The sequence below is a fragment of the Humulus lupulus genome, chromosome 4 (assembly GCF_963169125.1).
Source record: "Humulus lupulus chromosome 4, drHumLupu1.1, whole genome shotgun sequence".
NCBI lineage: Eukaryota > Viridiplantae > Streptophyta > Magnoliopsida > Rosales > Cannabaceae > Humulus > Humulus lupulus.
In genome coordinates this window covers 206183579-206255667 of record NC_084796.1, presented here as the reverse complement: position 1 = coordinate 206255667, position 72089 = coordinate 206183579, and the positions used below count along the sequence as shown (strand labels likewise).

The following is a 72089-nucleotide window of genomic DNA, read 5'->3' as shown; positions in this document are numbered from 1 at the left end:
CCAGCCTGGTCCCCGCAAAAGCCTTCGTGCACCTCTTTCATTGACTCTTTGGCCTTCTCCTTTGTAATACATCTGAGGAGTGGCAGTGGGTATCCCCTTCGGTACAGGATCCCATCGACCAGGATATACCTAGCAGCTTGCCACTGAAGGGTCCTGGCTTTGTTTCTGTCCGCCGATAGCACGCCGCTTGACAGATACTCTACATAAGGTGGCATCCACGTATTCGCCATTTGGAAGACCAGAGTGGTATCTGCTGCTTGGATGCTCGGTATTGATAGTCGCTCGACTGGCACTATGTTAAGAGTATCAGCATCTTTTACACTTGCCAACTTTTCCAAAGCGTCCGCGTTGAAATTCTGATCGCGAGGTACTTGCTGGAGACTGTATCCGTCGAACTGGGCTAACAGATCCTTTGTTTTGTTCAGATAGGTGACCATCTCCAATCCTCACGCCTGGTACTCTCCTCAGACCTGATTCACCACCAGATGAGAATCACTATAGATGTCAAGCGCTTTTATGTTCATATCCTTGGCTAACCGCAATCCAGCGAGTAGTGCTTCATATTCAACCTCATTGTTAGAAGCAGTAAGGTCATATCTAATTGCACAGTGAAATCGATGCCCTTCCGGCGTTATCAATATCACTCATGCTCATGTGTGGGATTCGTTAGATGAACCGTCTGTAAACAATTTCCATGAGGGTGCTTGGATCTGACCCTCAAGCTTGCTAGGCCCTTCAGTCTGCTCGCTACCCGCAAGCTTTGTGAATTTGGCGATGAAGTCAGCCAAGGCTTGTCCTTTTATTGCTGCTCACAGCAAGTAAGATATGTCAAACTGCCCGAGTTCGCTACCCACTTTAGTAATCTTCTTGCAGCCTCTGGCTTTTGCAGGACTTGTCGAAGAGGCTGGTCGGTTAAGACTGTAATTGGATGAGCTTAGAAGTAAGGCCGTAGCTTCCTAGAGGCCAAAACTAATCAATAGGCTAACCTTTCGATGGGGGGATACCTCAACTCTGCTCTGATCAGCCTTTTGCTTACATAATAGACAGCCTTTTGCACACCCTCTTCTTCTCTTACTAGAACAGCACTAGCAGCGTAATCCATGATTGCCAGGTAGATGAACAAAGTCTCTTTTTCGACCGACTTTGACAGGATGGGTGGTTGTGCCATATGTGTTTTGAGTGCTTGAAAGGCCTGTTCGCACTTATCTGTCCATTCAAATTTCTTATTGCCTCTTAGTAGATTAAAAACTGGGACGCACTTGTCTGTCGATTTTGAAATGAATCTACTGGGAGCAGCAATCCTCCCGGTCAGGCTTTAGACATCCTTAATCTTCACTGGTGACTTCATCTCGATCAGGGCTTTTATTTTCTCAGGATTAGCTTCAATTCCTCTCGAGTTAACTATAAATCCCAATAACTTTCCCGATCCTACTCTGAAGGAGCATCTAAGGGGATTTAGCTTCATCCTATATTTATTCAAGACATTGAAGCATTCCTGCAAATCCCTTACATGCCCTCCTACTTTCTTTGACTTAATCAGAATGTCGTCGACGTAAACCTCCATGTTTGTGTCGATCAGCTCCTTAAAAATGTGGTTGACGAGTCTCTGGTAAGTCGCACCAGCATTTTTCAAACCAAAGGACATCGCCTTGTAACAGTAGATCCCTGTATCGGTCCGACAGCTAGTGTGATCCTCATCAGAGGGATGCATACTGATTTGATTATACCCAGAGTATGCATCCATGAATGAGAGGATCTCGTGCCCTGTAGTGGCATCGACCAGCTAGTCGATCCTCGGGAGTGGGAAACAGTCTTTGGGGCAGGCTTTATTAAGGTCTATAAAATCCACGCACGTACGCCACTTGCCATTCGGCTTGGGCACTAGTACGGGATTAGAGACCCACGATGGATAAAACGCCACCCTGACGAACCCGTTCTCCTTCAACTTCTCGACTTCCTCTTTCAAGGCCTTTGATCTATCTTTGTCGAGCAGCCTTCTTTTTTGTTGCACTGGTGGAAAGCTTTTGTCGATGTTCACGACATGGCTAATGACTGTAGGATCTATCCCGACCATGTCTTTGTGTGACCATGCAAAGACATCCTGGTTACTCCTTAAGAACTCCACCAGTGCTTGTTTTGTTGTTGTCTCTAAGCTTTTACCGACTTTCACAACTCTGGTCGGATTTTCCTCATCGAGTTGGACCTCCTCAAGGTCCTCGATGGGTCCCACTTCTTCTTCAAAATCCCCAAAGCGAGGATCTAAGTCTCTATCCTCGCTTTGGGCAACGCCCTATTTGGTGAGATTATCACCTGAGCGTACCTGAACTTCAGCCGCCATATGCAACTCCTTCCCGGTGGCATCTCTCGATACACCCTTCTTTGCCTTGGTGATCGAGGCGTTGTAGCACTCCCTTGCTTCCCTCTGGTTTCCCAACACGCATCCTACCCCTGTGTCCGTTGGGAATTTCACAGCGAGGTGCCATATAGAAGTGACGGCTCGCAGGTCAACCAGAATTGGTCTCCCTATCACAGCGTTGTACGCTGAAGGACGATCAACTATTATAAAAGTAGTGAGTAACGTCCTGTTAGCAGGCGCAATGCCTGCTGTGACTGGGAGTCTAATCGACCCTACTGGGGCGAGCCCTTCTCCAGAAAAACCATAAATGGTTTGGTTGCACAGCTCCAGGTCCTTCACGGACAACTTCATCCTTTCCAACGAGGACTTATATAGGATGTTGACCGAACTTCCTGTATCGACCAACACCCTTTTCACCATCATGTTCGTGATCTGTACGTCCACGACCAGCGGATCGGAGTGTGGGAATCGTACGTGCTAGGCGTCGTCGTCAGAGAAAGTGATCAGTTCCTCCTCTGTTCGAGCCTTTTTTGGTGCTCGATCCTCAACACTCATCATCTTGATGTCATGGTCGTGTCGCAGGGTTCGAGCATATCGTTCTCTCGCTTTCCCACTATCTCTTGCAAGATGTGGGCCTCCACAGATGGCGAGTATGGTACCTACCACGGGAGCTGGCTGTAAAGGTGGCGAGCGTTGGCGTGCAGGCGCTGACTTGTTGCCACCTTGAGCCTCTCGCTGAGAAACTCCCGCGACTCGCACATATCTTCTTAAATGTCCCTGTCTTACCAGGAACTCAATTTCGTCCTTCACCTGGTTACATTCATTGGTGTCTTGCCCGTAGTCGTTGTGAAAATGACAGAACTTTGTTGAATCTATCTTGGAGATATCTTTCCTTATTGGTGCAAGTCGTTTGTAGGGCACGCTTGAGCTGGTCGCCTGGTAGAACTCAGCTCGGCTTTCAACAAGGGCTGTGTAATTGGTGAATCTCTGTTCATACCGATTACCTTTGGGGGCGCTTACTCTCAGAGGTCGAGGGTTCGTTGTTCGCCAACTTTCCACCATTCTTACCATTGCCATTCCCATTGCCTTTGCCGTTTCCATTGGGCTTAGACCCGTTGGCAGCTTTCGCGGGTTCTTCCTTGGGCCCCTTGTCTTTTGCTGGCGATTTCCCTTCATTGGCAATCGCGTCCTCGAGCTTGATGTACCGATCAGCTCGATCTAAAAACTCCTGGGTACTTTTAACCCCATGCTTTCTGAGGCTACTCCAGAGGGAAGAATGGCGCCTAACCCCAGCAGTTAGAGCCATCATCTTGCCTTCATCGCCCACAGTCTTGGATCCAGCTGCAGCTCGCATGAAGCGCTGAACGTATTCCTTCAAGGGCTCTCCCTCTTTCTGGCGTATCTCGACCAGTTGGTTTGCCTCAGTGGGTGCACACGGCCCGCATAGAACTGTCCATAAAACTCCTTCACGAACATTTCCCAGGATACTATACTTGTAGGAGGGAGCTTAAAGAACCACTCCTAGGCGGCATCAGAAAGTGTTGCTGGGAAGATCCTGCAGCGAGCACCTTCAGAGACTTTCTAAATGTCCATTTGTATCTCAAACTTGATGACATGAGATACTGGGTCTCCATACCCATCGAAATTCGGCAGTGTTGGCATCTTGAACTTACTGGGGGTTTCTGCCACTGCAATCCTTTGTACGAAAGGGGTGCCTCTCCTCCGATCGTACTCAATGTGTGATGTTCACCCCTTGACCAGCTGCTACACAGCCTGGTTCAGGGCATCGATTTGAGCCTGAACGGCTTCTGGGATTGCTGGGGGACTGGGGCTGAGGGAATGTACTCATCGTGGCTTTCTCGGCGGTCGTTGAGTACATCCCTCAAATCATCGTCTCTTCGTTGTTTCTCGCTGGCTCCGAACCGACTAAAGGCATTATTCTGCCTGGGCTGCTCCCCAGCGTTATGACCTGCTGGTCGGTCTTCTCTAGGTGGGGGGCTCCTGCCTCCTCTCTCTTTGTTTCTTAGACCAGCATTTCCTCTGCCTGAGTCGGCTTCATTGTATTTGTGGCCATCTATGAATCGTGGCTGGCTATGATGCGACTGACTATTCCCTCTATTGCCTCCTTGGGCTGGCATTTCCTTAGCGTTAGGGGGAGGCTTGCGCTGGTCGGTGGGTCCCCGTGCATTATCATGCCGTGGGGGCCCCTGACCGCAGAGCCTGTTTCTAAGTTCCTCCTCTTGGCAGAAGGACGCTACCCCCTGCTCGGTGAATGCGGCTCTTCACCCCTTGGGCGTCTAGGGCTGCGAGGCTGCTGCCCGGCCCTATTCTGCCTCGGGCGCGGGGGATTGCCTCGACCAGCCTAAGACGGAGGATGCGTCTCAGGATCCCTTGGTGGGACATCATCCTGAGGCATAGGCGGCTACTCCGGCCTCTGAGGGCTTATTGGCTAGAGCGGAAGACTAGGATTGGGACCCCTTTGAGGTGGCCCGTTTGGTGGCTGATCTGGCTGGGTGGCTGGCGCAGACTGATTCCTAGCCAGCTAGATGGCTGCTTCAAGGGCTGCCAGAGCATCCCTCTATCGACGGTCCATATCCGCCTGCCGCCTGCTCAGCTCCTGCCGCTGGCGCTCTTTCTCCCTTTGCTGCGATGCCATTATCTCGGCAACATTCTCTTGGTTGGCCCTTAGATTGGCCAACTCATCTTGCAACACCCCCAGTGTTGTCTTCAGGGTCTCAAAATCCAACTCCTCCTCATCAAACTCTAAATGAGGTTCGTCTTTAGCCACATTTGGGGGAGGAGGCTGGGATGGTGCAGCAGCAGCCTGTCCAGTCTTCTTGGTAGTTTTTGCCATTAGATCTTTTGTCAAGCTCTCAATGAAAGCACCAGAATGTTGACCCTCGTTTTAGTCAACGACACGGAGTCAGATAAACGACAGGAAAATAGTATAAAGTTTGAGAATACAATCTATGGAAAGTAAAGAACACAAGGAATTATAGTGGTTCGGCCCCAGTGATTGGTAATGACCTACGCCCACTTGATACTATTATTAATATTGAGCTTCAAAGGTGTGATCAAAGAACTAGGGTCCCTGAGTTTCACAGACCTTAGAAGGAGAAAAAAATACAAACGATGGATAATAGTAATATAATTCGGGAAAAGATCCCAAAATCCCCCCTTGAGCCATTTCTTGTATATTTATAGGCTCAAGGAGGGTTACATGAGTCAATTAGTCATATCTTTCCTTAATAAGCGGATCTTCAGGTTATAATGAAGAGATATTCTCGGATATCATTACAACTGTACAGATTTATTCATAAATAAATGGAGTATACGACCAGGCTGGTCGTATATTGTAACGACCCAGATTCTCTAATAAGGCTTAGGGGCCTTGATTAGAATGCCGGGAGGGCATGATGGGAATTATGTGTGATTTTTATGATTAAGATGCATGATAATGATTTAGGCATGTTATACGATTATGTGAATTATATTATGTGATAATTATGATGTGTGAATTGTACCGCGTGGGTGCCGTGATACCAATGTGATGCACGTGTCGAGACGGTCCTAGGAAGCTAGATAGTGGTAACTGGTAATTTGGTAACCTGTGTAACTATTAGTAACTATAGAGAGTAACAAGTTTTAAGGGGAAAGTGGTAGATTTGCAAAGCTGGTGAAAAGACAAGTGTACCCTTGAGATTTAGTTAGAAAAGGATATTTGAGGAAGGTTAAAAAGGTCTTTTGGCAGTAATATAGAGTCTTTGGCTGAGGGAAAAAGATAGGTACGATTTATTTATGCTAAGTAAAGCTGAAGTTAAGTCTTGAAAGGTTAGAAAGGTCAAGAAGGAAAGGGAGAATCAAGAACCTAAGAAGCAAGGTGGGAGAGGAACTGAACTGAGTTCTTTGAGGCTAGAGAAGGGCTTAAGGGTGTGGAATCAAGCATATATCAAGGTTTATACTGAGGTAAGGGATTGGTTTCTGTTTTGTTAAGTTCTGAATTTGGTTTTTGAAAGAATTGAGAGATAGCCATGGTTTTTCTTGTATGGAATTCAGCTAGTTTGTTAAGGTGGAATTCAGCTCAAGCTTGGATTGGAGGAAGCTCAGGTCGAATTTCTATTTGAGGTAAGGGTATTAAGTGTGTTTGCAATTTCATAGCTGTTATGGCTTAAAGATTTAGGGGCCTGCTTTGTACTTTACTCAAGTTTCAGCTTAGGTGTTAGAGTTTGAATTTAGGTATGAATTCTGTGGGTGATTGTGTAGTTGAGTTGGGTTTTAGTGTTTATAAGTTGTTGGTTGGTCTATGTGGGGTTTCAAATGAGTTTTGGGGCTTGGGTATGAAGTTGGGGTGAGTTGGAGTGAGTTAGGCTCGGGAAAAACGCGAAGGAAAAACCCAGCATTCTGGGCTGCGAAGGCGTGCCGCGGCACGGGTTTTGTGTGCCGCGGCCTGGAGGCTCTGACTGGTGGGTGCCGCGGCACAAGGATGTGGTGCCGCGGCACAAGGTTAATTTCAGGGTGTGATTTTTGACAATTTTAGGCCTTTGCCCCGGGGGTTCGGGGGATGTCTCCGGGGTGTTGTTCTAAGGTTTTGGGGGTTCCGAGAGTGTGGGTTAGGTACCGGGAAGGTAGTCTTGGATTGGTTAATGACAAAGAATATTATTTGTGTTGTGAATAGGACTTTGGAGAGGCTCGGGGTAGGAGGATCGTGCTTGCGGCTACGTGGCCTCGAAAACCAGTGAACTGAAAGGTAAGAAAACTGCACCCGAATGTATGGTTGTGAATGGGACTAAGTGCTCCCGAGAGTTGTATTGTGTCATCGTTGGTATTATGCCAAGGGACACGTTTAAACGGTCTAAGAGTACTGTTCATGATTTTAGCGCACGGGGCGCGAATTGGCCACTGGGAGCCAGAAACAATAGGATAACAGAGGGAGCAGCCTGTGAGCGCTAGCCCTGGTTATCGTCTGTGCATTGTGTATGATGAGTTGAGATGATTAGTATGTGGTATACTTGAATGATGATATACTTGAATTTATGAGATGCTATATGAGTAATTGCCTTGATTGCTAGTTGTTCATGCTCTATTATTGCTGTGTTTTCTTGCTGGGCCTTGGCTCACGGGTGCTTCGTGGTGCAGGTAAGGGCAAGGGCAAGCTGGACCAGGCCTGAGGTGGAGAGCTCCGAGGTGTAATGTACATAGCCAGCCGTTCGATCACCGTGGTCGAGGAGTGGGTCAGGACAGAGTTTACCTAACTGCTCATTTTGCCTTAGTATGGCCAGTCAATGTATCTAAACTTTGTAAATTTTGTAAATGGCTTTTACACTGTCAATTTTGGGATCCCATGTACATAAACAATGTTTAGTAATGAGAACAGAACTTTTGAGACCAAAATGCTTTTAACCCTAGTACCTTTACTGTTTCTGTAACACGTTTTTACTTTAATGACTTGGTTAGCAAGTCTGGCACTTTACAAACACACAGTGTAACGGTCCTGGCTATCCAGGGCGTTACATATATAAAACTTGAACTCCGCCTACGGAAATATCTCTGGTCAATAAGCGAGCAGCATCTCTGCCACGTGTCGGCCACATGTTAAAAATTCTTGCCACGTCATCAACATCTATTTTTTGGATAAACAAATCTTATTTTACAATAGCTCAAATATTAAAAATTATAGCTAACTGTTGATGCGAGATTTTATCAACGATAAAAAATGGAGAATAGATCAAATACACTAAGAATTTTACGTGGTTCGGTTGTTAATAAAGTCTAGTCCTCATGTCACTTATATATATATATATGGAAGACTTCTTAATGGTTACTACCCATAGATGGGTACTAACAATTATGATGGTATATATATGGAAGACTTCTTAATGGTTACTACCTATAGATGGGTACTAACAATTATGATGGTGTGGCTACATAGTGACTTGGTATAGCAAGTCACCAACAAGTAAATATATTTTTTTCTATATTAATATTGGATTTAGTTTTTTTTTTTTGCCATAATTAATATTGTTTCCAACTAATGAGAAACACTAGCTATATTTAGAAATTGACATGCATATATATATATATATATGAATAACTTGCAAGGATTCAAGTTCTCTTTGAGGTTACAAATGGTAGAGTTTTGGCTTGCACCAAAATTGTTGTGTGTTTATAAATGACTCCCACTGCCCTATTTATAGGTGGCAGGGGATGATTAACAAAATAAAATACAAGTTTATGCCTAAATCCCAAATTAAGGAGTATTTGGCATGATTGCTATAAAATGGTTGCATGGTCATTCCTTAAAACCCTTTAGCTTGATTAAGTAATTGTTCCAAGGGTGATAATTGACACGCCTCACCTTTTTTAGGGTGAAAAATGGTTTTGTATGACATACGGAACGATCAAAAGTAGGTGGACGTCCTCCCACTTCTTCCTATGCATGATCAAGCCACTATTCCAGAATTTGGTGGGTCCTGATTTTCTATTTTTCTTAATTAATTATCATGTAATTAGCAGCTTATTTTAATTGCCAAATGTAATAAGTAGATGAGTCAAACACACTATTTAATTAATCACTTTAGAATGATGATGAATTAGATTTAAACATAATAACCACAAGAATATAAAAAACAACACACCAATTTTTAACATGGTTTGGTTGCCTTCGTCCATTGAGTCACACTCAGAAAAGAAAACTTATTAGTAAAGATCATAAATACAAAAGCAATGACTTATACAAGATTAGACTCCCTCTATATCGTTGTCTCACTCTTTTGTATTTCAATACCAATCTTGTTTTTTCAAGAATAAATTCTTCACCCGAACTCCCTTCGATGATGACTAATTGTTTTCTTCCTCCTAAAGAAAGACTTGATTGACTCTTCTCCCAAAGACCTTGACGCTTTCTTCCTCCCAAAGAAAGACTTTGAACAACTCTTCTCCCGAAGACCGTTAATGTACAAACAATGGAAATAACACCTTGAATCCCTAAGACTAAAGGATATCAAAGATAGTGCAACATGCACTTACAAAAAACAAGACTAAGTATTTCCATTCTTAATCACACAGAAATATAATCACACTTTTCAATAAGAATTATACACAATGGCCTGTGAAAAGAATGACTCCCCTTGGCTGTCAAGGCTTCTATTTATAATCATGATGAATTCCTCCTTTAGCAGCCTATGAAACATAGAAGAGAATATCCATGAATTCTCTAAATATAAAGTCTATCAGATTTGTCAGTATACCAAATTGTTTAGCCAGTTAGGCAATTAGACAGCTCAGCATGTACCTGGATAGACTTAAGAATAGGAAATAAGCCACAATATTTGTTTCAAAAATCACAAAGATTTTATCTGAATCAAAATAGAAAACAAGAAGAATAATACAAATCAATGTAAAGGATTGTGTTCCCAATAAGGTGGTATAAAAAGACATATTTGAAATCACACAAGTATGGAAATTGTTGGGTTTTATGCCCTTAATAAAACCAAATTTCTCAGGTAACACATTTTTATTATCAATAAAAGAAGTATAAATTATTTTATTAATTCAATTGCATCGTTCGCCTGTTTATTACACGTTTATTCAATTAATACAAACATTCATAAAATCTAAAACATACGGATAGTTACAATTATAGTGACGGGGTCATAGTGCATTATAGTTGTAATTATATATTCAAAAGAACAATTCCTAAGATTAGATAAGTGCGTTGGATTTTCACTGATTAGGTAACCTACGATATGATATACTTACACATTTGGGGAGTGATGTCTTGTTCAAGGGATTGACCAAGTAGATAAGATCGGATGCATTTGTTTACATCAGACTAGATTCGATATTGTTTATTGATTGATAAATAAGTATTGTTGTTATCGAATATAATAAATGTCATCACGTTGACCATAAGTCAAGTCGATCTTAATTATAAGTGATAATATTATGCTAATTATATTATTTAAATCTTTTAACTCATTCATTACCACCTTACCCTACGGTCTAGCCCATACTAACATCTTGGAGATTTAGTAGTGTAATTGAGTGAGAGTATTATTTATCGATATGAAATCTATAACTTCTGTGTGAAAAGTGAAAATATGATTTCATTAATTGCTTTATTCAAAAGGTTAAATGATTGAGTTCTCATTTCCGTGATTAAGTTCATGGAAATATCATTTATGAGGAACTTAGTGGGAGTTACGAATAAAATACCATAAAATAGTATTTTACACCCAACTCGTTAGTAAGTCATCGATAGATGATTGAATTGTTAGGAGTATGTCCTAAAAGCATGTAAAAGACATTTATTATTTTGATGAATAAATAAATACAATGGTCTATTATTGTTATATTTAGATTATTAAATTATTGTTTGAATAATTTTGTAAATATCAGAAAATTTTCATATTCATTATTGAGGATGATCTTGTATTAGTACGAGAGAATTAAGATCAAATGAATGAATAAAAATAGTCAACAACAACAAATTGAAGTTATGGAATTCTTAAATTGGGGTTGTAAGTACGGTTTGCTAAGTATCACGTTGATACAAATAATCTAGATTCAGATTATTGATGTGGTAAGCCATCTCGGTAAAGGCGCTTTATATAATATAATTATATATGACATGGACCGATATGAATAAAAGTCTTTATCCAAAAACCATTTAATAATAAAGATTTGTAATTCATATCATAACTGATGATCATTTATAGATCAACCTAAATCCTGAGTGTTCATGAACTCCTCTTCATGTTTATTAAATCTTTTGATTCATTCGTTAAGGTCTCTTCATTGAATGAGGCTAATGATTTTTGTTTTGGAGATTTAATATCATGGATAGTTGGGAACATGTATCAACAATACAGAATCTAATCTTTCCTAACAGATCGTATATTGGTTCCCTTAAGGGTTAATTCTGGAACTGAATGATTTTGAGCTCAAATCTATAATTAGATTATAGATTAGATGGTACTTAAGGAATAAGAAGTAAATTAGAAAGGTAAAATGGTAATTCTTCCATTCTAATTTATGAACAAATTAATTAGAGAGTTGAACTATTGTAAGATGGTTATATCAACGGACAACTTAAAATAAGATTTCTATCAAAATATATCTATAACATAAAGAGTTCAATTTTGAATTTATAGTGGAGAAATATCATAATTAATAAATTAACTATTATAATTAAAGAGTTTAATTATTTAGTTTTAATTTATTGGAGCTTAATGTTATAGGTCCATGGTCCTCGAAATGGCTCAAACAAACACTGACAAAGATAAATACAAAAATGGGCAAAATGACTTATTTGATAAGTAAAATATTTTTCTATGCACTAAACATAATTATTCTATAATTATGTGTAATTAATTAATTATTTGATTTAACAAAAATATAATTAATTTTGAATTAGTTTATTTTTGGGAATTTTGGTATTTATATAATAATAAAAATTGGGAAAAATCACATGCCTTCCTTGGCATGTGGTACACGTGTAGCAAAGTGCACAGTCACTGTGCTACACGCACAAGAAGCTTCTAGAAGTTTCTTTGTTCCACAATTTTAGTTATTTAAATATTAAATAAATAATGAGACATTATAATAAGATTAAAATATTATTATTTAAACAAAATTTGATAATTGATTAGTTATTTTTAAATTGTTTTAAATAACTAATATTTTAATTTTAATATATTGGATATATTAAATATAGGAGATCAGTTTTTCAGAGCGATACTTTTTCAGTGATAGAAAACAGATCTTGAAATCTCCCTGAGAGAAATAGAACAGTGATACAAGCATAGGTCACTGTTCTTCACAAACTTAGGTCCAAACTTTATCAGATCTCATGTGTTGAGAACATCTGATAAATAGATTTTGCCTATTGTTTTGTATAGCGAGCCCACACTCGTTCTTTGTGTATTGAGAACATTTTGGAAGATCCTGGTGTGAGATCTCAAGGATTTTTTCCGTACAAAAAGATAGCAACTAGGAAGGACTTGAGGTAATTTTCTATTCATCTCTTTGATTCAATATATATATATGTATGTGAAGAAGTAGATCTAGAAATCTTGTGGGGTTAAATTAACAATTTTGATTGTTGTTCCACTACGTATAATCTCTGATTTGATCTATAAAAACTAACAAATTGTACCAGAGCTATCTTCACACACATATATATATATATTGAATCTGTGTGTGTTTAATTTATGCATTTATTTATTTATGATGAATGAATGGATGGCTTAATATGATTGAATGCATGGGAATGTTGAATCGTTAATTGTATGGGGTTTTTGGGTTAGGATTTGTTCATGATTAGATCATTGTGTAAGCCATTAAGGGGCATAGGATTTATGTAATTTTATTTTGTGTTTGACACCATAAAATTGTAATTCCGATCACACAAAGTCAAAACGAAGCCCGGGATTCAGAATTCAGCCACTGTTCCTCCAAGGCCATCCTCCGAGCTGCTGCCGGGGACGTCATACGGACGTCCGTACAGATTTGTACGCTTCTGTACTGTGGGCCCCGACATCACCTTAAAGTGCCATGTGTCCCTGTCTTACTGGTACATAATTTTTTTTATTTTTCTGAAATTAATCTATTATTTTTAAAAAAAATTTAAATGTTAAATATCATATTTGTTAGAAATTTGATATTTAAATAATGAGATATCTTTGTTTTTCTAACAAACTTTTTTGAAAATCTTATTTAAAAATTTATTTTTCAAAATAACAGATTTTAATTAAATTTATTTATTTTTAATTAAAAGTTGTTTTAATTAGAAGAAAATTAACATTATGATTATTTAAAAGTTTTGTTTTAGTTAATCAAGATAATTAGAAAATTGTTTTCTTATTATTATTGAGGACCAACGACACATATCCTACCGAAAGTAAAGTAAAGAAGCCCGATGGAGATCAAGGCGTTTTTTTTATTTTATTTTAATTTTATAAAGAGGTTGTAAAATTAGAAATACACAAAAGCACCCCGTTCAACATTTATTGTTTATTTATTTAAATAATTGTTTTCATGTGATTGATAATTTTTCATGCATTTTGTGCCATAGATAAAAAACCCACACAGTCATTATCATGCATCTCATTGGTAGAAACATGATTATTAGGATTGTCCTATATGTTTATATGATTTGTTTTGCGAAACCAATTGCATATAAATGACTTAGTTTTATTCTTTGAAAACTTGGTAAAATATCACATTGTTTTTTTAAGTCTTTATGACTTAGTTTCTTTAAACTAACTTTATTTTAAAATTGTTTTTTTAGTAAAGTTTAGATGAACATAATTGGTCATTTAAAATTGGATATGGACCTAGATACTTGCTTTCTTACCAATTTTAATTATGTTCATAAAGTTTAAATAATCTATAATTAATTTGGAATTAATTAGGTTAAAAACACTTATTTCAAAATAGTGAGTGGGAGAGGGTTGATAACTCAACATAACCCGTGGTCTCAATTATTAATATAACACCGTGAGATATGAATAGCGCCTCGCGGCGGCTTTGTTTCTGTGCCCCTAAGGAAGGTGTCTAGACATGTCAATAGCAAGGTTTTATTTCTTACAAAGATAGGAACTAATGATTTATTTTAGGTTTGACCGACCCTAAGGCAGCATGTCCTAAGTTAAGTCATGAACTCCGAAATAATGGAATACACTCACAAAGTTATGATTAAGCTTTTGCATTGGATAATCATAACTTGACCGAACTAAGCGGTACTTTAATGTTTAAAAGAGAAAATAATGAGTTATTTTAAGTTTTAAACAATAAAGATAAGAACGTCTTATAAATTCTCTAAGAATAATTTGACCGACCCTAAGGCGGCACTTTAATTGTTAGAAAGTTTTATCGTGGAAATTAAACTTTATTTTATGTGTTTTAATTGTGCTCATGCATCACGTTTAATTTCTGAAACTGTAATATTTATTTTTCTAAATATAATAATATTTGTATTTATTTATTTATTCCCAACAAAAATGTCTATTGGTGAATTACACACTGATGCTTTTCTCAAATCCTTGGTTTTTGAACCTGAAAATATGCAACACTGGTTTCAAGGCATGTTGACCATTTTTTCTTATAAAAATATGATGTCAAACGTCTGTGAAAAACCTCCAACAAAATCACCTTTGGCTACTAGCTATGAAGCAGAAGAAAAATATGCAAATTGGATGAAATCCGATCGCTTGACACGTTATTGCATGCTTTCAACCATGCCTGACGAATCAAAGGGAAAATATATACACTATGACTCAGCACATGAGATGTGGCGAGCAATGACAAAGGAAGTCTTTGCTGAGTGTCATCGTTTATATCAAACGAGAAAGGTAAATAATATTTACATATATTTTTCAACTTTGAATAATAGATTCAAATTTTTGAATAGTAGATTAAAAAATATATGCCACTAATCTATTTTTCTTTTGTTTTTCCTTTTACAGAATCAGAACCCTGAAAAGGAGGAAGAGACTGATGAGGATTTGAATAGTAAGTAAAGAGATGGAGAAGTTGAAGAGTAGTTTTATTTAGTAAATTTATTGTTAGTTGAACAATTTAAATTTCTTTATTTTGTTTTAGAAATCTTAGATTTCTTTAAACAAAGAAAACTACAGTCTAGAAATTTAGTTTATTATTAGTAATTTTGATTATTAATGTTTAGAAACTTATTTCTATTTTTGCATAATATTTATTTCTTTATTAATAAAGTAGTTATTATTTAAAGAAATTATCTATTTACTTGTTATGAAAATGCTTTGGGATAAACAAAGTTTACATACTTATAATGAATGACAAATTTTTTATAATTCTGAATTATTTAAAACAGTTAATCCTAGATCTATTAAACTGATTCCGATAGTGAGACATATCTATAGCACTTGAGATTGGACCATATTGGTCTAGACAAAATAAATAGGCTTGTAAAGGATGGTCCTTTAAGAGAACTATCTATTGGATCTCTCCCTGTTTGTGAATCCTGTCTAGAAGGCAAAATGACCAAGAGACCTTTCTCTTAAAAGGTTCAAGAGCCACAGAACCACTTCAGCTAGTACATACGGATGTTTGTGGTCCACTTAATGTACAAGCAAGAGGAGGTTATGAATATTAAGTCACTTTCATTGACAATTTTTCTACATATGGTTACCTATACTTGATGCAAAGAAAATCTGAAACTTTTGGAAAGTTCAAAGAATTTCAAGCAGAAGCTGAAAAGCAATTAGGTAAATCACTAAAAGCACTTCTATCTGATCGAGGAGGAGAGTACTTGGATTTTGAATTCGAGAACCATCTACGTGAGCATGGCATTCAATACCAACTCACAACACCTGGAACGCCACAGTAAAATGGTGTTTCAGAAGACGGAACAGAACGTTATTAGATATGGTTAGATTAATGATGAGTTCCTCATCATTACCACTGTCATTATGGGGCTATGCGATTCAATGTGTTCTATACATATTGAATGATGTTCCATCTTAGTCTATCCAAAAGACACCCATAGAATTATGGAATGGTTGTAAACCTAGTTTACACAATTTTCGAATTTAGGGGTATCCTGCACGCGTGCTTAAAGGAAAAATCAGGAAGTTGGAATCACGCTCCGAAGTGTGCATGTTTGTGGGATATTCCAAAGAGACTAGAGATGGATTTTTTTATAGTCCAAAAGAAGATAAAACATTTGTATTGACAAATGCAACTTTTCTTGAATATGACTATGTTAATAACCACAAACCTCGCAGTAAGGTTGTACTGGAGGAGATGGTCTCGAATGAAGTTGCAAAGTCACCAGCAATAACCAATGAAAAACGGCAAGAGGAAACTGCTAGTTCTAGTTAGAATAGTAGAGAACCTCGTCGTAGTGGGGGGTTAGTAAGCAACCCACACGCTATGAACACGAAGTTCAAATGCTTGTGTCTGACACAAACAAAGACGATCCATTGACATTTAAAGATGCAATGAATGATTCTGACAAGGAAAAATAGCAAGAAGCCATGAACCAAGAAATGGAATCGATGTATTCCAATTCTTTCTGGGTTCTTGAAGATCCACCTGAGAATATCAAACCCATTGGTTGCAAGTGGATATTTAAGAAGAAAAGAGGAGCAGATAAGAAAGTAGAGACTTTCAAAGCAAGGCTTGTAGCCAAAGGTTACACACATAAAGAAGGGGTTGACTATGAAGAAACCTTTTCTCTTGTAGACATACTAAAATCCATTCGTATACTATTTCCCATAGTTGCATGCATGGATTACGAGATCTGGCATATGGATTTCAAAACAGCTTTTCTGAATGGCTACCTTGATGAAACCATTTACATGTCTCAAGCAGAAGGGTTCAAATTAAAAAGGTCAAGAGCAAAAGGTTTGCGAGCTTCTTAGGTCCATTCATGGACTCAAACAAGCTTCTAGATCTTGGAATCCTAGATTTGATGACACAAGTAAAGCATTTGGTTTTTGAACAAAATGTCGACGAATCTTGTGTCTATAAACAAATCAAAGATGGTATAGTAATATTCCTCGTTCTTTACGTAAATGATATATTACTGTTGGATATGACGTAACATCATTATCAAGGGTAAAGAACTGGTTAGCTGAACAATTCCAAATGTAAGATTTGGGAGAAGCCAAGTATGTTATGGGCATTAAGATTCTTAGAGATAGAACAAAACTTTGGCACTGTCTCAAGCAACTTATATCGATAAGTTGCTAAAACGCTTTAATATGCAAAACTTCAAAAAGGGTGATATGCCAACCCATTTCTGGAGTATTCCTTTCCAAGGAGCAGTGTCCCAAAACACTTCAGGAAGAGGAAGACATGAGACAATATCCCTATGCATCAGTTGTAGGGAGCCTAATGTATGCAATGTTATGTACTAGACCAGACATATGTTATGCAGTAAGGATAGTCAGTCGTTATCAATCCAATCCTGGATTGAGTCATTGGATTGCAGTGAAAAATATTCTCAAGTATCTTAGAAATACTAGAGACTATATGCTTGTATATTCATGTGGAGACCTGAACCCCACTGGTTACACTGACTCAGATTTTCAATCAAACAAAGATAGTAGAAAGTCTACTTCTGCATCAGTATTCACTCTTGGTGGTGGAGCAGTTGTCTGGAGAAGCATTAAGCAATCCAATATAGTTGATTCAACCATGGAAGCTGAATACATAGCAGCTTGGGAAGCAGCTAAAGAAGCAGTTTGGCTGAAAAAGTTCTACACGGATCTGGGAGTGGTTCCTGAAGTGGAGAAACCACTTGTTCTTTACTGTGACAATAGTGGAGCAGTGGCTAATTCTAAAGAACCAAGAAGCCACAAGAGGGGAAAGCATATAGAGCACAAATACCACTTAGTTAGAGAAATTGTACATAGAGGAGATGTGTCCATTCTGAAAATCGCATCAGAACACAACCTGGCAGACCCGTTTACAAAGACACTTCCTGCAAAGCAATTCAAGGGTCATGTACGTAATATGTGATTGAGAGAAATGTCCTAATTGCTTTAAGTACAAGTGGGAGATTGTTAGGAGTATGCCCTAAAAGCATGTAAAAGACATTTATTATTTCGATGAATAAATAAATACAATGGTCTATTATTGTTATATTTAGATTATTAAATTATTGTTTGAATAATTTTGTAGATATCAGAAAAATTCCATATTCATTATTGAGGATATGATCTTGTATTAGTACGAGAGAATTAAGACCACATGAATGAATAAAAATAGTCAACAACAACAAATTGAAGTTATGGAATTCTTTAATTCAGGTTGTAAGTATAGTTTGCTGAGTATCATGTTGATACAAATAATCTAGATTCAGATTATTGATGTGGTAAGACATCTCAATAAATGTGCTTTATATAATATGATTATATATGACATGGACCAATATGAATAAAAGTCTTTATCCAAAAACCATTTAATAATAAAGATTTGTAATTCATATCATAACTGATGATCATTTATAGATCAACCTAAATCCTGAGTGTTCATGAACTCCTCTTCATGTTTATTAAATCTTTTGATTCATTCGTTAAGGTCTCTTCATAGAATGAGACTAATGACTTTTGTTTTGGAGATTTAATATCATGGATGGCTAGGAACATGTATCAACAATACGGAATCTAATCTTTCCTAACAGATCGTATATTGGTTCCCTTAAGGGTTAATTCTGGAACTGAATGATTTTGAGCTCAAATCTATAATTAGATTATATATTAGATGGTACTTAAGGAATAAGAAGTAAATTAGAAAGGTAAAATGGTAATTCTTCCATTCTAATTTATGAACAAATTAATTAGAGGGTTGAACTATTGTAAGATGGTTATATCAACGGACAACTTAAAATAAGATTTCTATCAAAATATATCTATAACATAAAGAGTTCAATTTTGAATTTATAGTGGAGAAATATCATAATTAATAAATTAACTATTATAATTAAAGAGTTTAATTATTTAGTTTTAATTTATTGGAGCTTAATGTTATAGGTCCATGGTCCTCGAAATGGCTCAAACAAACACTGACAAAGATAAATACAAAAATGGGCAAAATGACTTATTTGATAAGTAAAATATTTTTCTATGCACTAAACATAATTATTCTATAATTATGTGTAATTAATTAATTATTTGATTTAACAAAAATATAATTAATTTTGAATTAGTTTATTTTTGGGATTTTTGGTATTTAAATAAAGGTTATTTGCGGCAATAATACTTATGCAGTTAGATTTATTGCACTTAAATACCTATGTAAAAAATTTGGCGGCAATAATGCCTACCGTTACTCATTTGGTGCAGACGTTGGTCCCTGGACCGTTAAGTCTGACCAGGGACCTACGTGGCTATACCTGATTGGTTTAATTTTATTTAAATATTAATAATAAAAATTAAAAAATATAAAAAAAACCTAAAATTAAAAATTAAAATAAACGTTTAGACTTTTTTTATATATGTATATATATTTCTGCTCTTCTTCGTCTCCCTGTTCATCTTCTTCTTCCCCTAATCTTAGACCTCGTGTTCTTTTTATTTTCCCCTAATCTCAATACAACTCAAAGACTAGAGCATCATCATCATATCCTTCTTCTTCTTCATATTTGCTATTCAGCCCAAACCCAAACCCCACATTTCACTGATATTCTCAAAAGCCAGATCCAGCGACCCCATGGACGAAGCACCCAGTTTCGTTTGCAGGTGGTCTCCACGTCGGACTGTCTTCTCCAGGCGGTCTAGATCTTCTTCTTCTTAGTAGTGTTTGGCTCCGTCCTTAATCGACGACTTCGATCTCAACCTAGATCCAATCGACCCCATGGATGGAGCCCCCAGTCTCGTCTCCAGGTGGTGTCGACTTCGAACTCTCCTCTTGGCAGTCCCGATCTTGTTCTTCTTCTTCGAACCCAGTAGTGTTTGGCTCCGTCCTCAGTCGACGACTTCAGCCACAACCCACAGAAAGAAAAAACACAATATATATTTATATGTTATTGGGTTTGGTCTAGTATTTGGGTAATTTGAACACATTAATATAGCATTGTTTGGTCTGATGATGGACTTGGATTTTTTTTCAGTATTTTTTTTCTTTTGCTGTAATCTGGGATTGATATATATTAGACAACGTGAAAAAGATATAAAGAAATTTTCATTCATAAAGATATAAAAGGTTGGATTAATTGTGTTTTGTTGAGTAATTGGATTTTTGGGTTTAGTTTAATTGATATTTTTTTAATTAAGTTTTATGATAATTAAAATATTAAGTTAGTTTAAATTTATTTTTCTAAATGTATGAAAGAAAATTTAATTATTTTTAAATATTTTTGAATTTTTAATTTTAAATAATTTTTTAATATTTAAATAAAATTAGACCAATTAGGTATAGCCACGTAGGTCACTGGTCAGACTTAACGGTCCAGGGACCAACGTCTGCACCAAATGAGTAACGGTAGGCATTATTGCCGCCAAAATTTTTACATAGGCATTTAAGTGCAACAAATCTAACTACATAAGTATTATTGCCACAAATAACCCTTTAAATAATAATAAAATTTGGGAAAATCACATGCCTTCCTTGGCATGTGGTACATGTGTAGCACAGTGCACAGTCACTGTGCTACACGCACAAGAAGCTTCTAGAAGTTTATTTGTTCCACAATTTTAGTTATTTAAATATTAAATAAATAATGAGATATTGTAATATGATTAAAATATTATTATTTAAACAAAATTTGATAACTGATTAGTTATTTTTAAATTGTTTTAAATAACTAATATTTTATTTTTAATATATTGGATATATTAAATATAGGAGATCAGTTTTTCAGAGCGATACTTTTTCAGTGATAGAAAACAGATCGTGAAATCTCCCCGAGAGAAATAGAACAGTGATACAAGCATAGGTCACTATTCTTCACAAACTTAGGTCCAAACTTTATCAGATCTCATGTGTTGAGAACATCTGATAAATAGATTTTGCCTATTGTTTTGTATAGCGAGCCCACACTCGTTCTTTGTGTGTTGAGAACATTTTGGAAGATCCTGGTGTGAGATCTCAAGGATTTTTTCCATACAAAAAGATAGCAGCAAGGAAGGACTTGAGGTAATTTTTTATTCATCTCTTTGATTCAATATATATATGTGAAGAAGTAGATCTAGAAATTTTGTGGGGTTAAATTAACAATTTTGATTGTTGTTCCGCTGCGTATAATCTCTTATTTGATCTATAAAAACTAACATGAATGACTGTAATGGTTATAACAATGTATAACGTATTTGTGGTTTTGAAAATACGTTCTATGAATTCAAGAGTTCAATTCCGAATCTATAGTGGAGTCATGAGAAATTAATAAATTGTGAGACAATTTATTTAATAAATAAACTCATGGGAATTTATTGGAACTTGTATTCATTGATCCATGGTCCTCGTATCGTCTCTTATCAAATTAAGTTTAATAGTCTCAAACAATTGATTTAATTATCAATTAGAAATATCAAATTGGCTAGGTCAATTTAGTAATATTTACATGTAATAAGAATTTGAGAATAAATGAGAGTCTTTGGGAAAATTTATTAATATTGATAAATTGGTATTCATATAAATAAATAATATTAAATCAAGTTTCAAAGTATAATAAGTTAATTTTAATAATGATTTAATTATTTATTTAATTAATTAATTGAAGGGTAAGTATCATTTTGGATCCTATGTTTTGCAAAAGTTACTAATCGGAACCTGCATTTCGTTAAATGACAATTTGGACTCTGTGTTTTGCAAAATGGAACAAAATAATACCTTGGGTCCGATTTTGGTCAAACTTTTTTTGAATATGACAAAAATACCGTCAAGTTTTATTAAAAAATTAATATTAATTAATTTAAAAAAATAAAAATTAAACTAAAATTAAAAAAATATAATGTTTTAATGTGAATTTTTTTTTAAACAAAATAGAATTAAAATCTTAAATTAAACTATAATGAACTAAAATAAAAATGCATAAATGTGTACTAAAATTTTTCAAAACCCTCTTCTTCTTCCGTTCAAACTCAGTCACCTAGGTCCTGGACGGAGTTGAGACAAAGACTTGGGCGACCAGGGGCGTCGGATCTAATGGGGCTGGGACGAAGGCTAGGCGACTAGGGATTGCCGATTCAAATGGTGTTGGGATGGGCTTCAGATCTATTCTTGTTGCCTCCTTCTTGCTTTCGTCGGTTCTTGTTGTAGACTGAGACCGAGGGGAATGGGCTTCAATCTTTCTTCAGAGCTGTTCGTGGAGGAGCTGTTGTTCATTGAGCGTCGTCAGATCTCGTACTCGGCTTTGCATGGAGGAGCGGTGCGTGTAGGGGCTGAGCTCAGATCCCCTTCGCTCTTGTCCAGATTCTTGCTACAAGAGAAGAAGAAGAAGAAGAAGAAGAAGAAGAAGAATGGGTAGACCTTAGGGGAGAGCTTCATGACGAAGCTTAGGCAGATCTTCACCTAGGCTCATAGAGGTCACGAGCAGACATTAGAGGAGAACGACAAGGACTAACATATCTAAGATTTTTGGGCATTTGCTCATCTGAAGTATTTGGAGTTTTTTTTTTTTTTGGCATTTGTTAGATTCTTAGTTTTTTCAACTTTGTTTAGGCATTTTTTGGTGTTGTATTGATGCTTAAAACTAGATTTGAAGGATGAATTCTAATGAATTTTGTATTTGGGATCAAACCCAGACAGTTTGCAATGAACTCAGAAAGCTTTCTAACCAGCTATAAAAATGGTTCTCAAAATCCGATGAACCTTCAAATTTTCTCACCCAATTGAATTTGGCTTAAATTTTTTTGTTTGGTTAGATAAGGTTCAATTTTTGTTATATGATTTTAATTTAAGCTTTTAAGTTTAGGATTATGTGTAATTTTGATTTTGATTTATTAAAATTATTGTACATTTTAATTCATTTAAATATATTTTAATAATTAAAAATATCATTTTTCAATATTTATCTCATTTTAAATTTGTTTTTTTATATGATTAAATTAATTAATTTAAAAAGTAGGGGTATTTTAGTCATATTGAAAAAAAATTCAACCAAAATCTGGTCCACAGTACTCTTTTGTTCCATTTTGCAAAACACACGGTCCAAATTGTCATTTAACAAAACACATGGTTCAAAATGATATTTACCCTTAATTAAGAGATAAATAAATAAAAAGGCTATGAATTTAGGGCGAATCAGGATTTAAATTCAAGACAAAGAGATTAGTCATAAGTGCATGTGTGGGAGCCCAAGGCTTTGGTTTTTTTTTATTATTTTAATTAATTTAATTAAAATAAATCCCATTAAGTTGCCTATATAAGGAATGTGATGTCTAGAGTTTTCATAAGAAAGATAATCTCAGTTGATTCATTTGGGTAAGTGAAAACCTAGACAATCTAGATAATCTAGGTTGATTCATTCTCTTGTTCTTCCCTCTCTAATTCTATCTCATGTGCTGAGAACTTGCCCACTCTTTATTAGACTTAATTTAGAGATAGGCTTGGAAGACTTTGCCAATAGTTTAGATTCTTGACAATTCCTAACATTCAGAAAGGACAAAAGGATAGAGAATCTAAAGGAATTAGACATTGTTCTGCTGCGTATTTTTAAATTTCTACATCATTGTGTTAATTTAATTTATGAATCGGATGTTTAAATGCAAGTCATGCAATTCTATGTTTCTATTATGTTTTTGGAAAAATAATAGGGAACATGCATCTAGATTTAAATTCCATGATCCTACAGAAGTAATAAAATATATTTTAATACCATAAAAATCTTTAATTAATTTACAATTGATTTTGTGAGACCTAAATATTATTGATTGAGTAATATAAAAAATGCCTACAATAAGTTAGCCAACTTTATGATCTTATAGGTCTCACTACCCCGCACATTCGCTTATGGTCTCCAAGGTACGAGTAGTTGGGCTCCAAGGAGCCTCTCGAGAAAACTCGTGAGACGAGGTTTAGAAAATAATGTGATGTAAGGAGCCTCTTGGGGACTGGCCCTCCCAATTGCTCTATATGTGTCACTGTACATGTGCCTTGTCTAGTTGATCACGTGCTTATAGCTTTGAAAAAATAAGTGTAACATTAATCATTAAAAAAAAAAGTAATAATAATGTGCACCCAAAAATGAATCCAAACATTACACATAGTGACATGGTACTGTTTTTTAAAACAGTGGGTCTCAGTTTTGATAAATGTGATTGACAAGGCTGATCTGCCACGCCAGTGTGTGTAATATTTTGGTGCACATATCATTACTAAAAAAAAATTACATACATACATACATACACTCACCCATAAACACACATAGGGAAAGGACATACCAGTGGGTCCTTTTTCTAATTTCGGCACATGGATATTTTTTTATAGGACGAGGCGCGCGTGTGTGCAACCAACTGAAAAAAATATATAATTAATTTTTTTTATAACCATAAATTTAAAATTATTTATGGTTAATAAATAAATTTTTTTAAGTTTCTTTATTTTGTGGGATATTTTCTAAACTTAATAGTTAATTTTAATTTAATTAATTAATTAAATTTTGTTTGATAAATTCTTGTATTTACTTAATTCTTTTAAATTGATAAATGCCTAATTATGTTTTGTTAGTTAAGATTTATTTATTTTTGGCAAAATTGTTTATTTTGGAAATAAATGTCATTAATAAGTAACATGTAACGACCCAAATTAACTAATTAGGCTTAAGGGCCTTGATTAGTGTGCCTGGAGGGCATAATGGGAATTATGTGTGATTTTAATGATTAAGATGCATGACTATGATTTAAAGCATGCTATATGACTATGTGTATTATGTTATGTGATAATTATGCTATATGATTTGTACCACGTGGGTGTGGTGATATCAATGTGATGCACGTGCCGAGACGGTCCTAGAAAGCTAGATAATGGTAACTGGTGATTTGGTAACTTGTGTAACTGTTAGTAACCATAGAGAGTAACATGTTTTGTTGGAGAAGTGGTAGAATTGTAATGTAAGTAAAAGGACAAGTGTGCCCTTCAGGTTTAGTTAGGAAGGGGTATTAGTGGAGGGATGAGGTGGTCTTTCGGTAGTGGTTTAGATGAGTTTCAGCTGAAGGAAAATGTAATCACGTATAACACTTTGGAAATTGATTTATGCTGAATTTTGGAGACCTAGAAATAGAGTAAAAGAAAAGTAGAAGAAGGAAGCTGAATTTGAGTCTTGGAAGGAGAATCAAGGAGTTTGAAGTAATTAAATCAAGCCTAGGACAAGATTACTCAGAAGTAAGGATTTGTCTATAATTTGTTTAAGTTTCAAGTCTGGTTTTTAGATAATAAGCATGAATTGAAACAAGATAGTGGCTGGTTTTGCATGAATTCAGAGTTGGAATAATCAAAAGAGAAGGTGATTTGAAGCTAGAGTTGAGGAGAATTCAAGCTGGGTTCTTGACTGAGGTAAGAGTGTATCATGTTTAATTTTCGTAACTGTTATGGTTTAAGAATCTAAAGGTCTGGTTTGCACTTTTCTCAAGTTTTGGTTCAAGGGTTTGAATCTGAAATTTAAGTATGAATTCTGTGAGTGGTTGTGTAATTGAGCTAGATTATAATGTTTATAGGTTGTTGAATGGTTTATTTGGGGTTTTGAATTGGTTTTGGGGCTTAGGTATGAATTTGAAATGATTTGGAGTGATTTGGGTTCGGGAAAAACGCAAGGGAAAACCCAGAAATCTGGGTTCGTGAAGGAGCGCCGCGGCCCTTTTCTTGGGCGCCGCGGCGCGAGGCTGTAATGCCCCGAATTCTCCGTTGTGTTTAACGGCGTGAACAGTAGGCTGGGAGGGCCATACTTGCTCAATTATGCTATTAATTGATTAAATGCATGTATATGTTGATTATATTATGATATGATGTGAAATGCATGCATGTGAGTCCATATTTCTTATTACAGGGGTGTGATGGTAATTTGGCCCGTTGAGGGTAAATTGGTTATTTGTTTGCATGTTGGTGATATAATTTGAGACCACATTATGCTGTGGGTTTGTTCGAGCTATTTGGCATGAGACGATCAAGGAATGTTAAATCTCGGTTTGGTCATAACAGGCTTAAGCTCGGGGCTCGGGGTGAGTCTCGGGGTGCTTTTAATGATTAGAGTGTTACCGGGCATTAAAGGGTAACGGGAGGTGAATTATTGGTGTTTGAGAATATTGAGATTAGCGGGAATTGGGAAGCGTTAATTATGATTAACGGGATTAATGGAAAGTGCCAAAATTACCCTTGAAGTGGTTTTAGAAGCTTTTAAAGACCTAGGGGTATAAAGGTCTTTTGGCTTGGATATATATGAGCTTGGAAGGCTGTAGAGTAAAACAGAACAAAAACAGAGTTAGGGTCTTTCCTTCCCGTACGTTCATCTCTCTCACTTTCTTCTTTGGAGCTTTGAGTTCAAAGTGTGGAACTAAGCTAGGAAATCAAGGGGCTAGGGTTGTGGATTTAGTTCAGCCATTGGAGAGGGTTCAATACCAAGTTTGAGGTAAGCTTTGACCATTATTTTCCTGGTTTTGCCCTGTTTTAAAGATAGTTTTCAGCTTGTGTTTTGTGGGGGATTCTTGGAATTGATGGAGGTTTTAGTTGGGGTTTGTCTTGGGTTATGATGAGGGAGAGTTATGAGTGTTGTTTAGGGGTTTAATTGTGTGTTTGGAGGAGGTTTTTGAACTGATTTGAAGGACTGGTTTGGGAGGAAAATACAGGGGAAAGTTTTAGTTCGCGTGCTGCCATTTTGGCCATTTTGGGCTGGGCGCCGCGGCCCTTGGCGTCTGGCAGGGGAGGCCCCTTCTGTCTGAAGGGCGCGCCGGGGCGTAGCAAGGGAGGGCCGCGGCCCTTAAGGTTAATTTTGCCAAAAAGGTGTTTTTAGCATGGGGATTTAAACCTAAGGCCTCGGGGTTGAACCTACTACCCGGTTGAGTAGTGTTTGATGTCCCGGAGGTTAGGTTTTGGTTTGGGAACCTTTTATTATTCATTTTATTGATGGAATCCCATAATTTGGTTATGACCAGGTAACCGCTAAAGGACCAAAAGGTCGATCGTTCTCAGGGTCACTCTTTTGTTCGTTCTAGCTCGGACCAGAGGTAAGAAAACTGCACCCCAAGTGAAACATGCATGGATGTTTGTTAGGCATGTTGATTGTGTAATATGGACATGGATTGAACATGGAATGCTTAGCATATGTTGTTCACTTGTGCATAGCACTGACTTATTAGTCAGGTCTGGCAAAGGTGCTAGTATCAACTGTGAAGCCGTGATTTATTAGTCAGGTTCGGCAGTGGTACTGGGCACTGGTCACGTTGCACTGACTTGTTAGTCAGAATTGGCAAAGGTGTTAGTATCAGCTGTGAAGCTGTGACTTACTAGTCAAGTTCGGCAGTGATACTGGACACTGGTCACATAGCGCTGATTTATTAGTCAGAATGGCCATAGCGTGGATCACGCAAGCCAACAGGGATTAGATCTAATCGACTATTAGCATTGAATGGCTCAAAAAGCATTAATGCCAGACCGACCCCGAGGGTCGATGAATGAAATAAGCGCTTGGAGGCTAGTGGCTTACTTAGCAGCCACTCTCCCCCCGCTAAGATTATGTGATGTTCACTCGCTTGTTGAAAAGCTTTACATACAGTGTGATTATAATGATAATCATTTGATAATGTTTATGAAAATTATTATGTTTTCTTGCTGGGCTTTGGCTCATGGGTGCTATGTGGTGCAGGTAAAGGGAAAGAAAAGCTCACCTAGCCTTGAGTGGAGAGCTAATGTGGGGATGTGTACATATGCAGCCGCTTGACCACCACGGCCAAGGAGTTCTCAGAGGAACTAGGGGGTTTACCCTATTTTTGCCGCTTAGGTCGGCGGGATTGTAAATTTAAAACTAAAATGACCATTTTGTACTGAGAACCACTTGTGAACGTTTTGTTTAGCTCTGCAGAGCAGTTTGTAATAAAAATCTCCATTTCCTTTTTATTGGTTTTATACCTTAACCTGTTAATTACACTTAGAGCACGTTTTGACCAAAGGACTCATGTAGTGAGTCAAATTTCCGGTCCACCGTTCACCGTAACTGTTCTGGGGTAGCCAGGGCGTTACAGAGGCTGTTTCTGGGCAGAGCAAGTTCTCTGACTTGCTAGGCGCCGCGTCGCTAGGCCAATTTCAGAGCATGGGATTTTGCAATTTTGAGCCTTTGCTCCGGTGGTTCAGGGGATGTCTTCGGTGCATTGTTTTAGGGATTTGGGGGATTCCGAGAGTGTGGGATTGGTTCCGGGAAGTAGTTTTGGATTGGTTAGTGACAAAGGATGTTTCATTTGTGTTGTGACTAGGCCTTTGGAGAGGCTCGGGGTAGAGGACCGTGCTCGGGGCTTTGAGGCATCGGAAACTAGTGAATTGAAAGGTAAGAAAACTGTTCCCGGTTGTATGATTGTGAAGGGACTAAGTGCTCCCGAGAGTTGTATCGTGTCAATGTTGGTATTACGCCATGGGACATGTAAAACCGGTCTAAGAGTGTCGTACATGATTTTAGCGCAAAGGGCGCAGATTGGCAACTGGTAGCCAAGCACAACGGGATAACGGAGGGAGCAGCCTAAGGGCGCTAGCCCTAGTTATCATTTGTGAACTGTGTATGTTATGAATTGATATGCCTAGTATGTGGAATACTTGATTATACTGACTGATGATTTGGATGAGTTTATGTGATGCAATGTGAGATGTTGACTTGTCTGCTAAATGTTTATGCTCTGTTGTTGTTATGTTTTCTTGCTGGGCCTTGGCTCACGGGTGCTACGTGGTGCAGGTAAAGGCAAGGGCAAGCTGGACCAAGCCTGAGGTGGAGAGCTCCGAGGTGGAATGTACATAGCCAGCGGTTCGACCGCCACGGTCGAGGAGTGGACCAGGACAGGGACCACCTAACTACTTGTTTTGCCTTAGTATGGCCGGTTGTTGTACATAAACCTTGTGTCTTTTCCAAATGGTCTTTGAACTTAATATTTTTGGGATCCCATGTAACAGATGATGCTTTTTAATGAAAATGTGGCTTTTGAGACCAAAACGCTTTTAACCCTAGTTCCTTTATAGTTTCAATAACACGATTTTATTTAAATGACTTGATTAGCAAGTCTGGCACTTTATAAGCACACAGTGTAGCGATCTTGGCTATCCAGGGCGTTACATAACATGTCATATAGAATAATATGCTAGGCTCATCCATAGTAATATAATTGAGTGGGAATATTATTCATAGATATGAAATATAGAACTTCTATATGAGAAGGGAAAAGATGATTACATTAATTGCTTTGTTAAAAATGTTAACTGATTGAGATCTCATTTCCGTGATTAAGTTCATGAAAATATCATTTATAGGGAACTTAGTAGGAGTATGTTACACCCAACGCGTTAGTAAGTCATTGATAGATGATTGGCTGACTGTAATAGTTATAACAATGGATAACGTATTTGTGGATTTTAAAAATACGTTCTATGAATTCAAGAGTTCAATTCTCAATCTATAGTGGAGTCATGATGAATTAATAAATTGTGAGATAATTTATTTGATAAATAAACTCACGAGAATTTATTGAAGTGTAAAGAACGCCCTAGACTAGTGCTTAATGAAATGTTCACATATCCATTGGTTCATAAAAGAAAAACCACTTATTATAGAAGTCTCAGTGGGGACTTGCTTAAAACAATGCAAGTTGGGCCCAATAGTTTTAAAAGAAAATATGAGTTTTTATGCAAAGTTCAAAAGAAAACAAATCCAATAATTAAGTCCCACTGATAATTTAGAAAGTCTCTTAAAACATAACATAATTAAAATGGAGTCCTAAAGTGATCGTTTTTCCGTCCATAGGATGCCCCACGCCATATACCCCACGACGATAGAACTCCTCACGCCACCACGCGTGCCACAGAGAAACCTATTTGCTACCTGGAAGGGAAAGTAAGGGGGTGAGCTAAAAGCCCAGTAAGGAAGTACAAACAATAAACAAGTAAGGTACAACAAATTCACACACTATCGTTCATCTTTATACATCATAGCATCGTCGTAACAAACATCATATCATCATCATAACGTAGCATCATAGCATCATCATATCATAACATCATCATAACATAAACATCATAGCATCATCATATCATAACATATCATCATCATAACATAAACATCATAGCACATTCATACAAAATTCCTTGTGAACATGGCCCGCTAACTTGTCCATGCCACCCTTTTGAGGTAAACAAGAGTCTCTGGTCCTTGAATAATCTCGGCGCGTCCGCCCATGGAGTTACGTCTTCATATCCTTAGTAACTCGGGTTACGACTTCTTTATCCTTAGCAACCCATTTTGATGTGTCGCGTTCATCACGCTAACATCCATTCATAACAATAACATATCCATACAAGCCAACATATCATCATACTATGCATTCATAATTCATAGCATTTCATTCACACAGTAGTCTTACCATTCATAGCATAAACAAACATAAATTCTATCTAACTTCCTTACCTCAGGTCCGAGCTAAGTAAATTCACAACCTCTCAACGAGCCTATACCATAATCAAAACGACATTTCTTAGCTTCATAAAATTATTATTTTTGCCCTTTCATACAACTCATGTGTGCATGGGCCATGCACACATAATAAGAGTTACACACAACATGCAAATATACTTAATTACACATAAGGCCATAAAAGAATAATGCTCATTTTACTTATTTTGCATGCATGATCTTTCTATAAAAACCACATGGTTGAATAATAGACATAATTTTGGACGTAAAAGTGGATTTGCATGTAACATGCATACGTGGGAACATTGCGTAATTGTGATGTTTAAAAATGATAATTCTACGCATCTTACTTCTATCGTTTTAAAATTCATAGACTTGTAACATGCTTTATTTTCTTAAAATTTCTAGGTTGATTAAATCTCGCAAAACATTATTTTATTTTATAAAATAATTTTATTTAGCTTAAAAAATATGTGTTAATTTCATTTATTATTCTCAAATTACAAAGAATTAACAAAATCTTGGAATTTATTTAAAATACCTATGATTACTATGTTTCCTTAGAAAAATCAATTTTAATATTGGTTAATTGTGTTACATAAATGATGTGAGAAAAACATATTTTAAGTGTGGAAAAAAATATATTTTATTTGAATTATTTAAGACTTAGTTTTATATAACATAAATTCATAAGTGACAATTAAATAATCATTTTAAACTTTTTAAACCAAACTTTCAGCCACTATTTAATTTCTTTAAAAATCACAAATAAATTGAATTCAATATTTTTCTCAATCAAAATAAAGAAAAATCATAACTATCAAAATATTCATTCATACCATATTAAAATACCATTTTTAATATTACCATAATTTAGGGTATTAATTTTTATTTCAAGTACTCATCAAATTCATTTTATTAAAACACACTTCACATTTTTTTACAAAAATTCCAACAACCTTTTTATCATTAAAAATCACCATATTGAATTAAAAACCTCATATTTTTCTAAAAATATAATAAAAATTCTGTAGGTATTTATTTGAGTAAAATATCATTTTATTGTGACTTAAAATATCATTTTTAATTTCATAAAATCAATATAGCATTAAGGACATTACTTATGCATGCAAATCACTTTTTCATCAAATTTTTTACCCAATTATTTACAAAAATCAGCAAACATAATTACTCATGAAATTCATCTTTTATCTCAAAAATTTCACATAAAATCATACATTTCCAAAATCCTATCATGCTCTTATTATACAAATAATTCTAAGAATATCACTAACACACATTCATATGCAATCTTATAAAACCTTATTCTATTCCAATGAATTTATACATGATATCCAACAAAACAATAACAACAACATACATTAATTCATAAACACCATTATTCATATATGCTTTTATATTAAACCTAATATGTTTCTATCATTTTTGATGCATATCATGATCCATTGATACATAATATCATATACATCCTATCATATTTCTAAAATCACCATTATTTCAAAACATACAAGAAAACAATCATGATTGAATATTTTACCCCTAGGCCTAAACACTCAAGATCCATCATAAAATATCACAAAAATTCTCATCTACCTTCACATAAAACCTAGTATGCATCTATCATCATTTTTGCATATTTTACATAAATCAATGGTCTAAAATAATCATAGCAACATAAACATAAAATACAACCCTCATATAAATCTCATCAAATCCATTTTCTCTCAAACATTCCCATGAGCCCTTTTAACAAAACATATTCTTTTCATGAAAAAAAATAAAACAAATCATAATCACCTCATCACCAACCTACAATAATCAAACCATTAAACACCACCATAAACAACCTCAAGGATAAACCCATCAAAACTAATATAGGTTAAGAAAAACCATTACCTCTCTTGATTGTTGAATCAAGAATACTCTAGCAAGAAAAACCTTGTCACCTATAGGGGATTTTCAAACACCATACATCCAAAGAGAGAAACCACAAAATAAATCTTAGATTAGAGAAGAGGAGAAGACTCTAATTCAAATATGTAAAACACCAATAGATAGAACACACCTAGGGTTCGAAACCCTCTTCTTCTTCTTCTTCTTCTTCTTCTCTTTCTCTTTTTTTTTTCTTCTTCCTTCTCTCTAGAAAATGGCAGCCCTTTCCCTTCTCTCTCTCTAGCTCGCCACCCTCTCTCTCTCTCTTCCTCTCTTCAACTCACGGCAGCCAACAGCACAAAATGCTCTTCCAATTTTTCCTTCCCTTTTTAACCTAATCCTCTCATAAAGCCTCTCCAAAATGAAATGGTAAGTTTCCTTTCTTCCTTTAATTTCTTTTATTTTCCTTTTATGATAATTGATTGGAGATAAATGGTGATTTCCCAAAATGACTATCCTCATCCAATTTAAAATTATTCTCCTTAGAAAAATAATGGAAAAAAAATCAATCAATTTCCTACTAATTGCTACACGTCCACCCTACTTGTCCTTTCTTTTATTTTATTTATTTTTCTTTCATTTAAATTAAATTAACCAATTAAATCTAATATATGGAAATTTTAAAATATGTAGAAAATCCACACATGTGCATCTTATTACCATGTACTTGCACACACTAAATCACTAGGGTGCATCACTATCTACCATGCACCTTAGTGCATTCAACCAAATCTCACATAATCACATTTTTTTTAAAATAATATAAATACAAATTATTTAACAAGTAATTTTCATAAAAATATTCTACAACAATTCTAGCAATTAAATAAAATGACAAACAATCAAGTAAAACAAACAACAACTAAATAAAATAAACAACATTTAAATAAAACAATTCATCACACTTAACACTTAAATAAAATAAATCACAAAATTTTAATAATCTAAAAAAAAAATTGGTGCACTACATGAAGCTCGTATTCATGGATCCATGGTCCCCATGTCGTCTCTTATCAAATCAAGTTTAATAGTCTCAAACAATTGATTTAATTATCAATTAGAAATATCAAATTGGCTGGGTCAATTTAGTAATATTCATGTAATAAGAATTTGGGAATAAAAGAGAGTCTTTGGGTAAGTTTATTAATATTGATAAATTGGTATACATATAAATAAATAATATTAAATCAAGTTTCAAATTATAATTAGTTAATTTGAATAACGAATTAATTATTTATTTATTCATTTGTTTAATTGAACGGTAAATACCATTTTGGACCCTATGTTTTGCAAAAGTTACTGATGAGATCTTGTGTTTTGTTAAATGACAATTTGGACCCTGTGTTTTGCAAAATGGAATAAAATAATACATTGGGTCTAATTTTGGCCAAACTTTTTTTGAATATGACAAAAATACCGTCAAATTTTATTAAAAAATTAATATTAATTATATTTAATTAATTTAAAAAATAAAAAATTAAGCTAAAATTTAAAAAATATAATATTTTAATGTGAAAAAATAAAAAATTTAAACAAAATAGAATTAAAATCTTAAATTAAACTAAAATGAACTAAAATTAAAATACACAAGCGTGTACTAAATTTTTTCAAAACCCTCTTCTTCTTATTCTTATTCTTCTTCTTCTTTTCAAACTGGGTCGCCTAGGTGCTGGATGGAGTTGAGACGATGATAAGGTCATTTTTGTATTAATATTTGATAAGTTATTCTATGCTTGGATTGTGTTATGATAACAATTTTTTAGTAGTTTTAACTTAGTTTCATGAGTCTACACCATATTTTCTACATTGTATTATATGATGATAAATCCGACATTTTGATGGTAATTATAGTTTATGAATCATAGGTCGGAAAAGACTCACTGAGATAAGGTCAAAATGAAGTTTTAGGAGCATTCCAGGCTTTCAAGATTAAAGTGTTGAAGGGGCGGCAACGTACAAGCTCGGTAAGTTTGAGAATTGAAGAAATTGAAGCTAGGCCGCAGCCCATAAAACTTAGGCCACGATACTTTTATTGGAATTGATGTTACATATTGCATGTTCCAGTCGGGCTGCTGCCTAGAAAAAGTAGGTCGCTGCCATGTGTAGAAAAGTGAAGTTGGCCTAATGCCCAGATTTTTCAAGTCGCGACCTGCGTGACTAGTTTATCCTATATTCTGTTTTAGGCCGCGACACACAGAAATTCAGGCCGCGGCTTGCGACACTGTTTTCAAATTTTTAATTAGATTTTAAATATAATTTAAAGGGGACTATAAAATATTATTAGGGTTAATTGGAGATTAAGTTTTGATTACGGTTTTTTGAGAGAAAAAGACTCAGAAAGGGCTGGAGAGAAGACTACAACATTATTGTTCATCAATCTAGTTTCTTTTCTTCCCTTAATCTCTTTAATTTTAATTATAATTATGTTTGTGATTATGATTGCTATTATGGAGTAGGTTCTTTTTAGGTTAATGGTGTTTGAAATGTGCCCTGAAAGCATATGTAGTAGACATTGTTTTATGAAATAAATAAATAAATTGAATTTTTTATGCATATATTTTATGGACTACATTATTATGTGATAATATTATGTAAATATCACGAAAATTCCTAAGTTCATATATGTGATCTCAAACAAGTAAAGGTACGGGAGGATTGTGTTTGAGATAAATGAACTGGAATAGTTCGCAGTAAAATAAAGTTATGGAATCTTTAGATTAAATACTGCAAGTACGGTCCACTAGTATTATGAATACATGTGATCTAGATCCGGATCACTAGTGTGGTAGGATACTTTAGTGAAGGTGCTTTATATATTAGAGAATATATAGAACTGGACCAGATATGTTTAATAATACTTAGTTAAATACCATTTCGAAGTATTAATTAAATATATCAACTGATGATCATATACAAATAGATCTTAATCCTGAAGTTACTATGAACTCCTATTTATGTTATATGAGTTCTTTGATTCACTTGTTAGGGTCTGTCAGAATGATCAGGCTAATAACTTTTGTTTTGGGAACTCATTAATGTAGATGGCTGGGGACATAGTATACAGATATGAAATCTATGCCTTCTCGCAAGAGATTGAATGATGCTTCTCTTAAGGGTTGACTTTTGGGACTGAAAGGTTATTGAGCTCAAATTCATAATTTAGTTATGAATTAACCTTCACTAGTAAAGTCAATGGTACTTAAGGACACAAGAGATAATTGATAGGGTATAATGGTAATTTTATTCTTGATTAATTATGAACCATTATTAGAGGGTCAATTTGTATGCAATGATTATATTAATGGACGCTTTATAATTATAAAGTACTCAGTAAATGAAATATCTATAATTACAAGAGTGCAGTCTCATATTTATAGTGGAATAATCATGAGATTATTTAATTAAAGAGTTTAATTAGTAATCTCAAATTTATTGGAGCTTGAAATTATAGGTCCATAGGTCCCCATAGCGGCTCTATCAACACTATTCAAGGTAAGAGTTGATATGAAGGGAAAAATAGTTTAGAGACATATTTAAGAAGAAATTTGTTCTTCAGGCCAAATATGCAATTATATGATAATAGTGATTAATTAATTAAATACAAATTAGTTGTAGTTAACAAAATTAATTAATATTTAATTATTGTATAATTTTGAAATTATATTAAATAATTAAATTAATTTCGAAATTTAATTAAATTATTATTATTTTCGAAATTATAATGAATTAAATATTTATTTTTGAAAATATTGGATTTAATTAATTGGTAGAATTGATTAAATATCTTTATTTGAGTAGGAGATAATAATCTGATAAGTTCAAATTGGATTTGAATTTAAAAGATTAATATTTATTCAAATAATTAATTATATTTGATAATTAGTTAAAAAGATAATTAATTTAAATTTGAATTCAAATTTGAATTAGTTATCAGCTTGTTAGATCTTATCTGACAAAGTAGTTTGAATAAACAATTAAATAAAAATTGAAAAAACCAACATCCCTAAAAATAGGGATGCTACACGTGCACACACAGTCCATGGACTGTGTGTGGCGTGTAGGACTATTTTTCAGGGATAGGATTTTTATTTTTATTTATTTAATTAATTAATTAATGGATAATTCAAAAATTGGTTTTTGGATTTTTTCATTAATAGAATAATTAATTAATTAAAAAGTAAATTGTAAGTTGGTTACATATTTATTTTTTAAATTTGAATATTTTCTTTTAAGTATGACTAATCAGAAAATATTCAAATATCTGAGACAACTCAGAACATTCGCTCTGTGAAAAATAGAACGATAGTTTTCTCTCCCTGAAAAATAAAGAACCAATTCTCAGGCCTATTCTCTTGATCTCATGTGTTGAGTACATCAAACAGAATCACAAATAAACTATCATTCATTCTCTAAGTGCCCACACACTTCTTGAGATGTAGAGAATGCTTTGGAAGATTTTGGTGTGAGTACCTGGGAGCGGCTTGGATAGGAAGATCGTTCTAAATACGAAAAGATAGCAAGGACACTTGATAGGCTTCAAGAGTTATGAATTCTATCCTTAACTTGCTTATGATTAATGTATGTATATTAATAGATCCGCATATTTAAATGTAGTTTAAATATGTTGTTACAAAAATTTTGTTGTACCCTGGGCCAACCCCACCATCATTCCGCTGCGTATTAGGAAATTCGTTCCTAACAAAGGGTTAATTAAAAATCCAAGACATGAATTCTTAATTGTTGATAATGAATATTATTCTTTAATTTCTCTCAATATTAAATTTTTTCTATTTTTCCAATTGAATGTTATGAATTTTTTGATTTCTTGTTAGGTGACCAACTAATTAAGGTTTTACATTGTTCAATTTTCATCTTAGAATTACTACTCACCTAATAGTTTAGGATTCTAAGTGTATGTGATAAATTGCAATTTATAGTAATGTCAAAAGAATTGTTGATTGTGATGAAAAATAGAACCTAGGTTAAATGAATTAATTATATGCTTCATTAATTTATTGCCTAGATTAACTTGTCTCCATAGGACTTAATGCTTTACCTAAGTTAAATAGATTGTATGCTTCATATATTTATTGCTTGGCTAAAAGAGTTAATTATTGAGCGCTTCGCCTTGATTACTTGTAATAGGGAAATTGAGATAATTGTCTGTTTCAGCATTATCTGCAGGGTTAATAGTTTAATTGTAAAATTGGAATACTATTTATTATTAATGATTGGGAATGATTGCCAAGGGTGGAGATTAACTTTTAATTGTTTCTTAATATCATAATATCAATCTTTATTTGCTTTCTAGTTTATGTTATTTTATTTTGAGTTCAAAATCTAAATCCCCCTTTTAAGTCTTAGTGCTAATTATATTAATAATAAAGTGAACAATAATCCTCGTAGGTTCGACTTGTGCTTGCTATTATACTAAAATAATTTGAAATATTGAAAGAAAAATAATTGTTAAATTTGTTGTGATATACGACACGCATCAAAAAAAAATTGGCATCGTTGCCGGGGACTAGTGTAAGTTTTTTTTATTATTATTCAATTTAATTAACTACATACTTACTAGTTTAAATTTTTTTGATTGCAGGTGTATGTGTATGCAACGATACCCAAGAAAGACTACAAGCCATAAAGAAATGTCTTGAGACATCATCGTCCCGCTCTTCAAGGGCTTTCACTGACAATCCACTCTTTTAACCTTCAAAGAAAGTCAATCCAGTACAAATACCATTACCATTTGATGACGATTCTGACTCTGAAACATCAGTTAAGTCTTAGATGGCTCAGGAAAGGATGTTCAAAGAGTTGGCAGCGCCGAATGTAGACCATCAACCTCTGTGTATTCAATATCTGGCGTTGGATGTTAACTTTGAACTCAAGTCAGGCCTCATACATTTATTACTATCTTTCCATGGGATACTAGAAGAGGAACCGAATAAGCATCTGACAGAGTTTCACATAGTCTGCTATAGTATTAAACCAGCATTAGTAACTGAAGAGTAGATTAAATTAAGAGCATTTTCATTTTCTTCAAAGGATGGTGCAAAGGAATGGCTATATTACCTTCCTCTTAGAACTGTTAATACCTGGAGTGAAATGAAGACAATGTTCTTGGAGTGTTACTTCCCAGCATCTAAGGTTGGTAGTATAAGGAAGGAAATCTGTGGCATTCTCCAACAGACTGGGGAGTCATTATATGAGTATTGGGAGAGATTGAAGTGGTTGTGTTCCAGTTGCCCTCATCATCAGATAAGCGAACAACTCCTAATCTAGTACTTTTATGAAGGATTATAGCCAATGGATAGGAGTATGATCGATGCAGCCAGTGGGGGGGGGGGGGGGGGCACTAGTTGATAAGACTCCTGCTGCAGTCAGGAGCTTGATTTCTAATACGGTTGCCAACTCACAACAGTTTTGCATTCGCCAAGACCCTAATCCACCACCCAAATCATTTAATGAAGTGAGCACTTCTAATGCTAATTAGCTTGGTCAACAATTGGCTCAATTAACTACAGTGGTACAACAACTTGCTTTAAGCCAACAGGTGCGGCCATGTGGAATCTGTTAGGTAGTGGGGCATGCTCCTGATACTTACCCTACTCTATTTGAGGGAGAGACTGAGGGTGTTAATGCTGTAGGAAATTTCCCAAGTCAATTATGCCAGATGTACTATGAACTCTTTTCACAATCTTATAATCCTGGCTGGCGTGAACATCCAAATCTTTGTTATGGGAATCAACAACAAGTTTCTCCATAGTCTACACCTGCGAGACCACCTAGTTTAACTTTTCAACAGCAATCTCAATAGAATTTTGTACCTTGACCATTGCAAGAACCGCAAGCTGCTCCACCACCAAGTGCCAAACCCTCTACTGAAGATTTAATCAATGCAATTGCTACAAATACTCTTATGTTTCAGCAAACTACCCAAGCTTCCATAAAAAGTTTGGAGAATTAGGTGGGACAACTAGCAGCATCATATAACAGGTTGGAAGCTAATCTGTCCAATAAATAGCCTTCATAACATGAGATGAAACCCAAGGAGCATGCTAATGTAGTAACATTGAGAAGCGGGAAGACATATGATCCACCTAGTCCTCCAATGCCTAGTAATTTGTCATCCAAGCCATCAGTTGATTGTTTTGTTGATGAAGATGTGCCTCTAAAGCCAACCAACCCCACACAACCAACCCCTAAGCCTACTTTTTGTCACCCCACCTCCTTTCCCAAGCAGACTAAAGAAGACTAAAAAGGAAGAGGTTGATAAGGAAATTCTTGATACATTCCGCAAGGTAGAAGTGAATATTCCTCTTCTTGACGCTATTAAAAAAGTGCCATGTTATGCTAAATTTTTGAAGGAGGTTTGCACGAATAAGAAAAAATTTAAGGGTGATAAAAAGATAAGTGTTGGGGGGGGGGGGGGGGGGACGTCTCTTCTATTCTCCAAAAGATGCAACCACCAAAATGCAAGGATCCTAAAACCTTTACAATTCCTTGTATGATTGGGAACAAAAGGATTGAGCGGTGTATGATAGATTTGGGAGCATCGATTAATGTCATGTCATATTCATCATATGCTTCTTTAAATCTTGGGCCACTAAAACGAGACAGGAGTTATTGTTCAGCTGGCCGATCACACTAATGCTTATCATTTAGGGGTAGTTGAAGATGTGCTGGTAAATGTTGATGGACTTGTCTTTCCAGCAGATTTCTATATAGTTGAAATGGGGGATGCATCAACACCCATTCTAACACCTGTTTTATTTGCGAGGCCATTCTCGATGACAACAAATACAAAGTTGGATGTTAGAGCAGGAACGCTGGCAATGGAATTTTATGGTGAAGTTATCAAATTCAATGTGTTTGATTCTCCTAGTAAGATCAAAAGGAAGGAGACTTCATTAAAATACCCAACATAAAGATCTTGAGAGCAACATTCAGTCAAGCTAACGATGTTAAACAAAGCGTACTCAAGGGAGTTTTCTTTTCCGTATCTTTCGTTTTATTTTCATTGAGGATAATGTACTTACTGTTTAAGTGTGGGGGAAGGGAACAATTTAATTTTGTCTATTGTTGGGTTTATTTTTTCTGTTATTTTTTCTCTTTTTGTTTTTTTAGTCAGATTTTTTTTTATTTGTTTGTGTGTTTTCTTGTGTTGGTCTTGTTGAATGTAGTGGTCGATGATGAGAACTACGGATTGTACTGAATATGATGCTAGATAATGATGAATTATGTATGATTTGTGTGCTTAACCCATGTGTGATTACTACTTAAGTTTGAGCTTGTATTTTGGAATTTATGTACACAATTAATTTTACTTCTTATCTGTATTGGAAACAATTTTTTCATGTTGGAAATTTAAATTCCCTATCACTCTAGAAATCATTGATTAATTATTTGAGGCGAAATCATGAGTACACATAGTTAGGGAGATTATTAAGGCAAGTTCTTTGGATCGTTTGAGCCTTTCTAGCCTACCATTGATATGCTATTCCATAGTTTTCCATTTTTGAGCCATAATGACTATTCTTTTCTTCTATGAACCTAGAATCTAGACCTTTGTAGCTTTAAAATTTTTAATCCTTTCTTGTAACCCATTGCACCATGGTCATAAGTGAATGTTATTTTGTGGGATGGATATTATAAAGAAGGGAGGAAAATTATGTAATGGTTCTTTGTTTGGATTTGCTCTGAATGTAAAGGATCTCCTATTTCCCTATGAAACGTGAATTGAAAAAAGAAAAAAAAGAAAAAGAGTTTGCAATGAAAAAGTTCATATATATATATTGCAAAAAAATAAGTGTGGGGGAAATAGTGAGATCAATGTAAAAATGAGAAGATAAAATATTTTTTATTCTAGATTTGTATGGGAAGTATATGTCACGACCCTCAAAACATACAAGACCAAAACATGCGAAAATCTAAACTTTTACTTTAAATCATTGTACTAAAAATCCATATAAAAAATCTTTTAAAAAGATCGTGTGCGCACACTTATAGTTTTAGCAAATGGAATTACAGCTTCTCTTTTTTAGAGTTAAAGCAAAACAATTGTCATAAAAGAGATAACAAGTTTCCAACATTTCTTTTAAAACTGGTGTTTCATCAAAACCTACCTAGGTCAGCCCACATGTACATATCCACAAGCAGACTCTGACGCTCACTGCTCCACTTTGCTTTTGCACTTACCTACAACATGAATCAACTAGGTAAGCAAAAACACTTATAAGAATATCCTTGTACACAAATATACTAAACCCAGTAATGGGTTACCCAAAAGTAGTTACCACTATCGGTTATTATGGTATTCGATAAATTCCAACCCTATCATACAATTTTTAATAAAAGTCATGCAGAAAATCAAGCACATTGGTTGCGCCCAATAACCAACCTGTATTTAGAAAATTCCCAGAGCATCCAACATAGATAACCATATCGAACAATAACTTTGGTTGTTTCTAACAACCAAGTTCACACTTAACATAATAACTTCCACTCAACAAATTCCGAGAACATACAATATATCACTCATTGTAACGACCCAAAAATACTAATATGGTTTAGTGCCTTGGTTAGCGTGCTGGGAGGGCATAATCGGATATATGTGTGTTTAATTGGTTAAATGTGTGACGATGTAGCATGCATGATTTATATGATTATGTGAATATATTATATGCATGTTTATGAGTATTAGATATGCATGTGGGCCCTTTACTGTTTATAAGTGCATATTTTTAATTTTGGCCCGTTAAGGGCATAAATATGATTATATGTGATAAATGGTTGAGACCACATTATTATGTGGATATATTTGTAGTATATGGCTTGAGACGAACTTAGTGAGTGGATTAGCGAAATAGTCACAGTGGGGTTTAATACCCGGCTCGGGGGAGCCCAGGGGTATTTTGGGAATTTAGAGAATTTTCTGAGATTTATTAAATAATGAATAAGTATTTGGTAATTAATTGGACACAACGGGATTAATTGGTACATGGTATGAACACTTGAGGAATTAGCGGGAATCGAGAAAATGATTGTTTTACCCTAAGAAATCATTAGATGGCTAAGTAATTCAAGGGGTAGTTTGGTCTTTCTAGAGTTAAGGATAAACTCAGTGGAATCTTAGGTAGTACCCAGAATACTCTCGGAACCTTAACTCTCTCTCTCCCTCTCACTTACAATTTCTCTCTCTCTCCATCTCTCTCTTTTGCCTTAAAGCTAAGAAAATTCAAGGAACAAAATTGAAGAATTTGAGCTGGAAACCAGAGGGAATTTAAGCTAGGCACAACTAGGTGATCACTGAAGGGTGATGCTTCAACCTGAGGTAAGGATTCTATCTTTGTTTGCTGGGAACTTTGATTGATGGGTAAGTTTGACTTGGTTTTTAATTGATGGATTAATTATTGGTTTGGGATGATAGGTTCAGTAGAATTTTTGAGTGTTTTATGCTTAGGATTTTTAATTGGGAGTCCTAGTCTTGTTTCCGAACTTGTTTTGGTTTTGAATGTGTAATTGGGGTTAAATTTTGGGGTTTAGGCTTGAGGAAAATGCTGAACAAGTGTGGATTTTCTGGGTTTGGGGGCTCGGGTCGCAATCCTGTTCTTCAGGTGTTGCGACCCGCGTGCTTAAGGAGGTGGGGAGCCTATGTTCGCTAGGCACGCCGTGACTCAAAGGGGAGCAAGTCACGGCCCGTACTCTCTAGCAGGAAGGGCCTGGCCTCTATCTAAGGGGAAGGTCGCGGCCCTTAAGGGCAAGTCGCGACCCTAAATAGAAAATAAGGGCCAGCTAAGGTTTTAGGCTCGGGGAGGCTCAGGAATTCAAACCTAAACGCCCAGGATGAATTCTACTACTCGGTTTAGTAGAATGCGAGGTCCCAGAGGCTAATATTTGTTCTCTAAGAATTTATTTGGATTAGAAATTGCTAGTTACCCATTGTTATTGTAACGCCCTGGATAGCCAAGACCGCTACACTTTGTACTTATAAAGGTGCAGGACTTGCTAATCAAGTCATTTAGTTAAAAACGTGTTAGATAAAATCATTAGTGCGCTAGGGTTAAAAGGGTTTGGTCTCAAAAGACACTTTTCATATAACTAAACATTTTACACATGGGATCCCAAAAGAAACAACATTTTAAAGTCACTTTACAAAAATTTCAGAGCACAAACAAGCACTAGCCATTCTAAAGGAAAAAATGACGTTTATGGTTCTCATGTCCCTATCTCCCCTCAACTGTGGCGGCTGAGTAGCTGTTAATGTACATTTTGCTCCCAGAGCTCTTCGAATCAGGGCTGATCAAGTTTGCCCTTGCCTTTACCTGCACCACGAAGCAACCGTGAGCCAAGGCCCATCAAGAAAACATCATATTATATAACAAAAAATGATAACAATTTAACAACCCTTTAAGCATGATCATATACTTAACATTCTACACTAATCACAGAGCACGTGGATACAACCAATTAACACTCAGCTATTAAGTATGACAAATCCACCAATCAATAACAACAATCAAGTCTTATGATAATCAGGGTCGACACCTTAGGTCGCACCCTCTGTTTACCCCACTGACTCCGGCCCGCTTAAACCGAGCTCAGTGCATAATAAACTGTCCTCGGCTACCAGTGGCCGAGCCGCACCTTGTGTGCTAATGTAAACTCTAGCACTCTTAGGTCGTTTGTCTACTATTTACATGGCATTATACCATCCTCTATTAAGCATACAAGTCAGGGAACCCTTAGTCCCATTATAAATCCATAACCGGGTCCAGTTCTCTTTCCTTTCGTTTCCAAATATACTGGTTACGCGAGATGCCTCTTGAGCACAATCCGTTTCCCGAGCCCCTAGCTTAAACCTAGTCACAACCAAGATAAGGGATACCATTAATAATTGTGAAAGGGCTTCTAAATAAGGTTATAGTCTCCGGAACATCAAAATCCACAAAGCACGGTAGTAGATTTGATCCCGAGCACCCTAGGTTAAATTCCCATGCTTAAAATCCAAAACCCCTAATTTCCTTAAGGGTCGCGGCTGAAGCCTCCCATGTTGCGGCATGGCCTCCAAACAGAGCCCAACCACACTCAGAACCAGACACGGGTCGTGGCCTTACAAGCCCCATGCCGCGGCTCACCAAGAACTATGTCGCGGTCCGACCCCTTCGAACCCAGAAAAACCTCCATTTTTAACTCTCAAACCTCACTCAAAACCATCCAAAACCATCCTAATTCCATAACTCAATTATCACAAAACTTCTAACATGATTCCAGCAACATAATCCAGCGAAAACCTAGCCTAAAGACTCATCAAAATCCCACTTCGGTCTCTAAAACCCAAAAGCTCAAGAACACTAAAACCAGCCAAGAAAACATCAGGATTCAAATATTAAATCATAAATTTGAGCTTACCTTCACTGAAGAATCAATTCTCTAAGCAATTTCTGAGCTAGCTCCCAAGTTCCTAGCTTCAATTCAGTCTTCAATTTCAAAACCCAAAAACCTCTTAGAACTCAATCAAAGCCACAGAATTTTAACAACAAAAAGTGTGATTCAATCCTTACCTCAATCCTAGTTGAATCCCTTAGCTAAAACTGAGCTAATCCCTCAAAACTCTAGCTCAAATCACAGAGTTTCCAGCTGAATTTCCCTTAGGTTCTAATGGTTTCCTTTGAGAGAGAAAGAGAAGAGGAGAGAAGGTCGGTTCCTAATGTTCCACCAAATTCTGTGTTTGACTTAGTCTATTCTTAGGTAATTAAGATAATCCCGCGACTCGGGGTGTCGGAAACGTCCCCGAGGGCAAAATGGTAAAATTCCCCAGTATTCCCACCTAAGCTTCCTAACCTCAAATATATCTCCAATTATTTATTTCCATAACCTGATAACCTACATAACCATCTAATACCTGAAATACCCCTTGACTTGCCCAAAGTCAAGTATTAAGCCCCGTTGTGACTTTCACGCTAACTAGCTCCCTAGGATCGCCTCAAGCCGCATGCTGCAGATTTACCCACATAATAATGTGGTTCTCACAATTATAGCATATAATCACATTTACATTCATATAAACATACTAGCATGGTTATCATATAATCATGCGTTAAGTTAATAAATTCACACATAAACCAATTATGCCCTCCCGGCACACTAATCAAGGATCTTAAGCCATATTAGTGATTTTGGGTCGTTATAGTTATTATGACTAGGATTATCGTTAAGGCTTAGGATTGAGGATCGTGCTCGGGACTGCTCTTTATTTATTGCTCGGGATTCGAGGTAAGAAAATTGCACCCATGTGGTTGTGAACGAGACTAAGGTTCCCAGTAATTGAACATATGCACTGTGTGATTGTATGGTTGTTATGCATTACATGAAAATACGACCTAAGGGTGTCGAGGCTGATGATATGCATACTTAACGCAGCTCAGCCTAAGCGAGTTGGGATCGGCTAGATAAACAGAGGGCTCGACCTAAGGGCGCCAACCCTGAATATTTGTATTACTGATTAAGATGTATGCTTGAAAATACATGTTTACCATTGTTTAGCTTAATGCTTGTACCCTGCTGAATAACTGAATTAGTTGGATTAAATTGATTGACTGCTACTGTTACTATATGTGTTTCCAGTTATGGATTTCTTGTTGGGCCTTGGCTCATGGGTGCTATGTGGTGCAGGTAAAGGTAAAGGGAAACTAGACCAACCATGAGTTTGAGAGATCTGGGGGCGGAGTGTACATCGTCAGCTGCTCGATTGCCACCGCCGAGGGAAATTTATAGGAATAGAGCTCTGAATTGTATTTTTCCATTAGACTGGCTTGTGTTATATCAGCTTTTGGGAGTTGTATTTACCATTTATACCTTGTTTTGGGATCCCATGTACGAAACATTTGTTTTAATGAAAATTAACCGTTCATGATCAAAATATTTTAACCTTGACCTGCTTGTTGACTTTAGAATCACATTTATGTTCAGACGATTTGATTACCAAGTCATGCACTATTTCAAAATATAAATGTAACGGTCTTGGTTACCCAGGGCGTTACAACTTGGTATCAAAGAGGTCTAGGTTTAAGGGTTCATGAAGACTGGCTGAGCATGTACACTCGCCGCTAAAGACAAGCTCAACTTAGGATTTGGTAACTATATATATGTGATTACATGCTTAAATGTTTAAATGAAATATAAATGATTTGTTTTATGATTAATAGGCAGCATGAGATACTAATATGGACTGGCCCTTGACTCCTATGTGATTATGATGAGGTATGCTTATTAGCATTGCTACTATATATGAATGAATGTTTAAATGCTTGTTCGCATCCTGATTGCATACTGTTGGTTGAGTTTCGACGATGGACCATGGAAAGAATGTTAACATGTCATCATTTCCTGACTGTTGAGTCGTTGGATAGACATGCGTCCAAGGCAATCAATACGACTAGCCGACAGGGGTCGAGGCTAGAGATGATGAGCAGGGTCAGAACCCTCTGCCAGTCTCCGAGAATTGGCATCAGATATTTACTGATATACAAGCTAAGATACAAAGTCAGGAAGAGCAGATTCTCCTTTTGAGACAGCATGCTTCATCAGGGAGTGATGCACCTATTGTGCCACCTGTTGTGGCACCAGCTGTACAACCACCTGAGGTTAGGAACAGGTGGGAGCCACTTTATGAATGATTCAGGAGACAACATCCTCCAACCTTTGAGGGAGGACCAGATCCACTGAAGGATAAACAATGGATGAGTATGATCACCTCCATCTTGGACTTTATGAGGATGGAAAGTAATGATAGTGTGGCCTGTGCCACCTATATGCTTAGAAAGGATGCCCGTATTTGGTGGGAGGTGCATCAAAAACTCGGGATGTTTCTACTTTGAGTTGGGATGGGTTCAAGATCTATTCACCCAGAAGTGTTACAACGTTGCCATCAGGGCAGCAAAGTAAATGAGTTCATGGGATTGGTATAGGGCAACATGACAATTACTGAGTATGCCCTGAAGTTTGATAGGCTAGAAAAGTTTGCACCAAACTTAGTGCCTAAAAAATGTGGCCAGATAGGATAGATTTGTGCGAGAGCTTAATGCAATGATAACCCGAGATGTGAGGATCACATCAGTACCTGGGGAGACAACTTATGCCCACACTGTTGAGAAGGCTCTTACTGCAGAAGAGGCAAAGAATAAGATCTGGAAGGAAAATGCTGCGAGATGGGATGTTCGCAGGGCGGTGCCTCCATATACAGGGTTTGGTAGGGGCGGATGCCCCAGTGATCAGAAGAGGAAGACCCCTCACACCTCGACCACTGCTGGTCCTTATAGGAGGGGTCGGGGTGTCCAGGGTGGCCGCCAGGGAGGCGGTGAGACGTGGAGGAGTTATCCAAAGTGTAAAAGATGCAGGAAGCGCCATCCGAGCGAATGTCGGGCAAAGGCTTGTTACCTGTGCGGGGTGGTTTGACACCTCAAGAAGGATTGCTCAACGTCGAAGAAAGAGGAACCAGGGAAGGTGGACAGCTTGACTCCAGCTCGAGTGCTTACCTTGACGCAGGCTGAGGCCGAGGCTAGTCCCTCAATAGTGACAGGGTAACTTTCTAGCGCTGGCTCTTCATATACTATATTGATTGACTATGGTGATACACATTCATTTGTTTCTAGTAATGTAATTGGTAGATTGTGTAGATCTTGTGAGTATTATACTGTAAGATTTGGGACTATATTGCCTTCAGGGGAGCTAGTAGATTCTAGGAGATGGATTAGAGCACTGCCAATGATGGAGGATAGTAGGGAACTATCAGTAGATTTGAATGAGTTGAGTACGGATGATTTTGATATGATTTTAGGGATGGATTGGCTAGTCAGATATGGGGCTACTATAGATTGCAAGAAGAAGATGGTGACCTTTGAGCCTAAAGGTGAGGATCCTTTTGTTTTCATGGGTGCCGTGTATGGGTCCCGCATACCCATGATATCAGCATTGAGGTCTAGAGACCTATTACGAGGGGGATGTATAGGTTTTCTAGCTAGTTTGGTGGATACCACTCGAGTTATGTCGGTGGGGCCGGGTGAGACCAGATTGGTTAGTTCTTGGATGTGTTTCCTGAGAATTTACCAGGACTGCCGCTGCACAGGGAGATTCAGTTCGTCATCAAGTTAGCATTAGGTACAGAACCAGTGTCGTTTTGACAGGTCAGTTTTCTAGCTAGACTTGGGGTTTATTAGACCTAGCTTCTCGCCATGGGGTGCTCCGGTTTTGTTTGTGAAGAAGAAGGATGGGACTCTGAGAATGTGTATAGACTACAAGGAGTTGAACAAGTTGACAATCAAGAACAAGTACCCCTTACCAAGGATCGATGACCAGTTCGATCAGCTGCAGGGAAAGACGGTATTCTCCAAGATTGATCTTCGATCTGGTTATCACCCACTGAGGATCAAAAATGAGGATATTCTGAAGACAGTCTTTCGAACCAGGTATGGGCATTATGAGTTCTTAGTCATGTCGTTTGGTTAGACCAATGCCCCAAAAACATTTATGGATCTGATGAACAGGGTGTTCAAGGACTTCTTAGATCAGTTTGTGATTGTTTTCATTGACCACATCTTAGTTTACTCTAGTTCAGAGGCAAATCATGAGCAGCATCTCCAACAGGTATTATAGAGATTGAGAGAGCATCGGTTGTATGCCAAGTTTAAGAAGTGCGAGTTCTGGCTACCTGAAGTGACATTCCTTGGACACATTGTTGGCGGAGATGGGATTAAGGTGGATCTAGCTAAGGTAGAGGTAGTTAGGGATTGGTCGAGGCCAAGGAATGCCTCAGAGGTTAGGGGCTTCCTTGGGTTAGCGGGATATTACAGACGGTTCGTGGAAGGGTTTCGAAGATTGCCGCACCGATGACAAAATTGACATGGAAGAATCTAAAGTTTATCTAGTCAGACAAGTGTGAGAATAGCTTCTAGAAACTGAAGCGATGATTGATTACCGCTCCTGTGTTGAGTCTTCCTTCAAAGGGAAGGAAGTTTGTAGTGTACTATGACACATCGAGACTAGGATTGGGATGCACGTTGATGCAGAATGAGAAGGTTATTACTTCAGCGTCACGGTAGTTGAAGGAATATGAGCAGCGATATCCTACCCATGACTTGGAATTAGCAGCGGTGGTGTTCACACTAAAAGTATGGAGACATTATCTGTATGGGGAGAAGTGCGAGATATACACCGACTACAAGAGTTTAAATTATTTCTTCACCCAGAAGGACTTGAACCTGAGACAGAGACGTTGGCTGGAGTTGGTGAAGGACTATGATTGTGATATCCTTTACCACCCAAGGAAATCCAATGTAGTGGCATATGCGTTGAGCCAGAGGGGCCTGGGACAGTTATTTAGCTCGAAACAAATATCAAAGGAGTTGGTAGAGGAGATGGCTAGAGCGAGGATAGAGCTGGTTGTGGGCCGATTGGCCAATATTATCTTACAGTCGACCCTTCTAGAGAGGGTCAGATGGATGACACATAGTTGTAGGAGGTTTGAGGGAATGTCCTAGCTAGAGTGGCTAAGGATTATTCCATTTCATAGACTGGTTTACTACGGTACAAGGATCAGATCTGTGTTCCGATGGAAATCGGTATCAGGCGAGAGATACTTGACGAATCCTATACTACACCATACTCATTCCATCCAGGCACCACGAAGATGTATCATGATCTACGAACTTTATATTCGTGGCCTGGGATGAAGAAGGATGTAGTTGTGTACGTGGCCAAGTGTTTAACCTGTCAGCGGGTGAAGGCTAAGCATCAGCGACCAGTAGGGTTGCTGCAGCCTTTAGGTATTCCCGAGTGGAAGTGCAAAGTAATTACCATGGATTTTGTGGGAGGTTTACCCAGGATAGTGGGGCTACATTACTCAGTGTGGGTGATAGTGGACAGATACACCGAGTTAGCTCATTTTCTACTAGTGAGGACGACCTATACTGTGGATCAGTACGCAGAATTGTACATGAGGGAGATTGTACGTCTCCATGGGGTTCCTAAATCTATAGTATCGGACCAGAATCCCATATTTACCTCCAAGTTTCGGGGTGGTTTGCAGAAGGCTATGGGGACTTAGTTAAAGTTCAGTACAACCTTTCATCCTCAGACAGATAGACAGTTTGAGAGGACAATTCAGGTATTGGAAGACATGCTTAGAGCATGTGTGTTAGACTTCGAGGGGTCTTGGAGTAAGTACCTCCTGTTGATTGAGTTTTCATACAACAATAGTTACTGATCAACTATTAGAGTAGCTCCTTATGAGATATTGTATGGGAGGAGATGTATATTGCCCATTCATTGGTATGAGTTGGGTGAGAGAAGGTATTTGGGACTGGAGATGGTTCAGAAGAATAATGAAGCTATTAAGAAGATCCGAGCTCGAATTCTCGCTTTGTAAAGCAGAAAGACAAGCTACGCTGATCCCAAGCGTAGGGACATGGAGTTCTAGGCAGGAGACCACGTGTTTCTGTGAGTTTCACCATTGCGAGGGGTGAGGAGGTTTGAGAAAAAGGGCAAGCTGAGCCCTAGATTCATAGGACCTTTTGAGATCCTGGAGAGGATCGGGCAGGTAGCCTATAGATTGGCTCTGCCACCATTGTTATCAGGAATTCATGATGTATTCCACATCTCTATGCTTTGGAAGTATGTCTCAGATACGGCTCATGTGTTGAGATATGAGGATCTGGAGTTACAGAAAATTTTTCCGTATGAGGAGCGACCAGTACAGGTCGTAGATAGGAAAGACAAGGTCTACGGAACAAGACGATTCCTCTAGTCAAGGTATTATGGAGGAATAGCATGGTCGAGGAAGCGACCTTGGAGCTTGAGTCAGCTATGCGGGATTAGTACCCCAATTTATTCAGGTAAATTTTGAGGAAGAAATTCTCAGTAGGACAACCCAAAAATGCTAATATGGTTTAGTGTCTTGGTTAGCGTGCCGGGAGGATATAATTGGATATATGTGTGTTTTATTGTTTAAATGCTTAACTATGTGGCATGCATGATTTATATGATTACGTGAATATATTATATGCATGTGGGCCCTTTCCTATTTATAAGTGCATATTTGTAATTTTGGCCCGTTAAGGGCATAAATGTGATTATATATGATAAATGGTTGAGACCACATTATTATGTGGATATATTTGTAGTATATGGCTCGAGACGATCCTAGTGAGTGGATTAGCAAAATAGTCACAACGGGGTTTAATACTCGGCTCGGGGGAGCCCAGGGATATTTTGGGAATTTAGAGATTATCCTGAGATTTATTGAATAATGAATAAGTATTTGGTAATTAATTGGACATGACGAGATTAATTCGTAAATGGTAGGAACACTTGAGGAATTAGCGGGAATCGGGAAAATGACTGTTTTACCCTTAGAAATCATTAGAGGGCTAAGTAATTCAAGGGGTAGTTTGGTCTTTCTAGAGTTAAGGACAAACTCAGTGGAATTTTAGGTAGTACCCAGAATACTCTCAGAACCTTAACTCTCTCTCTCCCTCTCACTTACGATTTCTCTCTCTCTCTCTCTATCTCTCTCTATCTCTCTCTTTTGGCTTAATGCTAAGAAAATTAAAGAAGCAAAATTGAAGAATTTGAGCTGGAAACCAGGGGGAGTTTAAGATAGGCACAACTAGGTGATCACTGAAGGGTGATGCTTCAACCTAAGGTAAGGATTCTATCTTTGTTTGATGGTAACTTTGATTGATGGGTGAGTTTGACTCGGTTTTTAAGTGATGGATTAATTGTTGGTTTGGGATGATAGGTTCAGTAGAATTTTTTAGTGTTTTATCCTTAAGATTTGGAATTGGGAGTCCTAGTCTTGTTTCTGGACTTGTTTTTGTTTTGAATGTGAAATTGGGGTTGAATTTTGGGGTTTAGGCTTGAGGAAAATGTTGAACAAGTGTGAATTTTCTGGGTTTGGGTGCTCGAGTCACGGCTAGGCATTGCGACCCTCGTGCTTAAGGAGGTGGGAGCCTCTGTTCGCCAAGCTCGCTGCAACCCAAGGGGGTGCAAGTCGCAGCCCGTGCCCTCCAGCAGGGAGGGCCTGGCCTCTGTCTAAGGGGCGGGTAGAACCCTTAAGGGCAAGTCATGGCCCTAATAGAAAATAAGGGGCAAGCAAGGTTTTAGGCTTGGGGAGGCTCACAAATTCAAACCTAAATGCTCGGGACGAATTCTACTACCTGCTTGAGTAGAATTTGAGGTCCTGGAGGCTAGTATTTGTTCCCTAAGCATTTATTTGGATTAGAAATTGATAGTTACCCATTGTTATTATGACTAGGATTATCGTTAAGGCTTAGGACTGAGGATCGTGCTCGGGACCGCTCTTTATTTATTGCTCAGGATTCGAGGTACGAAAATTGCACCCATGTTGTTGTGAACGGAACTAAGGTTCCCCGTAATTGAACATATGCACTGTGTGATTGTATGGTTGTTATGCATTATATGAAAGTACGACCTATGGGTGCCAGGGCTGATGATAAGCGTATTGAACGCAGCTCGGCCTAAGCGAGCTGGGATCAACTAGATAAATAGAGGGCTCGACCTAAGGGCGCCGACCCTGAATATTTGTATTACTGATTAAGATGTATGCTTGAAAATAAATGTTTACCATTGTTTAGCTTAATGCTTGTACTCTGCTGAATAACTGAATTAATTGGATTAAAGTTGATTGACTGCTACTGTTACTATATGTGTTTGTTGTTATGGTTTTCTTGATGAGCCTTAGATCACGGGTGCTATGTGCTGCAAGTAAAGTCAAAGGGAAACTGAATCAACCATGAGTTGGAGAGTTCTGGGGGCAGAGTGTACATCGTCAGCTGCTCGACCGCCATGGTCGAGGGAAAGTTACAGGAATAGATCTCTAAATTGTATTTTTCCATTAGACTGGCTTGTGTTGTATCAACTTTTGGGGGTTTTATTTACCACTTATACCCTGTTTTTGGGATCCCATGTACCAAACATTTGTTTTAATGAAAATTAACCGTTTATGATCAAAATCTTTTAACCCTAACCTGTTAGTTGACTTTAGAATCACATTTATGTTCAAAGCACTTGATTAGCAAATCTTGCACTATTTCAAAATACACAGTGTAACGGTCTTGGTTACCCAAGGCATTACACTCATATCGTAATATCCTACACTCACAAGATTCTTAGAATATTCAAATATATTTAACACACATCAAGACTAAGCAATTAAATTATCAACAAGGGATTCGAGCCACAACCCGGTTCTAGCATTTATGTCCCGGCTCCAACCCGGACTATATTACCATTGTCCTGGCTTCATCCCAGACTATATTCTCATTGTTATGGCTCCAACCCAAACTATATTACCATTGTCCTGGGTCCAACGCGAACTATATTACCATTGTCTTGGCTCCAACCCAGACTATATTACCATTGTCCTGGCTTCAACCTAGATTATATACTTACCATGTCCTGGCTCCAACCCGGACTATATACTTACCATGTCCTAGCTCCATCTCAGACTATTTAACTTTAGGGTTCTGGCTCTAACCCGAACCTACTTACCATTTAGTCGTAGAATGCCAAAGCATTGCAAGAGTAGGCATTAAGCATACCCTGGTCTTAATGACCTAAACAAAACTAGTCTAATCTACTACTACAAGAACACACTAGTATATTCATGTTGTAGCCAAGAATGAGAAAGGCTAACTTACTTGGAGTCCTTAGCTCTTAGCTAGATCTTTAACACCGCTATTCGTTTTCCCTTTTTGCGATTATTGTAATTAATAGAGTGTACTCGGATTAAGCTATGGCATACTAGTATAGCTAATATTATATGATAGCTACATTCAATAAAGTTCTCTTAAAGACTCTATACTGACATTTCTCTTATACACTTTATAGTGTATAAGACCAGATTCTGCTTTAAATCAATTTACGGTTTCCTGAGAAAATCATCCTTACCGCAACATGCTCTTCGTGCTGTGCACTTTAATATTCTATCTCTAGAAGACTCTCTCAATCATATTACGCATAATTTGGTTACTTATAAAAGGATTTTTAAAAAAATCTTAGAAAAGCACCCACTTTCTACTCAAGTTCGGAGTTTACCATTTTCCATTCTTTACCCAAAAATACCGCGTTTCAACCTTTTACAATTTATTATCGGTTAACGATAATACTCTTCGATTTATGGTTTTATAAAACCTAACTCCCATTTTTACCATCTTTAATCCATAACCTAGGATCTCTATTACGTCATTTTCGAAAAGAAAGGGCAATTGGACCCCGTGTATAGAAAATAGTAAAAATGAATTCTCAATATCCAAAACTGTAGCTATTTTTTAAAACAACTTTATTTTTCAATTCTGAACCTAACTTTTTCACTATTTATTTTAACGTGATAAAAATATCGCTTTTAATCTAATATTCAATGTTAGGTTCTCTAACAACAACCCTTTAAAATCCCGAACACGTATTATGCATCCTAATGATGGGAAGTAGGTGAAAGCTCACATCAAAAATTCAATTTAGGTTAGGAGAACTAACCTCCCAAAACTAATTTTTTGTTTACTATTTTTCCCCATTTTTAGGTAACTTAGAAAAATTACTACTCTTAAACTGTGATATATTTAAATCTAACATTTTACCAAGTCCTTAATACCTATCTTAAAAAATTTCTCACCAAGTTTCAAAAATTTTGGGAAGGAAAAACCCATTAAATCATTTAAAGAAATCTGGGCAGTGCCTGCTACCTAGGAGTTTTTCTCAGATATTTAGGATTCCTAGAAAAACTATTTCTCTTATACCATAGCCTAGCTTTTTCTAAAAATTTACCAAGATCTTTAATCATATCTAATTTAGTTTTTCTAAAAATTTCAAAATTTTAAGGATAGGGGAACCCATTAAAAAATGTAAGACAATCTGGGCAGTGTTTGCTTCCCAGAAATTTCATTTTCAGATTATTAGGGCAAAGTTTGAAAAACCATTACACTTTAACCATTTTGCATTTTCCTCTAAAAATTTTCTATGATCCTTATACATATTTAAAATAATTTTTTACCAAATTTCATGGCTTTGGGCTCAGTAAAACGTGTTCAATATTCAAAACATTCTGGGCAGTGCATGCTGCCTAGAAATTTTTCAGATTGCATCAAGATGCCAAAAAGTTCATAACTTAGGTTTGAAAACACCTTTTTTATTTATTTTAAAAATCATAAACTCAAGTTCTTATCTAGAACTATGAAACCATACCAATTATTTCCAGAAACAGAGGTAGTAGGGTACGATCTGACTCGTTGGAAGTCAGACCACGAAAACTTGGCAGCATGCATTTTTACACATTCTAGAAAAATAATCACAACTAGCAATACCCTAGCCACATGCATGCATGCAAATCAACCAAGCTAACCTTAAAGCATAAAATAAACTCCAAAAACCAACAAAACAACCTATACAACCAGATCTATATCAATAACCAAAAATACTCAAGAACCAACCAAAAATCTACCTTTGTTGGTTCTAGCTTGGCGATAAGGTTCCCTTAGCCATTCAAACTTCCTCCTTGTGTTCTATACACTCAAACCGAGCCCCAAGGTTCCACATGCAGATTTTTTTAAAAAAAGAATGTTAGGGTAGAAGACGGAGATGAATGGAAAATTACCAAAACTCTAAAATCTTTACCTTTGTTCTCACTAAAACATCAACAAGCTTCAAATCTTTGAGATCCTCCTAGAACCACCACTCTTGAACCCTAGAATACAAGATCCATGTAATGCATGGCCATTAGAATCACATGTAGGCATAGTAAAACTCCTTAGGATTTTGGGTTTGAAAGAAAAAGAGAAGGAAGGATTATACTAGGTTCGAAACTTACACTTGCCTAGTGTGCTCTTGATTTTTCTTCCTTCCTTCAATGGAGAGTGAATGCTCTTGATCCTTGGAGAGAAAATGGCATCAAATGGAGAGGGAAGAGAGAGACCTATCGGTTTTGGGGAAGGAAATGAAAAGAGTTTCCTTTTTGTTTTCTTGAGGAAAAAATAAGAAAATAAAAAAATAATGATTGGGTGTGTAAGAGGAATGATTGGAGGGTTTGCCAATGGGTGAGGTAGCCTAAGATAGGTGTCATAGACACTTGAGTACACTAGGGCATAGCCTAGCTGCCCATCACACCCTCTCTCCTCCTTTGGAAATGACTAAAATGGCCTTGCCCCTTTTAACCCACTTCTAATGCACTCAAGGGCCCTTTGGTAATTTCACTCTCCAAATTTAACCAAATTTTTACCCTATAGTTTTTAATATCTCCAAGCTAAAATAAAATAAATGTGACCAAAAATAAATGTTGTCACATAACACATAATTTTGGTAATTTACTCAAATTGACCAAAATGCCCTTAGAGGCTCGGGCAAGAATTTACATTCTTAAACCCATTATATTGGAATTAAATCCTCAATCAACTTTTCTTAAATTTATTGGCTCGACTATACAATCCCAGTTGCCAAATATTTTTATGCCACAGTATTCCTCGTTTTACCTAATCCGAGATTTTTCTGTTATTAGGGTTTGCCCCTCGGTCCAAGACCGATATTCTTTGCGTAGGCCTAAACCCTTTATCAAATTAGCACAACGGCTATAAAATTCACGAAATAACATAATTTCACATAATATTATTTATCGAAATGATATTTCACAAAATTCTTCACCGGCTCCAACCGGCTACTAACTGTGTTCAAAATACGGGATGTTACAGTTTGTGGGAAGATCTAAAGATTGGAAGAAAAAAAAATGTATGCTATGGTGTGAATTGAGCCTAAATGTAACTTTTTCATCTACCTCTAACCTTAGCCTTACATTACAAGCTTATAAAGACATTTTGATTATTGGTTATGTGTATTTATATTAGTGGAATAATTGGTTAATGTCTATGGAGTGAATGTTATTCCACGAGAAGTATTTTCTATACAAGGGACACATATATATATATAAATAATTGACATGCAGGGATTGATTTTGATACATCTATGTGGGTAAGATTGATTGCGAATGAGGCTATAAAGATTGAATTTAAGTAGTGATTCACTCTAGGGTTGAAATTCTAATGAATAAGGAATTTGAATTTATTCTAGCATTATATATTTGTGTGATTCTGAGAGACATTCAAGCTTTTGACAAGACCTTTGTCTAGTGAGTCTAGATTAGTTTGTATTATTTTTATTTTTGTTCTTTTAGTGTTTTTCTAAGGGACTAGCAAAATTCAAGTGTGGGGGAATTTGATAAGGTCATTTTTGTATTAATATTTGATAAGTTTTTCCATTCTTTGATGGTGTTATGATAGCATTTTTTTAGTAGTTTTAACTTAGTTTCGTGAGTTTACACCATATTTTCTACATTGCATATTATGATGATAAATATGACATTTTGATGGCAATTGTAGTTTATGAATCACAGGTCAAAAAACACTGGTTGAGAAGAGGTTAAAATGAAGTTTTAGGAGCATTCTAGGCTTTCAGGATTAAAGAGTTGAAGTGGTGGCAGCATACAAGCTCTCTAAGTTCGAGAATTGAAGAAATTGAAGCTAGGCCTCACCCCATAAAACTCAGGCTACAACACTTTAATTGGAATTGACAATACAAATTGCATGATCCAGTCGGGTCGTTGCCCAAGAAAAGTAGGCCGCTGCCTGTTGTCTAGAAAAGTGAAGTTGGGCCGCTACCCAGATTTTTCAGGTTGCGGCCTGCGTGATCAGATTTGCCAATATTTTTTTTAGGCCACGGCATGCGACACTATTTTCATATTTTAAATATAATTTGAAGAGGACGATAAAAGATTATTATGGTTAATTGGAGATTATGTTTTTATTATAGGTTTTTGAGAGAAAAAGACTCAGAAAGGGCTGGAGAGAAGACTACAACATTATTTTTCATCAATCTAGTTTCTTTTCTTCCCTTAATCTCTTTAATTTTAATTATAATTATGTTTGTGATTATGATTGCTATTATAGAGTAGACTCTTTTTAGTTTAAGGGTTAACTCGAAACTCAAGACATGAATTCTTAATTGTTGATAATAAGTATTATTCTTTAATTTCTCTCAATATTAAACTGTTTCTATTTTTCCAATTGAATGTTATGAATTTTGTGATTTCTTGTTAGGTAGCCAACTAATTAAGGTTTTACATTGTTCAATTGTCATCTTAGAATTACTACTCACTTAATAGTTTGGGATTCTAAGTGTATGTGATAAATTGCAATTGATAGTAATATCAAAAAAATTGTTGATTGTGATGAAAAATAGAACCTAGGTTAAATGAATTATATGCCTCATTAATTTATTGCCTAGATTAACTTGTCTCCATAGGACTTAATGCTTTACCTAAGTTAAATAGATTGTATGCTTGGCTAAAAGAGGTTAATTATTGAGCGCTTCGTCTTAATTACTTGTAATAGGGAGATTGATATAATTGTCTGTTTCAGCGTTATCTACAGGGTTAATAATTTAATTGAGAAATTGGAATAATATTTATTATTAATGATTGGGAATGATTGTTGAGGGTGGAGATTAAACTTTACCTGTTTCTTAATATCGTAATACCAATATTTATTTGCTTTCTAGTTTATGTTATTTAATTTTGAGTTTGAAATCTAAATCCCCCTTTTAAGTCTTAGTGCTAATTATTGAATAATAAAGTGAACGATAGTCCTCGTGGGTTCAACCTGTGCTTGCTATTATACTAAAATAATTGGAATTATTGAAAGAAAAATAATTGTTAAATTTGTTGTGGTATACGCCATGCATCAGATGAAGACTTGGGCGACTAGGGGAGTCGGATCTAATGGGGTTGGGACAAAGGCTAGGCGACTGGGGATTGCCGATTCAAATGGTGTTGGGATGGACTTCAGATCTATTCTTGTTGCCTCCTTCTTGCCGATTCAAAGGCTATGAGACTGATGGGCATAGGCTTCAATCTCGCTTCAGATCTGTTCGTGGAGGAGCTATTGTTCGTGGAGCGTCGTCAGATTTCGCACTCTGATTTTCATGGAGGACCGGTGCGTGTAGGAGCTAAGCTTAGATTCCCTTTGCTCTTGCCCAGATTCTTGCTGCAAGAGAAGAAGAAGAAGAAGAAGAAGAAGAAGAAGAAGAAGAAGAAGAAGAAGAAGAAGAAGAAGAAGAAGAAGAAGAAGAAGAAAAAGAAGAAGAATAGGTAGACCTTAGGGGAGAGCTTCACGACAAAGCTTAAGAAGATCTTCACCTGGGCTCACAGAGTTTACGAGCAGACATTGGAGGAGAACGACAAGGAATAACAGATCTAAGATTTTTGGGCATTTGCTCATTTGAAGTATTTGGAGTTTTTTTTTTTTTTTTTTGCATTTGTTAGATTCTTATTTTTTTCAACTTTGTTTAGGCATTTGTTGGTGTTGTATTGATGCTTAATCTAGATTTGAAGGATGAATTCTAATGAGTTTTGTATTTGGGATCAAACCTAGATATTTTGCATTGAACCCAGAAAGTTGTCTAACCAACTATAAAAATGGTTCTCAAAATCTGATGAACCTTCAAATTTTCTCACCCAATTGAATTTGGCTTAAATTTTTTTGTTTGGTTAGATTAGTTTTAATTTTTGTGTTTTGTTTATATGATTTTAATTTAAGTTTTTAAGTTTAGGATTATGTGTAATTTTGATTTTTATATATTAAAATTATTTTTACATTTTAATTCATTTAAATATATTTTAATAATTAAAAATATTATTTTTCAATATTTATCTCATTTTAATTTTTTTTTATATGATTAAATTAATTAATTTAAAAAGTATGTGTATTTTAGTCATATTGAAAAAAAGTTCAACCAAAATCTGGTCCACGGTACTCTTTTTTTCCATTTTGCAAAACACAGGGTCCAAATTGTCATTTAACAAAACACATGGTCCAAAATGATATTTATCCTTAATTAAGAGATAAATAAATAAAAATTCTTTGAATTTAGGCTGAATTGAGATTTAAATTCAAGACAAAGAGATTGGGCCCAAGTTCATGTATGGGAGCCCAAGGCTTTGGATTTTTGTTTATTATTTTAATTAATTTAATTAAAATCAAGCACATTAAGTTGCCTATATAAGGAATGTGATGTCTAGAGTTTTCATAAGAAATATAGTCTCAGTTGATTCATTTGGGTAAGTGAAAACCTAGACAGTCTAGATAGTCCTAGTTAATTCATTCTCTTGTTCTTTCGTCTCTAATTCTATCTCATGTGTTGAGAACTTGCCAACTCTTTGTTAGACTTGATTTAGAGATAGGCTTGAAAGACTTTGCCAGCGGTTTAGATTCTTGAAAATTCCTAGCATTCATAATGGAACAAAGGATAAAGAATATAAAGGAATGAGACATTGTTTTGCTGCGTATTTGTAAGTTTCTACATCTTTGTGTTTGTTTTATTTTACGAATATGATGTTTAAATACATGTCATGCGATTCTATGTTTCTATTATGTTTTTGGAAAAAAAATGATAGAGAGCATGCATCTAGATTTAAATTCCAAGATCCTACAGAAGTAATCAAATATATTTTAATACCATAAAAATCTTTAATTAATTTACAATTGATTTTTTGAGACCCAAATAATATTAAGTAATATAAAAAATGCCTACAATAAGTTAACCAACTTTAGGAACTTATAGGTCTCACTCCTCCACACACTCGCTTGTGGTCTGCAAGGTACAAGTAGTTGGGCTCCAAGGAGCTTCTCGAGAAAAGTCGTGAGACAAGGAACCTTTTAGAAAATACTGTGATCTAAAGAGCCTCTTGGGGACTGGTCCTCCCAAGTGCTCTATACATGTCACTGTACATGTGCCTTTTCTGGTTGATCACGTGCTTATAGCTCTGAAAAAATAAGTGTAACATTAATCATTAAAAAAAAATAGTAATGATATTTGCACCCAAAATATGAACCCAAACATTACACACAGTGACGTTGTACTATTTTTTAAAACAGTGGGTCCTAGTTTTGATAAATGTAATTGGCAAGGCTGAATTGCCATGCTAGTGTATGTTATATTTCGGTGCACATATCATTACTAAAAAAAAAATACAGATATACATACACCCACCCATAAACACACATAGGGAATAGACATACCCGTGGATCATTTTTCTGTTTTCAGCACATGGATAAGTTATATTCCTAATATTTTTTTTATAGGATGGGGCGCGTGTGTGTGCAACCAACTGAAAAAAAAATTAATTATTTTTTTTCATAACCATAAATTTCGAATATTGATTTTTTTTTTTTGGAAACTGATATTTTTTTTAAAAAAAAATCAAATTATTTATGGTTAATAAATTAATTATTTTTCTTAAGTTTCCTTATTTTATGGGATATTTTCTAAACTTAACAATCAATTTTAATTTAATTAATTAATTGAATTTTGTCAGATAAATTCTTGTATATAATAATTATTTTAAATCGATTAATGCCTAGTTATGTTTGGTTAGTTAAGATTTATTTCTTTTTGGCGAAATTGTTTATTTTTAGAAATAAATGTTAACATGCCATATAGAATAATATGATAGACCCATCCAATTGTTTACAAGTCATGCATCATTATTAAGTTATATTTTGCTTTGAGCTTTAAATATAAGTATAATGATGGCCCAATTTTGTTTCAAAGATGTGGGAAAATTCAAATAAGACTATACATAAAATGTGAGGTTTTATTTTGGCCCAATTGAAAGTACAAAGTTTAAATTCCTCTCTTGTGAGTGGCTCCACTTAACAAGGCTCATTTGTTTTGTATTACTAGATTGGGCATAATCAATTGAATAACAATTAATAAAACAAAGGTTCAAATTCTTATCTGTTTGGGTTTTGTGTGGAAGTTAGGGAGCATTAGTAGTGGGTACGAGATACTGAACCCAACTCTCTTCCATGCAAGTTCGAATTGTTAAGGTCCATTTACCAAGTTGGACTTAATTATATTAGGTTAATCTTTTTTAGTTGGACCTAATCATTGATTAGTAACAAATTAATTCTAAATTGTTTGATTAATTTTTCAATGGTAATTTTAGAATTAATACAAAAATTATAAACCATGGTTTATTGATTATTTTAAAATTTTGGCAATCCTAAGTTGGTAATTTTCAAAAGAATAATATACTAAGAGATCTATTAATGAGTTTTTAAAATCTAAATTTGATCTCCACCGTTGATTTAACAAGGTTAGGATTTAGTGGGGCCTAATGGCGCTTCGATTTCGTCTCCCTATGGAAGTTGTTCACTGGACTCTTAACATGGTTGAATTTCTTAGGATAGATGGTTATAAATGTACATTCTATAAACTCACCCAACTGTGACTATAGGAATTAAGTCTATGATAATCAAAACCATGGGTCGAACTCATAAAGTAAGAAATAATTTATTTTCGTTACTTTGATCGAATGTATATGTAATTAATAAAAGTCTAGGACTTTTTATTAATTGAGATGTTTCTCTATTTGAATAAGTGAATATTTGCCACTCTCGCCTACCGGGACACATAGGTTCATGGCTAGTTGAAATACCTAAGAAATAGAAAGAAAAATATTTTTAGTATTTACTTATCTTTGAACATTGTTTATATGTTGTGTGTTGGGAAACTTATACAAGATCTTTATTTGTTTTCATGTAGGTCTAATATTAAACAAATTAATATAAGATAACCTACAACATATTTCTAAAATTGAATTCAAAGAGAAACAACGATAAGAATACTTATAGTATACGCAGCGGAATGAATGAGTCATTCCTTCAATTTCTCTAACCCTTGTATCCTTTCTGTCGTAGAATATTATCAAGAAACTGAATTGATCTTCTATTTTCTTCACAGTCTTCCAAAGTATCCTTAGAATCACCTAGACTAGAGTGGGAAATTCTCAACACATGAGATAGATACAGAGAGAAGAATAGAAAATAACAAAGAGACTTAGAAAATGACTTGTGTTTAGAGAGAATCTAAAACCTATCAGAAAATCTAACTTCTGAACTTATGAACTTGTCAGAACTTGTGTTTTGACTTCTCTCTAAGCACTCATTTTATAGACTCAATTAGGCCATTTAATTTAATTAAAAAAAAATAAAATAATAGCCAATATGAATCCCTAGGTCAAAATTATCATGGGCTTTAGGCCCATGAAATTTCCCATTTGATTATAAGCCCATTGGACTTAAAATCAAGGTCTATATTATTTTCTATTGATTTAATTAAATAATTATTAAAATAATTTATTAATTATTTATAATTTGAACCTTGATTTAAACTTATTTATTAATTTAGATACCAATTTATCTTAATTAATAAATCTGCCATAATTTATCTTTCCTTCTCAAAAGTACATAACTCTGTGAAACTATCCAAAATTGACGTGGTCAACTTTGATAATTTTAATTGATAATTAAATTAATTAATTGAGACTATCTAGATGATTTTATCCAAGGTACAATGGGGACCATGGGCGTATAGAATCAAGCACCAATAAGTTATTATAAATCTAACAAATAAATTTACTAACTTATTAATTCATCGTGACTCCACTATAGACTCGGAATTGCACTCTTGAATTCATAGAACGCTCTATAAAAAATATAGATATGCTATTAATTATCCATTGTTACAACCATAATTGTCACTCAATCCTCTATAGACGGTCTACAATGAGATGGACTAAAATATTTTCTTACCCATCATTGTATTTTATCTTTAAAACACTTAGTTCCTTGTAAATGATATTTCAGTAAACTAATTTAATTACCAAAATGAGATCTCTATGATTTAACACCTTGAACCAAACTAAAAGGAAACCATCGTTTCACTTCTTCATCAGAAGCTATAGATGTTCATATCTATGATTAACACTCCCACTCAATTATACTACCGAGTTCCCAAGACGTAAGTATGGACTAGTCCGTAGGGTAAGCTGGTAACGAACAAGTCAAAGAACTCAAATAATACAATCAGTTAGAATACTAACCACTCAGAATTGAGATTGAATTGACATATGGTCAACTATATGATATGACTAGAATAGATAATAATTGTATGTTTACTTATCCTATCTATTGTCAATATCGGTCCAGTCCGATGTAACAAATACATTCGATCTTATCTACTTTGCTAATGTTCTGGAAAGAACATAACACTGCGATGTGTAAGTAGATTATATCGTAGATTGGCAAGTCAGTGTAAATCCTGTGCACTGACTAATCTTAGGACTAACTTATATTTGAACATATAATTATATTTATATTCCACTATGATTACGTCACTATAAATACAATTAGCTATATGCTCGGGATTTAATAGAAGTTTATATTAAACAAATAATCATGAAAATAAAACATGTGAGCAAAGTGATTGACCAAGTCAAAAAATAATTTCTATTCTTTTATTGATAATGAAATGAGATTACAAAGAATTTGGGTTTTAATTAGGGCATAAAACCCCAACATTGTACTATTTCTGAAACTTGTATGAATGAATGTTTATCGAACAATGTGTTGATTTCTACTTTAATTGATAATTGTAGCTCTATGGCCTCCAACCCCATTATCTCTCTTCTGTCCAAGGAGTTACTCACCGGCGAGAACTTCATGAAATGGAAGTCTAATATTAACATAGTGTTGATCGGCAACAACTCAAAGTTCGTGATGACTGAAAACGAACCTGATTTTCCCAGAGAGAACGCCACGAAGGTCATGAGGGGAAAGTATGAATGTTGGACTACTGCCAACAACAAGGCCAAGGCATACATGCTCGCCAAGATGTCAAAAATGCTAAGGACTAAGATGGAGGATGTCAAAACTACTTACGACATCATGGAGAAACTCTAATAAATGTTTGGGCACAAGTTGTCATAAGCTAGTTTCGAGGCTACGAAGAAATATGTGAACTGTAGGATGACACCTGGCCAACATGTTCATGATCATTGTTGGGGTTTTATGCCCTAATTAAAACTCAAATTCTTTGTAATCTCATTTTATTATCAATAAAAGAATAGAAATCATTTTTTTGACTTGGTCAATCACTTTGCTCACATGTTTTATTTTCATGATTATTTGTTTAATATAAACTTCTATTAAATCCCGAGCATATAACTAATCTCATTTATAGTGACGTAATCACAGTGGAATATAAATATGATTATATGTTCAAAATAAGTTAGTCCTAAGATTAGTCAGTGCACATGATCTACACTGACTTGCCAATCTACGATATGATCTACTTACACATTACTGTGTTATGTTCTTTCCAGAACATTAGCAAAGTAGATAAGATCGGATGTGCTTGCTACATCGGACTGGACCGATATTGACAGTTGATAAGATAAGTAAACATACCGTTATTATCTATTCTAGTCATATCATATAGTTGACCATAGGTCAATTCAATCTCAATTCTGAGTGGTTATTATTCTAACTGATTGTATTATTTGAGTTCTTTGACTTGTTTGTTACCAGCTTACCCTACGGACTAGCCCATACTTACATCTTGGGAACTCAGTAGTATAATTGAGTGGGAGTGTTAATCATAGATATGAACATCTATATCTTCTGATGAAGAAGTGAAACGATGGTTTCCTTTTAGTTTGGTTCAAGGTGTTAAATGATAGAGATCTCATTTCAGTAATTAAATTAGTTTACTGAAATATCATTTACAAGTAACTAAGTGTTTTAAGGATAAAATACAATGAGGGGTAAAACGGTATTTTAGTCCTATCTCATTGTAGACCGTCTATAGAGGATTGAGTGACAATTATGGTTGTAACAATGGATAATTAATAGCGTGTCTATATTTGTTATAGAGCGTTCTACGAATTCAAGAGTGCAATTCCAAGTCTATATTGGAGTCACGAGGAATTCATAAGTTAGTAAATTTATTTGTTAGATTTATGATAACTTATTGGAGCTTGATTTCATAGGCCCATGGTCCCCATTGTACCTTGGATAAAATCATCTAGATAGTCTCAATTAATTGATTTAATCATCAATTAGAATTATCAAAGTTGACCAGGTCAATTTTGGATAATTTCACAGAGTTGTGTAATTTTGAGAAGAAAAGAGAAATCATGGCAGATTTATTAATTAAGATAAATTGGTATCTAAATTAATAAATAAATTTAAATCAAGGTTCAAATTATAAATAATTAATTTGATAAAGGATTTAAATAATTATTTAATTAATTAAATCAATAGAAAACAATACAGGCCTTGATTTTAAGTCCAATGGGCTTATAATCAAATGGGAAATTTCACGGTGTTATACCCAGATTTCGAGCCATAGTAAATGTGACCTCGAAAGTTGGATTCACAACAAATGGTCTCGCAAGGATTGGGGTATGCTCCAGGATTGTATATCGAGTCTGCTAAGTACGATATATGATCTCGAATGTGGTGACCTCGAAATGATCTCGATCTCGAAAGGTAGCTCTGAGAACACCCTCATCTTCAGGAACAACTTCGGAGCAGGGGTCTTGAGCTCGATGTACTATCTCGAAAGCAATGTTAGTTCGGGAGATGTCAGTGGCTCGCGCAATGACGTGAAACCTGAGATGCTAAAGCCTTGGAGATACGCTATAACCACCTTGAATATCTACAAGTATTATAAACATGAGATGTAATCCTCATTTATTAATGTAAATCCCCAAGAATCGTGGGATATTATTTAGTCAGTTATGCGTTTCCTGGTCTTCAGGGACGTTTCCTTTTTTATCTGATTATAGGCATTTAAAGCCATTTATTTTATTCACAAAAGAGTAACTACCCAAAATATGTGGGATAGTATTCTGCATCCTTCTCTATAAATAGAGAAGCCATGCACCATTGTAATGGACCGAAATTCTGATCCTTGAGAGAAAACTCTGGAGAATTCATGCTAAAGAATTTTTCAGAGATAATCTTAAGATTAATAACAGAGACTCGTGGACTAGGTAGATTTAACTGCTGAACCACGTAAAAAATCGTGTGTTTGATTTGTTTGTTTCGTTTGGCCATTGTCATTAATTGTTTACGTGCTCTTCTTTTATCTGTTGACGAAAAACGGCGTCAACACACGGGCCTATAGCCCATGATAATTTCGACCTAGGGCTTCAAAATGGCTGTTATTTTATTGATTTTTTAATTAAATTAAATGGCCTAATTGAGTCTATAAAAGGAGTGCTTAGAGAGAAGTCAAAACAATAAGTGTGATAAGTCACAAGTCAGATTTTCTGATAGTTTTAGATTCTCTCTAAACACAAGTCCTTTTCTAAACCTCTTTGTTATTTTCTCTTATTCTCTCTATATCTATCTCATGTGTTGAGAATTTCCCACACTAGTCTACGTGGTTCTAAGGATACATTGGAAGATTGTGAAGAAAATAGAAGATCGGTTCAGTTTCTTGATAATACTCTGCGACAGAAATGATACAAGAGTTAGAGAAACTGAAGGAATGACTCTTAATTCCGTTGCGTATACTGTAAGTATTATATTATTTGTTTCTCTTTGAATTCAATTTTAGAAACATGTTTTAGGCTATCTTGTATTAATTTGTTTAATATTAGATATACATGAAAATAAATAAAGATCATGTATAAGCTTTTTCCAACAACTGGCCTCTGAGACTTTGGTAATCTTTATTTTCATGAATGAACATGTTTAAAATTGGATTATTTGATATGTTTGAATAATTGGATGGTTTTCATGTTTTTATGAGCATATTGATTTTATGTGAATTTTAGCAATTTTTAGGTTATTTTGTTGTGTTTTCTATGCTATTAATTTTTATATATGCTTTATTTTGTGTAAAACATGTTAAAAATTAATTAGAAAATGGTTTTAGTTTGAAAAATTGCTCAAAAAAAATTTTGAAAAAAATTTGCACTGGCTCCCATGCGCGCGCGCACCGTAAACCAGCGCACACGCACGCGCGCGCACCACCAGCAGCCAGAGCAATCGGGTGAACAGTACCCGATACGGGTACTGTTCATCCAGATTTAAAAAAAAAATTAAATAAATAAAATTAAAATTGTAGAAATTTATTATATATAATTAAAACCTAAAATATCTTTTTAGTTTTATCATTTAAATTTTTTAAAATAAGATATTTTGGTTAGTTGAGATTTAAATAATTAGATATTTTCTACAAAGATTCAAATTCAAATTTAAAATTAGACTATCAACTTAATTTTAAATCTTTTAATATATTAAAATATTAGAATTATGATATCAGATATTTAAGATATTTTCATTTAAATTCTTGATATTTTTATTAAATCTTTATTTGAAAATATAAATATATTTTTATTCTATAGTTTTTAATATTTAAATTATTTGAAATTTAATATTGTTAGTTAGATACTTTTATGGATATTTGAATTTGTTTAACTATTTAAGATATTTTAGGCTTGTTATAACTATTTGTATTTTATTATTTTTAAATGGTTAAAATATTAGATAATAGTTATAACAACACAAGATATTTTTGGAAAATAGTTTAGATATTGATTTTAAAATTTAAAATTGGTTAAATTTTGAAAAATATCAAAAAAAATTTCAGCCAATTAATAAAATGTTTTTTTTTAATAAATGGGATTTAAATTAACTTTGGTTAATTGTTGATAAATCCTATTTAAATTAAATTAATATTTTTTTTCAAATTAACCTAAAACCAAGTTGATTGTTGATAAATGAAATTTAAATTAACTATTGTTAATTGTTGATAAATTTCATTTAAATTGACTTATTTTTTGTAAAAATTTAATTAATTTGAATTTTTTTGATAAATTCTAGATAATTAATTGTGGTATTTTTGCAAATGAAATAAATTGTGGTATTTTTTCATAAATTCATAGAATTGCTCATATAGTAACATGATTAGGCCCATCCAATTATAACATGTCTGTTTGCACTATATGTGGTATTTTTGCAATTGGGCTTAGATGCATATAGTAGCCCATATGTTTGTTAGATATATGGTATTTTGCCAAATAAAATATTCATAAAAATGATAGGTTTTATTTGGGCCCATTAGAAAATGTAAATTTTAAATTCCTCTCTTGTGGGTGATTCCACTTGTGAAGGCCCATTTGCTTTGCATGACTATAGTGGGCCTAATCAATTAATAACAATTAATAAAACGAATGTTTAAATTCCTGTCTTTTGGCATTTGTAGTGGGAACGACATACTGGACCCAGCCCTCCTCCATACAAGCCCAATTGTTAAGGCCCATTTACCTGAGTTGGACTTAATTGTATAGGTTCATTATATTAGTTAAACCTAAATATTGATTAGCAACAAACTAATTCTAAATTAATTGAATTTGTTTCAATGTGACACTTTAGAATTAATAAGAAATTATAGGACTTTGGTTTTAAAAAATTTAATCTGTTTAATTTTTTTTGGGAAAACCATAGTCATTAATTTTCTAAAAATAAATAATAAAAATACTATTTTTAATTTTATAATGAGATTATTTTAAGAATTTTATTCGATCTCCACCGTTGGTTTAACATAGTCAATAGCTTAATGGGGTCTTGAGGCGCTTTGATTCGTCCCCCTACGGAAGGTGTACATTAGTTATTTTGACAAGGTTAGATCTCGAAAGATAGATAATTATAGGTCAAATTCTACTAGACTCACTCCTACGGTGACTACTAGGACTAAATCTATGATTATCGAAACCGTGGGTCTAGCTCATAAAATAAGAGATTTTGTTTTCTTATTTTGATCGAATAGTAGGTTGTTAATAGTGGTGTCCATTATTAAATGATTTTACAACTCTATTTAACTAGTGATATTTTTTTACTCTCGCCAACCAGGACAAGAATATCATAGATTAGTTAAAAACCTAAAGAAATAGAGATATGATTGTTTTTGGTTTTTTTTTTCTCATATCTTACATATTTTTGGTATATGTTGTGCTATTTCTTGAAATTTGTGTGAATAAAAGTTTTATTGAGCAAATGTGATTGATTTCTATTTTATTGATAATTTGTAGTTTTAAGCTAAGTAGTGTTTGTGTCTACTCCCATCCCTTCTCAACTTTCGATGGAGAAACTCACTAGAAAAAACTTCCTTAATTGGAAGCAGAATATCAACATAAAGTTGATTGGTGACAACTCTGAGTTCTTCATGATTGAGGAATCCCCAGAATGAGCATCGTCTTCGCACGTTCTTGATAGCACTATAAATGCTTGGATAACACCGTCTCCACACGTACGTGATGGCACCGTGAATTCTCGGATGGCATCGTGTCTGCACGTTCGTGCTCAACTCAACTATGGTCTGACGCAGCTCATGAACGAGCTTCAGATTATTGAACCTGTCATGGGTGGACCTAGTAAAGGAGGCGAAAATAAGACTGCTAATGTTGCTGCTCATCTAGCTAAGGCTGAAGCTAACCAAGCTTCGTCTTCGAAAGATGGAAACAAGAGGAAAGGTGGACAAATAAACAACCCCGAGCCTGCAAAGGCTGCAAAGACGAGTGCACAACCACGTTCACAGACGCCTAAGGGGAAGAACATGAAAAACAAGAAAGGTAAAGGTAAATGTTTTCACTGCAAAGAAAAGGGGCATTGGAAACAAGATTGCCCCAAGTTTCTAGCAGATAAAAACAAAGGGAATGATTATAGTTCATTTATCTTAGAAACATGTGTTTTAGAGAATGATAACTCTGCTTGGATTATTGATTCTGGATCTACTAACCATGTTTGTAACTCTTTACAGCTTCTTGAATCGTGGGAGGAAGTGAACGAAGGCGGCTTAAAGCTTAGAGTTGGGAACGGAGCGTTCGTTGCGGTCCAAGCTAGAGGAAGAGCTCGTCTAAAGTTTGGAAATAAATTTTTAATTTTAAAAGATGTATTTTTTATTACAGATTTTAGTAGAAATTTAATTTCAGTTTCCATGTTGCAATTAGAACCATTTTTTATGACTTTCACAAGTTTTAATATATCTATTTCTTTCAATGGATCACAATTGTGTATTGCATGTTTGGAAAACGGGCTTTATATTCTGCGACCTAACGAACCCCTCGCTCTTAACAATGATTTATTCAAAGTAGCTAAACCTAGGACCAATAAACGTCAAAAGACCGATAACAATAATATGACGTATTTATGGCACTTGAGACTAGGTCACATTGGCTATGATAGGATTCAAAGACTTACAAAGGATGGACCTTTAAGGGAACTCACCTTAGGTGAATTACCTGTCTGTGAATCTTGTCTAGAAGGCAAACTGACCAAGCTTCCATTCTCTGCAAAGGGTGATAGGGCCAAAGAACCACTTGGTCTTGTGCATTCAAATGTTTGTGGACCTTTGAATATACAAGCCAGGGGTGGTTTTGAGTATTTTGTCACTTTCATTAACGATTACTCTAGATACTCATGTCTTTACCTAATGCATAGGAAATCAGAAACATTTTCAAAGTTTCAGGAATTCCTAGCAATGGCTCAGAACCAATTAGGTAAAAGGTTAAAGATCTTGCGATCTGATAGGGGTGGAGAATATTTGGATATGCAGTTCCAAGATCATTTAACTGAACTTGGGATTTTATCACAACTTACTGCCCCAGGTACTCCGCAACAAAATGGTGTAGCGGAACGCCGAAACAGAACTTTATTGGAAATGGTTAGATGCATGCTTAGTTACTCAACTCTACCAATTTTGTTCTGGGGACATGCAATTGAAACCGCA

The 72089-nt window shown here is 35.6% G+C and overlaps 1 non-coding gene across 1 annotated transcript; it reads right to left on the bottom strand.

Moving 5' to 3' along the window:
- Positions 1–38543: 38543 nt before the first annotated feature.
- On the bottom strand, positions 38544–38650 carry LOC133833727 (small nucleolar RNA R71). Its single transcript, XR_009893093.1, has one exon. It is a non-coding gene; the product is annotated as a small nucleolar RNA R71 (small nucleolar RNA).
- Between the last annotated feature and the right edge of the window lie 33439 nt (positions 38651–72089).